At 37.4% G+C, this 60,948-nt stretch overlaps 6 protein-coding genes across 7 annotated transcripts in view; 2 read left to right on the forward strand and 4 right to left on the reverse strand.

The window, feature by feature from the left end:
- LOC103985050 (histone-lysine N-methyltransferase family member SUVH2-like) overlaps nucleotides 1-2,443 on the forward strand; it is a 4,199-nt gene extending 1,756 nt beyond the window's left edge. Inside the window, exons 1-2 of the mRNA XM_009402666.3 lie at nucleotides 1-369; nucleotides 1,613-2,443. The exon at nucleotides 1-369 is cut by the window's left edge and continues 1,756 nt beyond it. Of these exons, the coding sequence (XP_009400941.2) occupies nucleotides 1-274 (274 nt within the window). The 3' untranslated portion in view covers nucleotides 275-369; nucleotides 1,613-2,443. The remainder of the gene's footprint in view (nucleotides 370-1,612) is intronic.
- Nucleotides 2,444-3,533: 1,090 nt separating this feature from the next.
- LOC135639202 (uncharacterized) lies at nucleotides 3,534-8,079 on the reverse strand. Its single transcript, XM_065153005.1, has 2 exons — nucleotides 5,931-8,079; nucleotides 3,534-4,115 (listed from the first exon to the last, which is right to left on the reverse strand). Exons 1-2 carry the CDS (start codon nucleotides 7,548-7,550, stop codon nucleotides 3,783-3,785), a joined length of 1,953 nt encoding a protein of 650 aa, XP_065009077.1. The 5' UTR covers nucleotides 7,551-8,079; the 3' UTR covers nucleotides 3,534-3,782.
- An 11,166-nt stretch (nucleotides 8,080-19,245) lies between these two features.
- Nucleotides 19,246-20,959, reverse strand: LOC103985051 (zeatin O-xylosyltransferase-like). The gene has a single exon (XM_009402667.3). It carries the CDS (start codon nucleotides 20,849-20,851, stop codon nucleotides 19,424-19,426), a length of 1,428 nt encoding a protein of 475 aa, XP_009400942.2. The 5' UTR covers nucleotides 20,852-20,959; the 3' UTR covers nucleotides 19,246-19,423.
- Nucleotides 20,960-25,870: 4,911 nt separating this feature from the next.
- On the reverse strand, nucleotides 25,871-43,352 carry LOC135638619 (pyrophosphate-energized membrane proton pump 3-like). The gene is made up of 15 exons (XM_065151821.1): nucleotides 43,212-43,352; nucleotides 42,397-42,692; nucleotides 41,695-41,898; nucleotides 34,362-34,513; nucleotides 34,113-34,260; nucleotides 33,901-34,033; nucleotides 31,539-31,711; nucleotides 29,305-29,425; nucleotides 28,554-28,741; nucleotides 27,953-28,390; nucleotides 27,578-27,742; nucleotides 27,326-27,481; nucleotides 27,131-27,242; nucleotides 26,786-27,005; nucleotides 25,871-26,183 (listed from the first exon to the last, which is right to left on the reverse strand). Exons 2-15 carry the CDS (start codon nucleotides 42,487-42,489, stop codon nucleotides 26,084-26,086), a joined length of 2,403 nt encoding a protein of 800 aa, XP_065007893.1. The 5' UTR covers nucleotides 42,490-42,692; nucleotides 43,212-43,352; the 3' UTR covers nucleotides 25,871-26,083.
- LOC135638618 (uncharacterized) lies at nucleotides 36,778-40,173 on the forward strand. Its single transcript, XM_065151820.1, has 3 exons — nucleotides 36,778-38,509; nucleotides 38,589-38,795; nucleotides 38,886-40,173. The coding sequence occupies exons 1-3, from the start codon at nucleotides 36,820-36,822 to the stop codon at nucleotides 40,079-40,081; spliced, it is 3,093 nt and encodes a 1,030-aa protein (XP_065007892.1). The 5' UTR covers nucleotides 36,778-36,819; the 3' UTR covers nucleotides 40,082-40,173.
- A 2,052-nt stretch (nucleotides 43,353-45,404) lies between the features above and the next one.
- LOC135639103 (sterol 3-beta-glucosyltransferase UGT80A2-like) lies at nucleotides 45,405-60,500 on the reverse strand. Of its 2 annotated transcripts, none has more exons than XM_065152877.1 (14): nucleotides 60,241-60,500; nucleotides 58,320-58,501; nucleotides 55,480-55,722; nucleotides 54,524-54,635; nucleotides 54,268-54,438; nucleotides 52,387-52,450; nucleotides 52,147-52,204; nucleotides 51,487-51,664; nucleotides 50,493-50,623; nucleotides 48,121-48,223; nucleotides 47,956-48,032; nucleotides 46,531-46,578; nucleotides 46,269-46,418; nucleotides 45,405-45,822 (listed from the first exon to the last, which is right to left on the reverse strand). In XM_065152877.1, exons 1-14 carry the CDS (start codon nucleotides 60,302-60,304, stop codon nucleotides 45,643-45,645), a joined length of 1,761 nt encoding a protein of 586 aa, XP_065008949.1. In that variant the 5' UTR covers nucleotides 60,305-60,500; the 3' UTR covers nucleotides 45,405-45,642. The 2 variants fall into 2 exon arrangements, with proteins under 2 accessions (XP_065008949.1, XP_065008950.1); XM_065152878.1 differs by lacking the exon at nucleotides 60,241-60,500 and adding an exon at nucleotides 57,159-57,356 and having other exon boundaries at nucleotides 58,320-58,459.
- Nucleotides 60,501-60,948: the final 448 nt, after the last annotated feature.

Raw genomic sequence — 60,948 nt, forward strand, 5'->3', positions numbered from 1 at the left:
TGTTTCTGATATCTTACCAGATTATGTGTCACCAAACTTTCCATCCTTGCCCGGCCTGAACTTCTCCATAGATGTTTCAACATCAAGGAATGTAGCTTGTTATCTGAGCCATAGTTGTTGCCCAAATGTGTTTGTGCAGTTTGTACTATTTGATCACAATAATGTCTCCTATCCTCATGTTATGATCTTTGCGATGGAGAACATACCTCCATTAAGGGAACTGAGTATTGATTATGGGATTGGAGATGAATCTGTGGGGAAACTAACAATGTAGCCATTTATTGTCATGAAGGTGATCAAGTTTGAAGTTGCAATGCTTCCTTTGAGAGCGTGCCACCAATTGCCTCAAAAGTAACCGGCTGCTTACTGGTAAATTTTCTCAATAATGTATAGCATATTGGAACTTCTTTTTCTCTGTTCTTTCACGACTCTAGGGTAATTGCTTCATTGCTTAGCAAGTTGATGAATTATTATTCAAGTTTTACGATATGCACAAAAAATTTTACCTATCATATTCTTCATGTGTATGCATAATTTAACTCTGTTATAGAAAATTTCAATGGACTACATTATGTGCTATGTTAGAAAAAATTCTTTTGTCATGATACAATGATTCCATGCTTTCTTAATCTATGTTTCACGTTATTGATGTTTGTTTCTAGCAGATCAAGAGGTAGAGTTTAGGACCCACAAGAGGGAGTTCTCATACTCTATCTTAGAGTGCTCATTTGCATTGTGCATTTCTTGAAGTCTTTGGCATATCTGACCCTGCAGTAGTTTTATGATTTTATATAGTGAATGTATTTAAAGCTGAAGTTCAATTTGATATGATTACTTTTTACTGCTAATCATCTACCGAACCATTCAAATTATCTCAAGCATGACGGTGTCCAGTTGCCATGCTCGTATCAAACACATAGAGTTGAAGAAGGAAAACTTAGCAAGACCTTGATAGTGTTCATTCCAAGTACTGTCATATATATGAACAAGGAAATGCAGATCTGTCTAGAGAGATACACAAAGAACAATGTTGACTTTTTTTCTCTCTCATATTAATATGTTTGCCTATACTTTCTGCAAGAATATAATCTATGAATTCTTTAAGGCAGTGGATGTCGTTATAATTTGTTTGAAATATATATTAAAAGTTCTGTGTCACCAGATGAGCATTCAATTACTTTTCTGCAGATACTCTAGTAAAATCTATACTGGTGTAGAAAGCATTCATCATGTCTATGATTGCAAAGATGGCATACTGAAGCATGATTAGTTATTAGTTCCAGCTAATCATCATATCTCATTGTTCATTGTAGTCACCAACTAGTGCACATTCAAATTGATACTTGGTTTATGAGATGAAATACCTTTTTGATTTGATCATTCAAGATATTAGCATTTGCAATTGAAGTGTAATATTTGTTAGATAACATCACACGCTCATTCGGTCCTCAATGGAATGATTTCACACTCATTCCATCGAACATGGACATCGCATTAATTATTTAGAAATCTCTCATGTTTAGCTTTGAAATCATTAGTTGCTGAATGTTTCCAAGTTTATGGTTATCTTTGTGTATCTCTCCTGGTAAAATGTCTGATCTGGTGCTTGCAGGAGAAGAAAATTCCACTATGCATAAATTATTATGGTGACAAAATGTCCCTGAAGGATCTGTTGTTCTCCTGAAGGAACAGGTGATGATGTTTTTATCCTTTCCACTCTGGTTCTTCTTCAATAACTGCTTTGACAGCAGCAGAAATCTGCAAGCATTTTTGTAAAGCATGAGAAGATGCAGTTGCATAATGCAGCAAGAAGATCAAGTTTTGGATGTATCTGTGGAAACTGGAAGACTGTAGCATGTAAACCTTATAGTACTTAGCATTAGATGTTCTTTTGGGGAGCATCGTGTACATGTATGTGTAGCACAATTATACTGTGTGGTAGAAAGTGCAGCATGCTCATGTTCAATTGTTCTACTTGTGCACTTGGAAAAACTTTCGACGGCCCAAGCGAGGCAGCATCACCAGCAGTGTTTATATTCTGTGCTGAAGCAAATTAAAGGCGCAAGTCTAGAACTTTGAAGGCTGCGGATATGTTGCAGCCGAGACATTTGAAGGTTGCAGATATGTTGGCATCCAGTGGAACTATTTGGGACAGCTTATCTATGTTTCCTGTGCATTACAATATTTCATAATATTGGCACCAATCGAAAGAGCTATATGTCCGTGTCAACTGACATGTAACGCCACAACCTCCGGTGTGACCAACTCCCAAAGTATGTCTGGAGATCATATTATGTCAGTGTTGGGATTGGTAGATTAAATTAGTTTTGCAAGGTGATAGGGAATCTAAAAAGTAACTTGGGTTAGTTATCTGAGTTACCTCTTCTATAAAATATTTGTAAGAATAATGGGTCAATTACAAATTATCTGTTTTATTAGTGAAGTATTCTTGAAAGTCCCAAGGGGGTAACTTAGGTCGATCTCTTTATAGAATATTCGTAGGAATATTCTCGAAAATCTATACGACAGCTTGGGTTAAGTTATGAATTGTCTCTCCGTAGAAATATTTTTGGAAGTCTAGAGGTAGCTCGGGTTGAATAGAAACTATCCTTTATACAGAATATTCGTAGGAATATTTTTGAAAATTTAGGGGTAGCTCGGGTCGAATAGAAATTATCTTTCGTATAAAATATTTGTAGGAATACTTTTGGAAGTTCAAGGGGGTCAGTTACGAATTGTCTTCCTCGTAAAATCTTTATGGGATATTCTTTCTCCTTAAGATCAGTATAAAAACATAACTTTAACTCTAAATTAAGAGACCTTTATACTAACTTAAGTGTCGAAAGAACCAGCACAAAAAGATACCCTCGACCTTGGTCTTTGCGTAGGTAACAAGTTCGAACAATTCCTTACATACAAATTAGTACCACGTTATGCTAACAAAAACGTCATTAGATATCTTCTTAATGTAGTTGGCTTTGAAAGGTCATCAACGTCCAAGATCTCGATTACTAATAACAAGATCCGGAAACCCAATTTTAGCAAACACTTAATCACCACTTATCACAATAAGCAAAGGACGCTAATCTTCTTTTTTTTTTTAATGAAATGTATTTTTATTACATTAAATAGCATACATAACCTATCACATATACAATAATATATTTAATAATAAATTTAATTTAATACACAACAATGTACTAACCTATCACTTCTGCAGTAATCAGGATTCAGAAAACCTTATCCAGGAAGGAGAAAAGTGAAGGCTAAACATGTTTATAGTTCAACTATTTCGTCTAATATTGAAGTTGTTTACGTGTACCACATGCACATAGACAATCACGTACGAAGCATACACTTCAATCTTACACATGTAAACAAGCTCGGCAAGTTAATTGTGGCAAAATTGGAACAAGCATCAAGTAAATCCTGATAATTCATCGACGCAAAGTACCAAGTTAAAACCGTAGGGGCAACCAAAATGGCTGGTTAACATGGAGGACATTGTTCGACAAAAAGAGCAAAGTACCACATGAAATGAAAACCTTTCGATTTCAAGATACAACAAACGCCAGCGGATATAAAAGAAATAATGAAATCAAGCATGTCAATTGGTTAGAAGCAGCAAGTAAAAATGTTTGACATTCAGCCTAAGAAAGAATATGCCAACAAATTTTAACAAATCGAACTGGCCACTGCCACCAAAGACTTCCAATATCGACTTCATAACTTTGAGCATCATGGAGTCTTCTGTCAACTCTCAAATTTCATTCAGATAGTGTTCACTGATTCTGACCCTTTCCCTTCTTGGACTTACTCCTCTTCTCCTGCATCTTCTTCCTTTTCGCTTCGGGAGTAGTCCAACTATAGTCAGGTGGAATCACAAACGGGTCTTGTATGTCCTCCACACGGCTACTTGGTCCTGATGTGATCGAGTAATTTTGACGATATGGTGCCTTTATCCATTGAATCCAGGAGCTTGATGATGTCTGTGTTTGGGGACTATTGTTCCCAGGGCTAGTGGGAGGTGTTGAGAACTCTTCCAATGGCTGTAATTCTTCGAACTTGGTAAAAGTAACCAGGACACGGATAGTAGGAACAACTGGAATTGCAACCTGAAAGAATTTATTGATTGCCTTAAACGATGCACAAGAGAATCATATAACCAAACATGTAACAAAATGCTACGAAGAAAACAGAACTTCTTAAGGAGAAGTTGCATGCCATTGCTACATTAACTGTTGCTGAATGGGTAAGTTTCAAACCACAGATAGGCAACTGACAGAAATTAAAATTAAGTTTGTCTTCTTTCTCTGCACAGCAATCAAAGAGGTCTCATCACATTCTCCTGAATCATTCTTTACAAAAGTTACACAAGCAATTACTTGCCAAAAATTTACTTAACATCCCAAAAATTCTGACCTGTCAGCAATAGGTTTCATTAATTATTTAGTTATTTGTAATAAGATAGTGAAAAGCATAAAAGCATATGAAACTCGAGAAATCCTGAGACAAACTCACAACGATATCAATCTACAAATATAGTTGGGCATATAGTATGGTTGCAAAATAACATTCTAGCATCCGATCACTTAAATTGTTTTCTCCATTGTGACAATTAATGATGCATCACAAGATGCCAGGTTTATTGAGTGATGTGCAAGTTTCTATAAATGTAAAAGTTCCTAAGTGAGCTTGTCTATAGCTGCTACACTCCTAGTGTTGAAAAACTGATGAATATGAAGAATCCACAAAAGGAAATGATATTTGGATGTTGTCCTTAACTATGACTTGGGATGATTAGAGGCGCATCATATACTACATACCAGGTAACATATTACATTGGAAAAAAGTCCTGGAATAAACATCCAATTCCACCTCAATATTCAGAAAAAGACATACTCACATAAAATGTGAACAAGAACCAAATTCTTTTTAGAGGAACTAAAAGAACCTCCAACTTTAGCATGTACAAAGGACTCTCCTATAGGAAAAGCTTTTCCCCTCACAACTTCCAGCGGACTGGATCAGCCCAAAAATAACAAATGAAAAATACAACAATTAAGCAAAGAATTGGTCGAAACATATTGATCAGGATACTTAATGTAATCTACACTAAGAAGGTATGCTGTATCTCTTTCAACTCCAATAATAGGATACAGCAACCACAGTAGCAATACCACTAGAAACCTAGAACCTCAAGTTACAGCTAAATAGATCCTCATGCACCACTTAGAGCTAATGTGAGACACATCCAAGATCAAGCAGTGGTTATTATGTCCTTGCTACTGTCTGTTCAAGTCTCCATTGCTTTTCCTCTTTCCTTTTTGGCACCTACAATTTGTGAACACTCGACTTTCTCTACTGGTGATATATTAGGACACTGACATCCTAGGCAATATGAGCAGACTTGCCATGGTCACTATTCCAAGCATGTGCTGGATATAGATTAAAGTTGCAGATGGACATAGTAGACCAAGCATGTCTAAGTTGGTATGTTAGTTAATGGCTTTAGAACAAAATTTACTATGATTAGAAACAAAGGAATAAGCAGGGTTATTTACAGAACTGATGTGACAGCATGGCAGATTATATCTTAGAAACACCATTACTGAAGATAGACTGATACTCCTGCATAAAGTAATTTACAGTAAACCAGTGATGGAGTGGAAATCTAGCTCATGTGAATGAATCTGCACATAGCAAGTAACATAGATCTGAGAAGAGAGAGATTCTCACAACTATCAAAAGAGACCCATTTATAAGGGTAACATTGAAGACACAAATGTAAACAGTGATTAAACAGATATGCAACAATTGCAAATAAATCATTGCAATGCTCAAGTAACATGAGCATGTGAAGCCTGTAAACATAACAATGTGAGAAGAAATTGTATAGTTTCCATAACTAACTAGTCTATGTTCCATACCTTTACTGGAAATGCTCCAGGAGGGAGCTTTGTCATAAGCAGATCCCTCAGACGACGAATTGCCTTGACCTTGTTCGCTAGAATATCAAGCAGCGGCAATAGCTCTTCCGTCCGGAGTGGAAAATCAGGAGAGAGCCACAGAACAGGCCTTAAACCTTTTCTGTATTCACTCTCTTTGCTGTTCTCTTTTCGTCTGTATCCATTTTCGGAGGTTGTTGCAGGTCTTTTGGAATCCCTATCTCTTCCCCTCCTATGATCTTCCATCCTGTTCACAACCTCTACCGAATGCCTTCCAGGCATACTCTGGTTCTGAGATGGAGAATCGCCCAGGAGATCACTCACCTTCTCCTCTGCACACAGTGAACTCCTTGGAGGCATAACCCTCTTCTGCCCATTATAATTGGCTCTCTTTCCCCAATTACCAAACCAACTTTTCCTATCTTGTCTACTCTCACCATTACTGCTACTACTAGCATCCTCAATCGGTATCTCCCTGGGCTCATAGCAACTATGCCGGCGAGTAACATGGACATCGGATTGGACTTGGTCGATCACCTCAGGGGATTCCATTTTGAGTGCTTTCTCCAATTGCTTCCGCTCCTCCTCCGTCAAGATGTCTTCGAACTCTTCGCTCTCAGTCTCGTTGTCGTTGCAGGCCGAGAATAACTCCTCATCGGTCATCGCTCCCGGCACTCGCCTGGACTTGACGCTCACCACCACGTTATGCATATCGTAAACCTTTGCTTTCCACGGCCCGACCATTTCCGACCTCTCCTGCCTCCTCCACGTCAACTGCGGAAGTAGCACGGCTTGCGTGACGTCTATCCCCGGCCGGAAGATGTTCGTCTGGGACATCGCCTTGACTTCTTGGTGGACCTCCGCCTCGGTGGCCGGCGTGCCCGCTCCGTCCAAAGCGTTCATCACCTCCTTGTCCTTGTGAGAGATCATGCACAGGGATCCGGGCGGCACCTTCCCGTCCTCCGATCCGTCCCCGAGGAAGAGGATGCTCTGGTCGGAGCGCTGAATCCGGAAGCCGTCGAATCCGGCCAGCGTCATGTCGGCCCGCAGGTTCGACCCCCGCTTCCAGATCTTGTAAGTGTCGGAGGGGGCGATTCTGGAGATGAAGGGGATCACGGAGCTCTCGAAGTGGAAGGTGATCTCCATGTAGAAGTCCCGCATCCGGCGCATGGTGGCGACCACTCGCGGCAGCCGGCGGCACCACTTGGCCCAGGCGAGGGGCTGGTAGTGGCGGACGATGATCTTGGCGAGGTTCTCCTCGCCGGCGCAGATGGCCTCCTGGAGCGCACTCCAGCCCTGCTCGTTCTGGAGGCTCCAGTCGGCGCCCGCGGCCATGAGCATCTCGACGGCGGCGGCGTCGCCGAGGCGGACGGCGAGGTGGAGCGGGGTCTCTCGGTTGGGGACGTCGCGGCGGTCGATGACTGCGGAGATGGCGTCGGCCTTCTCCTCCTCCGCGACGGACGCCGCCTCCGTGCGGATGGCAGATGGGTCAACGAGGCGGGGTAGCGCCGCGAGCACGCGCTTGAGGCCGGCGTAGTCGCGGGCGAGCACGGCCCTGTGGGCCGGGCTGTGCGCGTACTTGATCAGATCCGTCCCGGCCATTCTTCCTCTCTCTCTCTCTCTCTCTCTTCTCGTTCTTCTTCTTTGCTCAAATTATTCAGCTTTCAAGAAAGCAGAAGCATCAAGAATGAGAGGAATTGACAGCAAACAAAACGTCTAATATCTCATTCTTCTTTTGTTCAGCTCAAATTTGGAAACTGCAACAACAGCAGATGGAACAACGAGGAGGTCCGATCTGAAGAAAACAGAGCAATCCAAGTGCATGTTGTTGGGCTTTACTACAAGAAGATAATATGTAATTTGTGTGTGCATTTATACCTGTGAACGAAAGAGATAAAGAAAGAGAGAATGAGAGAGAATGAGAGAGAGAGAGGGGTATAGAACGCGGAATCAAAGGAAGGGATGGCGGAAGGAAGAGCACAGACGCAATCCAAAGGAAATATGAAAAGAGAAGAAAAGAGAACAAGAAAGAGAAGGGAAAGCTCAGGAGACTCTCTCCTCCTTTCCTTTTATCTATTCGCCTCCGCAGCAAGTGACGAAACACAAGTAGTTATGGATACAAAGAGTCCTCCACTCTGAGAGAGAAAAGAAATGCATACCGAGAGATAGAGAGAGTAGCCTTATATATAGTATTTTTCTTTCCTTTTTCTTGGTGAGGTAGGGACGTCGGAGAGAGGGAGGGACGGAGGGAAGGGCAATTATTTTTTGCTATTTTTGGCGGTGGAGGAGGGACCCACGAGGGGTAATAGGACGCGTCGGTGAGATTTGGGCCGGGAGTGACCCGACCGTTTCATGAATCAGGGGAAGCTTTTGGAGCGAGAGAGGCGTCGATTGGAGGGTAGGGATGTGTTCATGATTGGCTTACTGCTGTTCCTGACGTCGATCTTTGGACTTGATAACGACGACGTGGCTAATTATTTGGTCTTCCCACTGAAATTAGGAGCCCCCTTGGTTACCTAATCCACCACAACATCATACAACATTATATGCTTCAAGAATCTACGTGGACACAGCTAGTAATTGTGGTAATTGATGATTTTTGCGAGGTGGTTGGCACATCCTCCATTATGTTGATTGATCTTGCGAAATAATAAATGAAGTCATTAGGACTGGTTGCAGCTCATAATTGACAGGATCACATGAGCAGCACGAGCTATAAGTTCGTTGTGTTCCTGCAACAGAAGCACTCAATTTGTTAATCAATGACCATGTGATGGGCCAACCAAAGAAGAAACATGGGGGATTCGTGGGGCTAATAATTCCAACTATAGTAGAGTCTACTCCTTTTACTAAAGATTAGCCCCCTATTATGTTCACTTACCAACACATTCAAACACGATGCATCGCCTTCTATTTTTTCCAATTTAAAGCTAAGAAGAACAGTAACTCCAAGAATCGAGAATTTTCCATGGGTAAGTAACCTGTTCGTATAACTTATCCACCGCTCGTTCTATAAAAACATATGGAAGATATTACTGTTGGGTAAGGATGTTTGGTGAAAAGTTCATGATCTCTTTTGTTGATAGAAAAGAACACGTTAGAACATGGAGTAGCCAAGGGACCACTAGCCATATGCACAGACCTAGGTTGGGGACCCCCCATCGATCATATGGTTGGAGGATTGTTCAAGTGTAGGTAGGATCTTTTTGTCCTCACACGGGAGGGGGGAGGTGGATGCCCACCCTGAGAAGAAAGGGATGATAAAAGTTGTCACTGTTCTTGGGAATGGTGGTGAGAGAGGACAGAGGACGGGGGTTGGATTGCTGATTAGTCCACCCTCATTTTGGGGAGTCAAAGATGCCTCTGTTCCTCCCCCATGTTTGAATGCTCCGTATGTGCAACAATGTCCGTAATCTAAGAGTTCCGACTCGTATAGTATATTCAAGAGTAGGTATTGAGGCATGAAGTGCCAAATTGTGGTTCGTCCACAGATTCAAAATAATGCAGTGTCTCTTACTAGGATAGCTGGCTCTCTGGGACCGTGCTTGTCACATTGGGTTTAATGATTAGCATCTCATTCACTATAGATGAGCTACCCTTGTGTATACTTGGTGAGTGTTGGCGTACCTCCATCTCCAAGCGGTTGAAGTATCCCTGGCCACACGAGACGCATTTCCTTTGCCCTTCCTGCTTGTGGTATAAGAAGACGACCATATCTGGGAATGAATGTTAAAAGACTCTCAAAATGGTTACATGGTTGAATAACTGAGCAACAAAGGACAGCCATCAATTCTCCTGTAAGTAGAAGACAAAGTAAATTGCAATATCCAAGCTAGATAAACCAGAAAATTAATTACTGTAACCAATAAATAATCTAAGGAAACTCAAAAGAAAAAAACCTCCTCAATATTTTTTTTGGTCTTTGGCACAAGATTGTGAACGAACACATTGGAAGTTCCTTATATTTGTCAAATATGGCAACATCATGTGCAGGAAAGAACAACAGCAAATGTAGGAGCTTACTATGGCTGCTGTAGTTCAAGATATAAAAATAATAAGGGAAAAAATCTAAGGATATTGAATTTATCATCACCCAAACTGAGATAATCTACAACATGTCCTAACGATGTTTTTGATGTACAGGAATCGTGCGTGTTATTATCCCCTGGTTCATGATAGGTATTAAGGTGCCATGAAAAGAAGGATTAGCTGGTTAGTAGTCCTCAGGCAATATATATGTCTACTTTATCTATTAGAAATCACATGTTCGGGCATGAAACAATACGATGATGCATCTAGTTTTCTCTTAAAAAAAAACTTTCTAATGACGACAGACAACATCACACAAATCTTTCCAGAAAACATCTCACTAGAACTGTCACATCCTGAATTTTTTTTTTCATATATTTTCACACAGGACAAATAAATAAACATCACTTTATTCATCATCTATAACCATTTATTACAATTCATTTATTCATCAAATTACAAATAGAAAAGTTAACTTCAAGAGTCATCCAAGTGGCTCTACCTAGCGGTAGAGGAAGGTTCGCTCTCCACTGGAATCCGATTTAGTACTAGAGGGAGGCTGCTCTAAAAATAAAAAACAAAGAAAATTCAAGTAGGAACCCCAAAAGTCAAATAAAGATAAATACATGACCAAAATTCAATCAATCATCCCATTGGCGTATATCAAGTACCCGAAGGCGCACTCCCCCAACAGCGGATGGAGAGGCTTTATCCTACGGGATGAGTTTGTGTTCTCCCAACAGCAGATGGAGGCAAACTCATATCACACTCCCAACAGCGGATGGAGTGGTGTCCCACACCCGCCAAAGTGGGGACACGTTCCTCCCAACAGCGGATGGAGGAACCGTCCAGCCGCCACGTCTGACGGCCCGCTAATCCCCGATGGGAATCGCTCTACCTGCTCTTGACAGGAATATAATCTCACACTGGTCATATCCATTTCGGGATGAAATAACATATTTAAAACATCTCTTTCAAAAGTCATCAATATCAAATAATATAAATTAACCCTCAATTGACTTGAACTCTAATTTAATCGATTCAATGGAACTCGATTTACTAGAGCATAACTGAACTGATCTCTAATCCTTATTTCACTGGTCTGAAACCACCCTAGACTAGTATAATTTAGACTAGATTAAGTTCAATTTAGGTTAAACTAACTTGAATAAGCCAATCAATTCGGAATCACCCTGAATTGATATAGACTAATCAAGTATAGTTTAATTCAATCAATATTTGGGCTCAAGTTCAACAATAATATTGGGCTAGATTGAGCCAGTCCATCTATTGGTCATGTGCATTATACATGATTGAGCATGCATTACATAAAACTGGCCCAGCCTTGGCCCATGGACTAGTGATAGCATATACCCATTAACAACATATATGAAAACATAGTAATGCATTAAAAGATACATGAGGAGAAAAGTTTTAATACAAAGAAATAACATTCTCAATTTGACTAGAAATCATAAGACATTAAAAGAGGGACTAGGAGATAAGTTTTTACACAAGGAAATAGCTTTCTAAATTCAAATAAAAATCATGTTTTCAACACATAAAATTTCAACATATTCTAGTCATATTTTAAATCATTCAGAATAATATATTTTAAATTTCAGATCAAAGGATATCAAAAAGGGATTTTAGATAACATATTCTAGTCTAACAAGATTTTAATCCAGATAAGATTAAAGATAAACTGTAATACAGAAAATATATCATATAAAACATATACCTTTTTAACATATTTAATTCTACAATAAAAACCTTAATCATGGGTCAAAGAATATTTTGAAAACTTTAACTGATTACTTTAATAAAAAAAATTTGACATTTAAAGAATTGATACACGTTTTTCAAACTATAAAACTTTCAACATTTAAAGAATCAAAATAAAAGCTAAAACTTTTAAGAAAGGTATGGAAACCTACCTCTTGTCAATAGGGTATAACTCCTCGTTCTCTTGTCAACAGGGTGTAACTCCTCGTTCCTCCCGCTGCCAAGCTCAACTAGGTGAGGAACGAAGGAGAGAGATCCCTCCCCTTTAAATAGAAGGAGGTGAGCCTCTATTAAGGGAAATAAATTTTAATTTTCGTATTTATTTAATATAAATTATTTCTATTTAATATACTAACAAATATGATATTATCATATTTGGAATACTTAATAGTTACTTCCTTAATTCATATCAACAAACAAGGAAGTAGATTAAGATTTCTTAAATTATGATGGCAAGTAAGGAAAACAAATTTTAAATCTCAATCTCAAATATTTGATTTGATTACATTTCTCCCCTCCTATAGGAAATTTGGTCTCCAAATTTAGCTTACCTTAATAGAATAGATGAGGATACTGCTCTCGCATATCTTCTTCTCTTTCCCACGTTGCCTCTCGGTCTGAATGGTGTTGCCAACAAATCTTTACCAAAGGTATAATTTTGTTCCTTAGAACATGTTCTTTCCTTTCCAAGATCTGGGTTGGTTGTTCTCCAAAAGTAGCATCATCCCTTAGCTGTAGAGGTTGGTAAGACATGACATGTGTTGGATCCCTGATATATCTTCGAAGCATAGACACATGAAATACATCATGGATACTAGCCAAAGCCGGGGGGAATGCCAATCTGTATGCTACAGGCCCAACCTTTTGTAATATCTCAAATGGGCCAATAAATCTTGGGGCTAACTTTCCCCTTTGACCATACCTCATAACTCCCTTGGTTGGCGACACCTTTAAGAAGACGTGCTCACCAACTTCGAACTCTATATCTCTTCGCCTTCGATCTGCATAACTTTTCTGATGACTTTAAGCAGTTAATAATCTTTGACGTATAATTTGAATATTATCAGTATCTTTTTGAATTAATTGAGGCCCCAAAACTTTCTGTTCTCCTATCTCATCCCAATATACAGGTGATCTGCACTTTCTTCCATAAAGAGCTTCAAATAGAGCCATCTGTATGCTAGAGTGATAACTATTATTATAAGAAAACTCAATTAGATGCAAGTGCATATCTCAACTCCCACCAAAGTCTAAAGCACATGCTCTTAAAAGGTCTTCAAGAGTTTGTATTGTCCTTTCAGATTGGCCATCAGTTTAGGGATGAAAAGCTGTACTAAACTTTAACTGCGTGCCCAAAGATTTTTGTAGACTTCCCCAAAATTTAGAGGTGAATCTTGGATCTCTATATGAGATAATGCTAACGGGCACCCCATGATATCGAATAATTTCTTTAATATATAAGCTTGCTAGTTTATCTAATGAATACTTCTTGTTAATAGGGAGGAAGTGAGCAGATTTAGTAAGTCTGTTTACTATTACCCAAATTTCGTCATATCCTTTCACAGTCTTGGGTAATCTTGTCACGAAATCCATAGTGACTTGCTCCCACTTCCATTCAGGAATCAAAATCCTTTGTAATTCTCCTGTAGGTACTCGATGTTCTATCTTCACTTGTTGGCATATCAAACATTTAGAAACAAATTTTGCTATATCTCTCTTCATACCACGCCACCAATAGTTTTGGCGTAAATCTCGATACATCTTAGTAGTCCCGGGATGGATGTTAAATTTTGATCTATGTGCCTTATCCAATAATTGCATCTTTACTGGATGGCTTTCGGGAATACAAAGTCGATTATGGAATGTAATAGAACCATCCTCGGCTTGGAGGAATTAAGGTCTAGATCCTTGAGCTATGTCCTTAACTATCATTTGAAGATATGTATCTTCCTTCTGACTTTCTTTAACATTTTCCACCAAATATGATTGTGCCATCAGACACGCAAGAAAACCTTTATTTGTCTCCGATAAAAGTTTAAGTTTTAAGTCTGCCAACTCCGTCATCATAGAATTCCTTTGAATATTCATATAGGCTACAAGACTATAGGTATTTCTGTTTAAGGCATCAGCAACTACATTAGCTTTCCCAGGATGGTAGTTGATATTAAAATCATAATCCTTTAGAAAATCCAACCACTTTCTTTGTCTCATATTTAAATCTTTCTGTGTGAAAATATATTTGAGACTCTTATGATCCGTGAAGATTTCAAAAGTCTGTCCATAGAGATAATGCCTCCAAATTTTTAGTGCAGAAATGATAGCTGCTAACTCTAAGTCATGAGTAGGATAGTTCTTCTTATGAGGCTTTAATTGCCTCGATGCATAAGCAACTACCCTCTCGTTTTGCATTAGAACGCAACCAAGCCCTTGTAGTGAGGCGTCGCTATACACTACAAAACCTTCTCCCCCCAAAGGAATCACCAATATAGGAGCACTGGTTAATTCCTTCTTCAATTCTTGAAAACTTTGTTGACATTTATCATCCCACATGAACTTTATATTCTTTTGTGTCAATCTGGTCAATGGTGCTACTATTTTTGAAAAGTCTTCTACGAATCTTTTATAGTATCCCACCAAACCTAAAAAGCTTCTAATCTCTGAAACATTAGAAGGTTGCTTCCATTTTATCATGGCTTCAATCTTATGAGGGTCAACAGATATACCAGCACTTGAAATTACATGACCGAGAAACATAATTTCATTGAGCCAGAAGTTGCTCTTGCTTAGTTTGGCATATAGTCTCTCTTGCCTTAGGACTTCCAAAACTATCTTAAGATGGTGTTCATGCTCTGCTATGCTTTTAGAGTAGATCAAGATATCATCAATGAACACAATTACAAATTTATCAAGATAAGGGTGGAACACCCTATTCATAAGATCCATAAAGGCAGTCGGTGCATTTGTGAGTCCAAAAGGCATTACTAAGAATTCATAATGACCATATCTTGTTCTAAAAACAGTTTTTTATTTATTTATTTATTTTTGTACGTCTCCTTCTCTTATCTTCAGTTGATGATACCCAAATCTTAAATCAATTTTCGAGTATACCTGAGTACCTTGAAGTTGATCAAATAGGTCATCTAATCGGGGAAGGGAATATTTATTCTTTATGGTCACTTGATTGAGTTGTCTATAATCGATGCATAGTCGCATAGATCCATCTTTCTTTTTCACAAATAAGATAGGGGCACCCTAAGGTGATACATTGGATCGAATAGAACCCTTATCCAAATGCTCTTGGATATGTTTCTTTAACTCCTCCAACTCAATTGGTGTCATTCTATACGGAGGTTTAGAAATAGGTGCAGTGCCAGGTAAGATCAATTGTAAATTAAATTTATCTATTTTGTAGTAGTGCAAGTAGATTTTCGGAAAAAACATATGGAAAATCCCGTACAATGGGGATATCCTTTAATATTGGCTTCTTAGATTCTTCTCCAAAAATAAATGTCAAGTATCCACGACATCCTTTGAGTAATAATTGGGTAGCACTCAAAGCTGAAATAATATAAGGGAACTTTTCCTGAATCCCAATGAACTTGAAAGATGGTTGATCTAAGGGTGAAAAAATAATAGTCTTCCGGAAACAATCGACATTTGCATGGTATGTTGAAAGTCAATCCATACCCAAGATAGCATCGAAATCTTGAAATTCTAGTATAATAAGATCTACTAGCAAATCATGACCTTTAATAGTAATAACACAGTTTCTATATATCTGATCAACTGTCAAAGAGTTTCCAACTTATTATTTGTATGAACACCTCTCCGAGTGCGTACACTAGTAGCATTGCGACCATGAGCACCCCGAGTGATAAAACCACTAATCTTTGGAATTGGCTCTATTACTCTTATAATAGGTTAAAGACAATCATTGGTTAAAGTCAATCAAGGGACCTAATACACCTACAGGCCCTAGACCATGCTCTGATACCATAAAAATTGTCACATCCTGGATTTTTTTTTTCATATATTTTCACACAGGCCAAATAAATAAACACCACTTTATTAATCATCTATAACCATTTATTACAATTCATTTATTCATCAAATTACAAATAGAAAAGTTAACTTCAAGAGTCATCCAAGTGGCTCTACATAGCGGTAGAGGAAGGTTCGCTCTCTACTGGAATCCGATTTAGTACTAGAGGGATGCTGCTCTGAAAATCAAAAACAAAAAAAATTCAGCAACGTTGAGTAGGAACCCCAAAAGTCAAATCAAGATAAATACATGACCAAAATTCAATCAATCATCCCATTGGCGTATATCAAGTACCCGAAGGAGCACTCCCCCAACAACGGATGGAGAGGCTTTATCCTGCAGGATGAGTTTGTGTTCTCCCAACAGCGGATGGAGGCAAACTCATATCACACTCCCAACAGCGGATGGAGTGGTGTCCCACACCCGCCAAAGTGGGGACACGTTCCTCCCAACAACGGATAGAGGAACCGTCCAGCCGCCACGTCTGACGGCCCGCTAATCCCCGAAGGGAAACGCCCTACCTACTCTTGGCAGGAATATAATCTCACACTGGTCATATCCATTTCGGAATGAAATAACATATTTAAAACATCTCTTTCAAAAGTCATCAATATCAAATAATATAAATTAACCCTCAATTGACTTGAACTCTAGTTTAATCGATTCAATTGAACTTGATTTACTAGAGCCTAACTTAACTGATCTCTAATCCTTATTTAATTGGTCTGGAACCACCCTAGACTAGTATAATTTAGACTAGATTAAGTTCAATTTAGGTTAAACTAACTTGAATAAGCCAATCAATTCGGAATCACCCTGAATTGATATAAACTAATCAAGTATAGTTTAATTCAATCAATATTTGGGCTAAGTTCAACAATAATATTGGGCTAGATTGAGTCAGTCCATCTATTGGTCATATGCATTATACATGATTGAGCATGCATTACATAAAACTAGCCCAGCCTTGGGCCATGGACTAGTGATAGCATATACCCATTAACAACATATATGAAAACATAATAATGCATTAAAAGATAGATGAGGAGAAAAGTTTTAATACAAAGAAATAACATTTTCAATTTGACTAGAAATCATAAGACATTAAAAGAGGGACCAGGAGATAAGTTTTAACACAAGGAAATAGCTTTCTAAATTCAAATAAAAATCATGTTTTCAACACATAAAATTTCAACATATTCTAGTCATATTTTAAATCATTCAGAATAATATATTTTAAATTTCAGATCAAAGGATATCAAAAAGGATTTTAGATAACATATTCTAATCTAACAAGATTTTAATCCAGATAAGATTAAAGATAAACTGTAATACAAAAAATATATCATATAAAACATATACCTTTTTAACATATTTAATTCTACAATAAAAACCTTAATCATGGGTCAAAGAATATTTTGAAAACTTTAACTGATTACTTTAATACAAAAAAATTTGACATTTAAAGAATTGATACACGTTTTTCAAACTATAAAACTTTTAACATTTAAATAATCAAAATAAAAGCTAAAACTTTTAAGAAATGTATGGAAACCTACCTCTTGTCAATAGGGTGTAACTCCTCGTTCTCTTGTCAATAGGGTGTAACTTCTCGTTCCTCCCGCTGCTAGGCTCGACTAGGTGAGGAACGAAGGAGAGAGATCCCTCCCCTTTAAATAGGAGGAGGTGAGCCTCTATTAAGGGAAATAAATTTTAATTTTCGTATTTATTTAATATAAATTATTTCTATTTAATATACTAACAAATATGATATCATCATATTTGGAATACTTAATAGTTACTTCCTTAATTCATATCAACAAACAAGGAAGTAGATTAAGATTTCCTAAATTATGATGGCAAGTAAGGAAAACAAAATTTAAATCTCAATCTCAAATATTTGATTTGATTACAAGAACATTAACATTTCCTCAACTTTCTTGATCCCTAGTATTTGTATCAAACTATACAGCAGCATCATGAGGAATGAGTCCTGATAACTGGTAAAAGGTAAACAAAATAAGCAAAAGCTAAAGCCACATGAATTATGGACACTAATCATGGAATAAGGTAGCGAAAGGTTTGCATGTCTACAACAAAGTGCAAATCCATTATGAGATTTTCATTGCATAGAACCATGGATCCATCTAGTACAGTAATGTTTATAACTTCATACTACCGGTGGCACTTTAAAGGCCCACCAGCCGAAGAAGCTGCAACAATGTAAACACCAGACACCCATGTCGTTGTTAATATCATAATCCTTAATCTGACCACAGCGATTAAGAAAAGGCAATCAGTTTATAATTGCATTCACCCTTCTCCAAATTGAACTCTAACTTCAGATGTTTGATATAGATATAGTTGGCCCATTTAATCTGGAAACTCTAAAATCACAAAAGAAATGAGTTTTTTGCAACCATCAGAAAACCTATTTGTTGGTGAGGCCTCCATAAATGATTCTGCATATTGATTTATGATGAAAGAAATGTACATATTAAACTTTCGGAAAAGTTCCAATGAAACATCATCTATAACAAATCAACAAAATTTGAAAGGAAATGCCTTTGAACAATAAAAGCAGATTCCCATTTAGAGATTTAGGACTCTTGCCGAACCCTGATCAGTTAAAACCCCAGATAATTTAGGCGGCCAACAAGAATCTCAGATTCTGCATCTGAAAACTAAATCGAGCACATCAATGGTGGAAGTCTGTCAAGTTGGGACATCACGACGTTATTACCAGATCATACAGAACAATAAGAAATCTAATTTCACATCAGAAACTCGCATCTATGCAGATTATGTTGCAGAATTCAAGAGGTGGGGAGCAAGGCAAAGAGGGGCAAACGCTCTGAGAGAACTGGGAAAGGAGAGCGCGCGTCGTCGCCCTTTACTTGCCGTCTTTCGCAAGAATCCTTCGACGTGGTCGTCGTCTCGCCTCTCGCCGCCTCCTCAACAAAGTTTCTAATCTTTCCCGCCCACAAATCTACTCTCTAAACTGCGCGGCGATTTCATCGGTTAGGTCGAGTCCGAGTTGGGTTGCGTAGCCCAACCCTCATCCAATGTAAGTGGGTTGAGACCAAAATCCAAAATAGAGAATGCTACAAGTGATTCTTCTTCTTATGATTGATTTATATCATAGAAAATGGAGGTAAATGTTTTGCAGCACCGGCACACACGCCAGACCATCACGTGTGGGACTCTTAAATACGTGTCTCTTCGATCGAAACAATGACTCCACCAATTCCATCAGTTTACGAACGTGCCATTTCTGTAGTCGTGTCAATGTTGGCCACTGACAGAAATAACACGTGCCACATCCACAATGGAAGAATTTTTGGGACGGAGATGGACAGGTATCTCCCACTCAATTATGACTGTCTCATGGCAACAGAACGAACACGTATCTCACACAATCCACTTTCACAAAAAAATAAATGAGACTCACCATTCAATATCCATAAAGAATATGTCATGCGAAATAATACAGCGTAAATTGACATGGAAAAGATATGTTTAATATATAAATGAATTCATGAGGAGCATTCCATATTAGACTTGTTCGATGCCGCCACTATGCTCCAATAAATTACTTAGTTGACATCATCACTATCTGTCATCTTATGATATGAGCGACGAAGGCATCCAGATCGGTTTTGGAGCTTCCACCTTCCTCCATGGCTCGCCTTACTTCACCTCCCAACTCTCTCGCCCTCCGTCTCACCTCCTCCCCTTCCTTGCTAGCCATCAGCCGCTCGATCACGTCACTTATGGTCGCCGAAGGCACCAGCTCCGCCCTCTTGTCCCAGTCGAGCACGTGGAACCCCACACGGAGGACGTCCATCACCAGCACTGCGTTCCGGGGTTGGTCCGAATGCATCGGCCACGCCACGATCGGCACCCCCGCGCTGAAGCTCTCCATGCACGAGTTCCAACCGCAGTGGCTCATAAATCCGCCGGTCGACGGGTGCGCCAGGATCTCCGGCTGCGGCGCCCAGCCCCGCACCACCTTCCCCCTTCTCTCCACCCTTGTGTAGTAATCCAATGGCAGCTTCTCCTTTTCAACGGCGTCACCACCAGTCTCGGCATAGATGTCGGCCCTGTCGGCGTCCCTTAACACCCAAAGAAACCGCTGACCGCTAGCCTCGAGCCCCGCTGCGAGCTCAGCCACCTGCTCGTCGGAGAAGGTTGATGTGGTGCCAAAGGACACGTAAATGACGGAGGACGGCGGCTGCTGATCCAACCACTCGATGGACGGGTGCCTAGCGCCATTGCCGCTTGCTTGGTTGAAGGTGATCGGATTCAGTGGTCCGATGGCGAAGGTTTTCTTGTCCTGCCACTCCGGCTCTCGAGCCACCAGATCGATGAACATGCCTTCGATCGCGCGGCAACTGTTGATGAGGCGCCCGGAGTCGGCTACCGTCGTTTGCTGCTGGCTGAGGACGAAATCGCAGAACTGTTGCGATATGCAGTCCTCGTTGGATACATGAGGAAGGTCCAAAATCTCTACGGCAGGCTCGCGTGGTTTGCCGCGTAACTCCCAGCGGAAAAAGAAGCCAGCGATGGCTGATATGGTGTGGAAGCAGAAAGCTTCCACGTTGGGAAGGGAGGCAGCTGCACCGGCCGCAAAGGTCATCGAAGAGTCGTGGATGAGGACGACGCGGCGAGAGCGGGAAGCGAGGGACCGTACGAGGTCGGCGAGTGGGGAGAGGAGGTGGCGGGCGGCGTCGAAGGCGGGCTGGAGGTGGCCGGGGAACTTGATGGCCGCGTCCGGTTCGGGAGCAGGGGATGAATAGTCTGGTAATGGGAAATCGTGGAAATGGATGGGGCGGCAGGCGGTACCGCCGTTGTGGAGGCGTGACGCGCGGTCTAGCACCTGGCGGTTGTGGGTGGCGGAGCCGACGTAGTGGATGGGGAGACCGCGGGCGGAGATGAGACTGGAGAGGTGGAGGAACTGGTTGAGGTGACCTTGGGCAGGGAGTGGCACCATCACCACGGCCACGTCTATTGTAATCGGTTCAGCTTTTGCTTTGCTTTGAGCCATGGCGTCGAGAAGGAGGCTTGTACGTTGGAAGCAATGGGAAATATCTCGCACGTCGCAGTGGTTGGCGCCTCTCTCTCTCTCTCTCTCTGTTTCTCCTTGTGTTGATGAGCATGTGTCTATATATATATATAAGAGAAGAGAAAAGCTGGTTAGATTGGATCGAGGAGCTTATGATCTTTGGTTACCCAAAACTTTACATGATACAAAGAATGTTGCACCACCAGTATGTGGCAGGCGTCCTGATGAGGGTCACGTAAGCTTATCAAATAATTAATAGTTATAGATCATGTTCTTGTGAGTGCTGCATTTAATTTAAACATAATATTTAATCATTTATGCATTTTGCGTTCCTCTAGACTGACTAGATTGGCTCCCACGTTAATACGTAGTTGGCAGGATTGACTTTATACTTGTCTTGTTTTGCTATGACATCATGCTAAATTATTCTTTTTATTGTAAGATCGTGTGATAATTTTTTTGTTTCAATAGGATTATGTGTTCGAAGAAGATAAGGATGAAATTCTAATAAGACACCTTGATGCCGTCGAGCATGACACGGAAATTTCCGACGCATACTTGGATTTTGCGGATGAACTCGCACGAACAGAGAGGGCGATGGGACTGCTTTTGTGTGGCACGGCGTGGGTTGCATGCAGAACCAGTCGGACCTGACAACCTCCACGTTGCGTGTCGGCTGTCTTCTGCCAAAGCGCCAACCCATGGACAGAAATTGGGAGGGCCCACTCTTGCCGAAGGGCCCCGCACAATTACACACTGATACGGATATGGCAGACATAGAGAGAGGTGTGGCACGTGATAGTAACATGCAAATCGAACGAGTCGTGCTTGACACCCGACTCGATTGATGTTGTCCTGACGTCAGAGTCGATGCCCATTATTACGCCTCAATCTGTCAACCTGCTCGTGATGATCTATCTCGTCATCCGAAGAGTGAACGTATCAATTCTTAGAATAATTTGATTCTTTTATTACTCTCTCCGGTGTTATTAGCACCAAGCAAATCACCTCGATTCGTGGGAACGGCTTCTCCGTCTCCGGCCAAGAAGCTTTCCCTCGTCTGCCCCCGTATGCGTGCACACGGTGATTCGCCGTCGGCAAGTCCTATCGCGAATCTCCAGGACAGCAGTCGATCACAAGCACGGAGACAAAGCGGGATGGTCATAGACCACGCCGGAATTTGAATGCACCACGTAGGGCAGGAAGCAGGCAGGTGAGACTGGTAGATCCGTGAAATGATGACGGGAAGCTGTGTGGAAGAGAGATGCGATGCTGCTTACCGTGACGCAGTGAGGGAGTCCTGGATGTGGCAATGGCAGGAGGTGGAAGGACCAGAGATTTAGTCATGAAATGCCCGCCCTTTCTCGTGCTGCTGCAGTGTCCTTCTCTGTCTCTGCAACGTTTATGTCATGTACTATGACGTGGAACGGAGCACTGCCTTTTTGAAGGATGCACAAGCGGTCGTAGTTGAGAAAACCGGCGTGAAACCCGTCTGTCTTCCTCGAGCTGGACCATGCACAACCACTGTTCCATATCCATATCAACAACTCTTTTCGACCGGGTCATAACGTCGTCCCTTCCGACCAACAACGGTTAGGTTATATGATTTAAGATATATTATAAATTTAATTCTAATTTAATTATAATGATCGATCAGAAAAAATTCTAATTATATTAGACTTCTTTAAAAGATAAAGATGTTGAGAAAACTCTCATAATTAATCATCTTGTATCCTCTACATCGACCTATAAAAGAAAAGATCTATAAAAAACTCTGAATATACGGATATATAAATAAGTGTTATTATTGAGAAATTACCTATCTTTTATTATCTCTTCTTTGTCCATGATCAATATCTCATAGCAATCCTGTAAATGATAGTAAGAGAAGATAATAAGAGAAGATAATACGATTCTAGCTTATTTTTTTCTTATACAAATTCACGATAGTACCTTTTTGATTATCATGTCTAAAAGGAATGCATATTTTATCTCATATCTACGATATTTGATTTCAATCATAGAATTAAATTTTTACATAATAATAATATTTCTCACAATTAGTTTCATATCTATATTAATGACATCTAAGTAATAGTAGATTATTAAAGAAACTAGATCTATTTTTGATATATTTGTGCGATCTATTTCTGATCCATTTGTACATTAGATCTATTTTGAATAAGATCTATTATTATTATCTTTTTTTTTATGAACAGATGTTTTTATTTCTGATCATGTGATGTTTGCCTCACATGATCTATTTGTTTTCATAAACAAAAACACAACTTCAAGGCTGTTGGTCCAAACCAATTATCGCATAAGGCCGAGCGATGTGGTGATGGTTGCATCGTGCACTGCACAGGCGATGCTGCTGCATGCGGCAAGGCTTTTGCAGGTGGTAGACAACAACACGGGACACTGTTGCCAGGCGACGGCACACAGTGAAAGTGGCTGTTGCTGATAGCATAGCAAGGGGCAACAGTGTTGTGTTACTAGAATGGGCGGAAGCGAGCCGTTGATGTTGGAGTTGAAGGATGTCGTGGAAAGGAGTCGCGACGGATGAACGACAATCTTTTGGGTCTCGCGGGAAGGAGTCCGATGGAAAGGGGAAACATTGCACCCTGGCGGATGAACCACAGACAGCATGCAGGTTGCACACCGTAATGATGGTAGTGCCTTGCTTAGGCACTACAGCGATCGCTCCGCAACACAGCAGCGAACAGTTGCTCACTATGGTAGTCGCTCTGCAGTGCAGCGGTGGTGCTACTCAACGGCGAGGGCACAACCACGCATAGTAAGGAGGTCACACAGGGATAGGGCTGCGCAATTAGTGATATTTCTTTCATTCTATCCTTATAAATATCGGTATGATTTTTAGATTAATTAATTTTAAATGACTTAAGCATATATAATTTACATTAGGTACGTAAAACCTTAATTAGATTAATTGAAATGATCACAAACTTAACTACTAAAAATTCTAGAATAAATAATTAAGATAAATGATCAAAAAAATTTAAGAGACTTGATTTTATGATAATTATTAATAATATTTATAATTTATTATAGTGTATAACTAGTGTGCTAGAATATTTAATGATCAATTTAAATTTATGAATAAATCGACGTATTAATGAAAGATCAAAATTTAGTATGATGGTATTTAAAGGATTCAAGATTATATCTTTAATATGATTGACAAACCCATCAGCTCAAGAGCAATAGACATGAATGTGGTTAAATCTTTTTTCATATAATTTATTATTAATTTATTTCTTTTTAGTTTGACTTATTTAAAAGTTATTATAATAAAATTAAGAATAAGTGAAACTTAAATGAGCTAACTAATAGAAAAAATTAAGATAAAAATAGATAATACTCATAATATTTTGGATACTACTTAAAGAATATATAATAATAAAATAAAGTTGAAGCGTAAATCACTTGAGTTCGTAAAAGGAAAATCTACATAGTAAAGTGCTATTTCTATTGAAAAAAAGGTTATGTGAAGATAACTATAATATTTGATTTGAAAGGAAAATGTATGAACCTAATATTTAAAGGTTTTTTATCAAACGTTATATAAGTTATTTTCTAATATTTAATAGATTGATATTGATGCTTCAACATATGTTTCGAATAATAAATATTTAATTTATCATGGAAACTAAAAGAGAATAAAATATTCATCGTTACAAGAAATCATCGCTTATGCCTAGAGATAATTTATTTGATTGATTTTGAGAATGTATGTTTTGTTTCTACAATTTTATAAGTTTAACTTTTTTTACGTAGAATTGTTAGGATATTATTTTTGCTTTAGTTATTATAAACTTAATATATTTATAATTCAATAAAAGTTCACTTTTAAATTTTGTATAATGAGAATTAATATAAATCTTGAGTTTACAATGATCCTATAATCAAATATTAGAATGAAATATAGTTTCATGAACTCCTTGAGACTATATATACTGGTCACTCCATATTTTATATTTTAGTGGAGAAATATATACATATATAATTCATGTAAGGTCTCAAGTTGTTGACATCTTCAAGTATATATAAATTAAATCAAAAGATAATTAGAGAAAAATATTAAAATTATTAAATCCGACGTGATAATTTTTGTTATAAATATGATGAGTATAATCATAATTTTAGTTCTTTTATTGGATTGCTAGAATCCAATTGGATTCTGAAATTTTGAAAATCATTTATACGTGAATGAATTTTAAAAATAAGCTAATAAATCTAATAAATACAATAATACTATATTACTTCTCATTAACAATGTGAATCATAACGACTATATATTATCAATATCATGCTTCATTTTTATATACTACAACATTTTTTATGTACTACAGTATTGTTACTCTTCTCTGATGCAATCCAAAATTACTCATATAATTTATTTTGACAAGACAATCATATTATTCAAATTTAATTATAATATAATAATAATAATAAATAATTTTAATTATATAAATAAAAAATATTATATTATCATGAACCATGATATAATATTCTTTTTTTATAGAGTACTTTGTTATTTATAGAATATTTCATTTTATTCTAATCATTTTGTTAAATCTATGATATTTAATTTTAATTTAAATATTATAAATTTATATAATAATTTTATATTTTACAACAACAAAACAAAACAAAACAAAAAACCCATCGCTTTCGGCTTGTATTGCAATCTCCTTCTCCACCGGCGGAAAGCGGAGGAAGAGAGGAGGAAGAACATGCAGAGAATTCTGATCTCGATGCATTTATTCTCTGGTGGAGAACAAAGCCAAATGGAGGCATATACATCAGACTCTCGTTAACTAAACCTGCAAACGGCAACTAGGTCTGACAAGACGGTCCAAGTGCCCATCACCTTGGTTGCTGTCTCATGGTTGTGCACTCCACTAAGAAGCCACAAAAAGAAACTGCAAGAGACGGTAATCTAGAAACAATAGTCAGCATCCATGGAACCATTGTGGGTTTGGTCTAAACATTGTTGGCTTTTATGATTAATCCATATATCATCAGTAAAGAATGTGAGCACGAAACCTTGCAATGGGTAGTCTTTACAATATCGCTCTACATCAGCAACGAAAAAACAGCTACTATATTCTCGATCCAGTTGCCACCACGTTCTGAAGACTGCAGCTACAGCAGGGTTTTGTATATTTGGTTATGGTAGAAGTCGTTTGATCACAAAAACACAGGCGCCATGACCAAGGTGATGGTCGCCAGCATCTTAATGAGAACATGTAGCGAAGGACCAGCAGTATCTTTGAAGGGATCTCCAACTCTGCAGGTGTACGAAACCCACTTCAGTACTTGGCTAAAAATGCATTGATTTTCCTATATTCTAGAACATACTATTTATCATTGTTTGCTAAAATGAGTATTACAGACCTGAACTATTATTTTTAACAAAGTTTATTTCTATTTCTTGCACCTAATAAAAAATGCATTGTAAGATCAGTAAAACTGCTTGAAGCACATCTCCCAAGCTAGTAACTTTGTTCCAATATTCAAAATCAACTCTTCTAGAACCACCAGGCCTCTTTAAACTGGGAAAATATAACCTTAACTAATGAAATATTGATCAAATCCTAAAACAATACTTGGTCCCAACTTAAATTTCTGATTTCACATGTTCTTCAATTGTCATCTTATATTCTTGTTTGCTATTTTTGAACTGTCTTCAAGTTTAAACGAAGATATGTTTCCTAAGACGTCTCAAGTTCCAACCTACAACCATTATAATCTTGGACAGTAATATAGAGTTTTGAAGTATAAATTGATAACATCTATAATAGCCATACATGCTGCAAGCAACAAATTAAAAAAAAAGTCAAAAACAACTGAAAGAAGCAAAAAACAGAAACTTAAAGCTCAATAACTTACGTATCGCCAGTTACAGCCGCTTTATGGCAGTCACTGCCTTTGCCTCCAAGTGCACCAGTCTCTATATATTTCTTGGCATTATCCCATGCACCTCCAGCAGTGTTAAGAAAGAGAGCCATAAGAATACCAGCCACTGTCGCAAACATAAGCATTGAAGCCACAACTTTGGCTCCAAGAAGTGGTCGACCAGTATAGTGGCCCAATAACCGGAAGATGAATCCTGCCAACCAAATAAAATGTCCTCCTCAAATCATGAACCATGGAGTTTAAACTTTCTTCTGGCCTCATAAACCATAATATGTAAAAACCAACAGAGATGCCCTACTTTTACAACACAAGACTCACCAATTACAACTGGAGATATAATTGCCAAAGCACCAGGCTTTATCATTTCTCTCAGTGATGCAGATGCCACAATGGCAACACAACGGCCATAATCTGGTTTTTCTTGGTATTCCTGGATGTGCACGTTATATTAGTATCATTATCAAAGTATGAAAATTTACATGGCATGACAAATCAGGTAACTGGGTTACTCACCATGATACCAGGCCTCTCAACAAATTGTCTACGGACTTCATTTACAACCTCTTGTGCAGTTCTTCCAACAGCAGAGCAGGCCCAGGCACTAAATAGAAATATAAGCATGGAACCTAATAAGCCTCCTATAAAAACCTCTGGAATTGCAATATCAACCTAAAAATCCACCAGTGAAGATGTTCAGACAAAGATATCCGAAAAAATTATGATGCAAAATATATTTAAATGCATGAATTTGACCAGCAATTGTACCTCTTTAAAAGAAACATGAGCAAACGAAGCAACTTCATCCATATATGCACTGAAAAGAAGGAAGGAAGCAAGTGCAGCAGAACCAATAGCAAATCCTTTAGTAGTAGCTTTGGTAGTGTTACCTACAGCATCTAGAACATCTGTGATTTCCCGAACACTTTCAGGCTACAAACAAAGAAGTTGACATGTTAGAACACTCTAAATAAGGAAGCAAATGGTTTAGTGCCCTTATGTCAGCATCACCTGGCCTATCTACCAAAATTTAACATTAATGGACAGATATTGATTTTACAAAAAGCACAAAAAAAGAATAGCATTCACATATGTCCAATCAACACATGAAATAATTTAATTATACTCATCAATGGTCCGTACCTGCTGACTCATCTCCACAATCCCACCAGCATTGTCAGCTATAGGACCAAACATATCCATGGTGAGAACATATGCAGCAGTGCTAAGCATTCCCATTGTTGCTACAGCTGTGCCAAACAAACCACCAGTTGGACTTCCAGTTTCATCTACCAGACCTGATGTATGTCCCAGCCAAAATGCACTGATAATAGCTATGCTTATTACTAGAACAGGAAGGGCTGTTGATTCCAGTCCCAAGCTAACACCAGCAATTATATTAGTTCCATGACCTGTAGCACTAGAAAGTGCTAAAACACGAACAGGCTCATGCTTGTAATCAGTGTAATACTTTGTGATCCAAACAAAGGCATATGCTGTCATTATTCCTACCAATCCGCATAAGGCAAAATTTAGCCAAGCAGAAGGTGCCTGTTCGGTGTAAAGGAGCCATCGAGTAGACTGTGAAAGATAAAAAAGAAACATGTAAATAAAATGCTAATACTTCAGGATATTTCAATAGTCGAACAACCACTACACTAAATGCTAAAAGTAGCAAACTGGAAGTTCAAGTGAGTGTTAATAATGCATGTTAGGTAGGCATCTGTACAGTTAAGTTGCTTACCACACCAAATGTCAAAACAGCCAAAACAATCGTGACAGAATAGCCTTTCTGAAGTATAGCCATTGGGTCTTCAATAGGAACAATTAGCCCAGGATCACGTGTACCCCTGATTGACAGTATTCCAATGGATGATACCACCAAATCAAAAGAATGCACAACAAGAGGAAATAATATAAACCCAGATGGATCTGCATAGAAAAAAGAAACTTCATTTAGCATGAGGTTCATGTTAAGATTTGTGAGAAATGGAGTTTATAACATCATAAATCAACAGAAATCTTATTCTATGGAAACAACTTTTGATTTGCAACTGAAATAAGTGGGCTAATCCAGAAATAATGGCATATAGCAAGCATCAGGCAAAACCATAATCCTATAATTAAGGCAAAACCTTAATCCCATCATCCAATATTGACGAAAAAAATAGAAAAAACCATGCAGCACTTACCTTGGTCTTGATAACTAATTTAATTCATTTTAAATTTTACAAAGATTACAATATAGAGCATCATGTAATCTAGAACCCTCAGTATGCATTATAACATCTAATCAGAAATGCAAGAAGATTCTAAATATCATAGAGAATATGAAACATATGATATGCAAAGCATGGATCAGAGAGAAAAACATTGCTGCATAATGACATGCTGTATGTTAACAAATTAAATGTGGATTGTGGAGGCAGTTCTGTAGGGTTGCAACAAAAAATGAATGAAACAAAAATTGACTTCTACTAAATATCATCTCTTGCCTTCAATTTTGCAGCGCTGAGCCATTGTTCCTCCAAGTATCATAGCACTGATTATCTCTGCTGCAATACTCTCAAATAGATCAGCACCTCGGGCAGCACAGTCCCCCACATTATCACCAACCTTTAAGTAAGCCCACCTTAGTTAAAATTTTATAGGAAATAATTGCAAAGGAAAAGGATATAATACAAGAAACAGAATCACATTGTCAACCAGTCTATGAATGTCTTAGATGTAGAAAACATGTTTCTTAACAAAATAACACATGTTTTAGGTTAAATGTATGTAGAACAGAGAAGCATCAAAATAAAATCATTATTGACAAACTGTCTCTCCAGTAGGTGTTATTTTTGGACTTAATAGTCTCCTTCATCAGGAATTGTCGAATAATAAAAAAGGGAAGGCAAGCTTAGGTTGATCCCTTCTAAAAAGCCACACCTCTGAAAAACTTGCTTTGGTTTTTCAACTACCTCCCAAAACCAGTGAATCCCTACATCCTGTAAATTTTACAAACAAGTCCGTGGAATATATTACAAACATCCATAACATACAATGGCCAAAGTAGTTAAAGCTCTCTGAGTAAAGTATTTCGATGTGCTAAAGTTTCTATTGACTATTGGGATTTTCAATCAATGTTTCTAACTGATTTTATGTTTCTAAAACCATATAATTCTAAAGGCAGAACAATTATAAGAAAGTTCTCAAGTAGTGCACAAGAAAACAAGACTCAGAATTTTTTATTCCAATATTATTATTGCACCTTACCAGAGCTATGGTATTTTTCTTTAGATGTTTATCATGTTTCTGTACACTACAGTACTTGAATCAGAAGATGGACTAACAGTTATAATAATCATTTGGAAGAACATACTTTGAATTGAAGTTTATTCAAAACAAGGAATTCAATTTCATGTACCAGACCATACCGGTCCAGGCTTGGACAACTACGGGCCTGGTACGAGTTGATGTACTAACACATGCTATGCAAAAACATATCACAATATAAAAAGGGCCAAAAAACAAAAACAAAAAAAACTAATTTGGCATTCTTTCTCTTTTTTTTTCTTGGAAAATAAAATCAATATTGATAACAATAACCATAATGATTTCAATCTACAAAACAATAAATACTATATCCAAATATATATCCGATAAAGATCACAAGCAGTATCTAACCTAGATATAGGCTAGATCATCAAAGGACAAAGTTAGATACGAATCTACAAGAAATGAGGCTTGATTAGTGTAAATCAAACCCTAAATTAGGTCTATATGGAATAGATCTACATCAAGATTGGAAAAGAAAGCATAAACCCTAACCTAATTACATGAAATTAGTCAATTACCTTAGAGATTAAGTTCAAATCTAACTTGATTCAAAGAGAAATCATACCAGATCTTGGGCTTGAATCTTCTTAAAGAGCAAATAGCCCTCTCTTGGATGTTCTTGAATGATTTTGTAAGAGAGTTGAAAGAGATTTAAGAGAGATTTAGAAGCAAATGAAAGTCAATGAGAGAGGGTGTATGAGAGGAAGACTAAAGAAGAGGATACAGGTCTCTTTGGCTGGGGTCACCACCGAATGGGCTTACCGCCCAGGCCTGATAACAGGTTACAGGGTTGTAACCTGCGTACCAGACCTGAACCACCCCGTTGAGCTTGGCTCACCTCCAGATAGTTGTCCGGACTGCTAATCCATGATTCAAAGTAATAAATGTTTTGAAACTCCAATTGCAAGACTTTTATTACTTTCATATTAGTGATGAAACTTGAAAACGCCTTTTAAATTCTTTTTACATGCCAATTTTGATGAATATTAAGTATTCACTTGTGGTGTCACTTAATTTCATGAATTCAAATAGATAATTCACTGTAGACCTGCTCCATTAGACAAATGAATTAGACATTATGCATTGATATTTAAAATTTTCTTTTATGAAAGAAAAGTAATTCTCATGATTCCAAAGTCTGGGAAAAAAGCTGCAAATAACATTTAACAACGTGGAAATCTAAAGAATGAAAAAAGAGAACTACCAACTGATGTTCATGCTAGAGATAAATAAAACAAAGGTATGATATACAAATTTATATCATAATGCAAGCAGCAAAACAACAATTCAAGTGGAAACTGATGTTGAATCACTGAATAATTAACATAATAAAAGAAGCACTCAGATAACGTTCAGAAAATAAGTAGCCAAGCATGACAAGTATTAAGTTATTGAAACTTGAAAGTACCAAGTCTGCAATAACAGCAGGATTTCGTGGATCATCTTCGGGTATTCCTTGCTCCACTTTCCCAACAAGATCGGCTCCAACATCAGCTGCTTTAGTATATATTCCACCACCCAGCTGAGCAAAAAGTGCAACAAACGAAGCACCAAAACCATATCCAACAAGAAGAAGAGGTACTGCATAAAATCATTGAACAGAAAGTCAGACTGTCATGAGCTAAATGAAATTGAATTTTTTATTGGAGCATATATTTTATTTTCCTGAATTCACCCTTGATCACTGCCTTTTTAGGCTTGTCTGGGTTCAAAAAATATGGAAGGTGTTTATTTTAGAAGTGGTAGTAGAGAAATTAGGATGTAGCCTCCTTATTTTGTGCCACATCAGAACTAATGCAACATTTGGAAGGAAAGAAAACCCTTTTCTCTGGGCCACATCAGAACTAGTGCAACATTTGGAAGGAAAGAACAGGAGGCCTTCTTTTTTAAAATCTAGAAGATACTAGATTGGTAGAAAGAAAAAGAATGCTAATTTACATTTCAAAAACTGTTGTTAACTCTCTTATATTCTAACCTCTGCATCTTAGCAAGTTGATCCTTTATGTAGAGCAAATGAGCGATGAGCTGATAGATCCATGGCAGGAAAGAATATTACTATTTTAAAGACAGGAGAAACACATATTAGTCTGACCAACAGTTACAGGGACAGTGATCAATCTACCTTTAAACTTATCCTAAATGACTAGCGACTTAAATTAAAGGCTAAAACTTCTAGATATCTCTCCTTAATTACTATCTTCAAAAGATAGTAAACAAGAATAAGCAGCATTTTCCTGTACTAACAGCATCTTCTCCCTCTCTTTGCATCTTTCCGATATCCTTCATCTACCTAAATTAATTGGCTTCTTAACCATAGAAAATATAGGACCATTTTTTTTTAACAATACTGTTTCATTAGTTTCTACATTGCTCCCAAATCTTATATATTTCCACATAATAAAAGGATTTTAACTTGCAATGTCAAGGTTTCAAAAACTGGTTGTATGGTCGTTGTGGGATGGCATTTACTGGTCTTCTCATAAATCAATGCGCAGATCACCAGTTTTTGCCTGGTTTCAGTTCATACCAGGCCTACCATCCAATATGGTTATCTTACTGAGCTTATTGTCCAATTTTAATAATAAAAACAGGGGTACTAGTCAGGAAGCTTATTGCTCAATACTCCTTTTTTTTCTTTAATTTTTTACAGCTTTTGACAATTATATGTTTTTTCTTTTTCTTTCTTTCTCACCTCTCACACTTTCTTTCTCTCTCCCTTTCTTTCTCTCTTCCACGCATCTCTCTCTCTCCTCTTCTTCTCCTCCCCCGTGTCTTTGTCCCTGTCAACAAGCTGCCACCATCTCCTCTTCGTCAGGTCACCGTCACAGGCTCCTCCTCATAAGGGTCACCGCTTCATCCGCCACATTAGTGCACATCCACCGGTCCTCTTCTCCTTCTCCCCTCTTTTCTCCCTCTCTCACTATCCTGGACAGTTCCAACTCATACAGACTATGAGCATGTTGGTCCGCATTGAAACCCTAATGTTCCAACTTCCAACTGCCGACCAGTATTAACAATAAACCGATATTTTGTGCACATAATTCATCTAGTTAATACAATCCCTGTCAACAACATAATTGTTAAGATCAGATAGAACGAAATATATAATAGCTATTCCTATATTTTGGTGATTCTAGATCAAACGGAAATTTACAGAAAACTAATACAGGAAACCTTAACATTAGAGTAAAAAGCATAAATGATTTTCCATTTGACGAACTCGAATGATTACAAACCATTAAATTGCGCTTATAAATACAAAATCAAGACAGAAAGTGGTGACATCTTAATTCTTTGAACAAGGTACCTAAAAGCACATAATTAAAAAAAAAGGTAATAAAAACATGTCAAATCAAAATCTTCCACCTGCAAATGATATTTTCAACAGAATAAACTCTGAGCTACAACAAAGAAGGATGATACATGTCAACATGGCTACAAAATTATGAAGATAAAAGAGGACAATCCAGTGGATGAGGTTCTGCCAATGCAGGAGCAAAATAGATGCAAATATAAACAGCCACAGCCTTACATGACATGCAAAGAATGCAAAGAAATAGTTTCTGACTCAAAACTCTTAACATCTAGATTGCAATAGCAACTTTCTCATGGTGCTCAAATATCAAAAATCAAACAAAACATGGTGTAAGACACTATACTTACACAATCATAGTAGAGTACAACATATTACAAGTATCTAACAATCCATAATGAAAATAGCATCACAATATAATCTATAGCTTTTAGAGCAAGTTTCTGCAAGTACTTACGATCTGTAACCTTCATTGAACCAGGAGAATCAACCTCTAGGAACACATAAAATGTTGCATATAGAACTGCAACACCTATTACAGCCATGCCTACAACAACAATTGCCGAGAAACCACCAGCACGAACAGCAATCTGCTATAAAACTAATTGTTCAATGTATAACTACAGTAAGAAAGTAACATACTAAGAGATGAAAAAGCATTTACGGAACCTGCAAGGCCTCTCGTGCAGAACGCCGTGCAGCACTGGAGACTCTAACATTTGCACGAACAGACACCCACATCCCAATATATCCTGCAATTCCTGAACATAAAGCTCCAAGAAGAAAGGCAGCAACCGTAATGTATGCAGATGTTGACCTAAATGTCAAATAACAAATAGAGTTGAGATAAAGAAAAGAATTAGAAAGTATGGCATGTCTTAGATGCAAATAAAGACATGAGATGGAGTGAAAAAGCACCTGGAGAGCCCAGATGATTCCTGTTGTGGAGTGGTACTACGAAATAGATATATACCAAGAATCACAAGTGCCAGCACCATTGCCATTTTAGAAATGGTTCCATATTGAGTCCTGAAGAAACCTTCAGCCCCATCTCGAATGGCTTCAGATATCTAAAGAATGAAGGAAAAGGTGAAAGAGATATAATAAGTTAGCAGGTAGAACATTAAACTGGAAATCTATAATAAGTCAAGAAAATACTATACATATAAAAAGACCTCAGGTACACTAAATTATATATATTAGTTACTCCTATTTTCTGGAGGACATAATAAATAATCAGTTAAAGAAAGCATTGTAATAAACACAATCTAAAATAGACACACAGTAAAAAATGAATAGCTTTTTTATTCTCTTTCTGTGGAGTGAAAAAAAAAAGACATCCATAATGTTCTAGGTTGTGATATGGTTATATGGGTAGAGGTACACCAATTAGCTTGGTTCATATTAGAAGGTGGGAAGGCTTGGTTAGTTCATCATATTTAGAATCATGCTACATACAAAAAGATACTTATTTAGGCCGCTATCAATATTAAATAAAACATTTTGATCTAACTAAATAATTAACCATGTACCTACTTGGAACAGTAACAATGGTAGTATTAAACATGAGAGGTATGAACGCATTGCCCTTTCTACTCTGGAGTGCTTTTGTCATTTTGTACTTTTTCTTGAAGGATTTTAGAGTTTGTTAGTTCATGGCTGTAAAAACAAGTAGCTCTGAAGTCATTAGATGTCCAATTTTGACATTCTGAGTCATGTGCCATAATAATAGAAGATGCAAATATATCATGAAGCAGCACAAGGAACCTGGATCAAGGTTCCAAGTGGGTAGAGGTATCATAAGATGAATACTACAAATCCATTAATCTCTATTTCATTATGTAAACAAAATAAAGGTAAAAGCATTAAACGACTGGAAATCAAATATAACAAAAAAAATAGCACGAGGAGTGGAAAGGTCATGCTCAAGGACTCTTGTTTAGGGCACCAAAAGTGAGAATTCACAAGATCAGTAGAAAGATATCGGGATTATCAAAGGCTTCAGAACTCAGGGGATTATTGCTATTGAAGCAACTGACATTTCTCCCACTCCAAATGCACCAGCTAGTGCCACAAAAAAGGACAATCGGACCTCTGTTTTATGGGTGATAGTGGCAGTGGTAGTGCATTCTATCTCCATATTATTAATAATTCCCCAATATTGGCCAGATGATATCAAACAATAAGTTTGGGAAGGAAAAAGATTATATAAAAGAAAAAATCAATGGGCTGAGAAGAAACCACGATCAATTGTCTCAAGGTTATTGGAAAAGGAAACGAGAAAGAAAAATTGTCAGGGTTCTAAATATCAAGGATTGACTTACCGAATCGTACCGCTCGGTACGGGCGGTACGTACCGGTCCGATAGGTGACTGGTACACGGACCGCCCGCTACCGGGCGGTACACCCAAAAACCCTAATATCGGGCGGTAACGGTCGAAATTTCGACCGTTACCGCCCGGTACCACTCGGTAACGGTCGATTTCGACCGGTACCACTCGGTAACGGTCGAAATCGACCGTTACCACACTGTAGCAGTGCTACAGTGCTCCAACGGTCAAATTGACCGTTGGAGCCCTTTCTCCTCCTATTTAAACCAATCTTCTCTCCCCTATTTCATTATACTCTCTTAAACTCTCTCTCAAACTTTTCTTTTCTCTCCTAAACTCTATAAAATAACGATTTGTGAATTCAATTGAGACTAATTTGGAAAGATCAAGAGGAAGAACTTTCTAATCAAGAGGTATGTATTCGTTTTCTTTAATTAGAGAGTAATTAAGATATTTAAGATTATGGTTAGTGTTTTTCATGCATAGTAAATATTGAATAATATTTATCATAGTAAAATAAGTTTAATTAAATTTTATTAAAATTATTTAATGCTGCGATTAGTTATTTTAATGATGATTAAATCAAAATTTATTTGATTTTATATCAATTTAATGTCTTTAATATATCAATTACATATTTAATGTTTCTTTTATGTATTTAACATATATATGATGGTAAAATAAGTTTAATTATAATTTATTAAAGTTATTTAATACTGTAATTAGTCATTTTAACGATGATTTAATCGAAATTTATTTGATTTTATGTGAATCTAATATCTTTAATATCTATTAGGGTGTTTGCCATGTTTATAGTGTTGAATGAGAAGTAATTAGTGAAAAATTAACTATGTTAATCACGTAATTATTGTATCTAATGATGTTAATACTTATTTTATGCATGTAACATATTTATGATAATAAAATATAATTAGTTATGTTTTAATAAAATTACTTTATGTCGTGATTAGTGATTTATGATCGATATTTGGTCAATTTAATATGTTTATACTTTATAGTTTATTTGAATTAAATTTGATAGGATCATGGCACCAAAGGAACAGCCACATGATGATGCATGGGTTCATGCCCGAAAGCTAGATGGAAACCGTCATCATTGGCAATGTATTTATTGTGACTACATTGGCAAAGGTGGAGGAATAACTCGAGTGAAAATGCATTTGGCTGGTGGGTATCCTGATGTTGCAAAATGCAAGAAAGTTCCAACGGAGATCCGTAAATTATTTCAAAGCAAGCTTAAACAAACAAAGGAAGATACATTAAAAAAGAAGGCAAGAGTTGAGGAAGAATATCATAGGGCTACACAGGAACCGGTTTATGATCAGTATGAGGGTTGCGGCGATGAAGTCGACCCGGATCTCACAGCTGGGATTCGTGCATCATTGGAGCATCAGTATACGGTCGATGAAGCAATGAGGCATCGACGACCTGACTCACAATTTGAGCATGGCACTGGTAGTGGAATCCAAAGGTCAACCAGCATAAGGCAACCAACTGCTCCTTCTCAGCTAGGCCGAACTAGTAGCATGAGATATGGTGGACTCCGTGGTTTTATGAGAGGTCTTGGCAGGAGGTCCGCACCAGATATTGTTGATATTGATCCGCAAGCCTATCCCCCACAAACAGCGAAACAAACACGGATTGATGATGCATACACAAAAGAAAAAAAACGGGATATTGGGAAGGCAATCTCAAAATGGTTTAACTTTCATAGGATTCCAGCCAACACAGCCAAAGGTCCATATTATCAAAGCATGATCTCCTCTATTCAAAAGTCTGGCACGGGGATCCAACCTCCAACACCAAAGGAGATTCACGGCGTATACTTAGATGAGGAGGTGGCAGAAATAAAGGATTGGATCAAATCCTTCAAGAGGCAATGGGAAGAATATGGGGTGACATTGATGTGTGACAGTTGGACAGGACCAACAAGAATGAGTATCATCAACTTTCTTGTTTATTGCAATAGAAGAGTGGTGTTTCATAAGTCCGTTAATGCTTCTGAAAAGATCCAAGATGCAAACTACATTGAGAGCTTGATGGACACTATGGTAGAGGAGATTGGACCACAGTATGTTGTACAAATAATAACCGACAATGGAGCGAATTTCAAAAAGGCCGGTTTGCAATTGATGGAAAAAAGAAAAACTTTGTTTTGGACTCCATGTGCAGCTCATTGCATAGATCTAATGTTGAAGGATATTGGTGAGTTGGATGCGGTCAAAAAATGTGTAGCTCGAGCACAATCAATTACCAAATTTATATATAATCATCATTGGGTCCACGCATTAATGCAAAAGTATGTAAATGGTGAGGTACTTCGACCTGGAATTACTCGGTTTGCTACCAATTTTATTGCATTAAAGTCATTACAGCAAAAAAGGCAAGGCTTGAAGGCAATGGCTAGCTCACAAGAGTGGTCTGAATCCAGATATTCAAAATTGAGTGATGGAAAGAAGATAGAAAAGGCCATTCTTTCCTCTAGATTTTGGGATACTATAGCAGAAATCATAAAAGGTGTGGAACCACTTTATATTGTCCTCCGTAAGGTCGATATGGACAAGCGTCCACAAATGCCGTATCTTAAATATATGTTGATTTCAGCAAGAGAGGAGGTCAGGAAAGCATTCAAAGATGATTTTAAGGCCGACCAATATGTACGAATCATTGATCGTCGGACCGATGTTCATATGGATCAAGATATCCATAATGCAGGTAAATTCATATTCAGAATAATTTAATTTATTATTATTTAGATAATAAAAAATCATACTAACAAAATTATGTTTTGCAGCGTATTATCTAAACCCAGCAATTCAATATCGATATGCTCTCGGAACGCAAAATAATTTCCTAACGACACTACGAAATGTTATATATCGGCTCTTGTCAAACACTACCGAGGCAACCGATGCTCTTATGGAGGGTCGATTATTTCGAGAAACAATTGGTTCATTCTCCGACGTTGTAGCTGTATCGTGCCGTTACACTATGGATCCTGGTGAGAAAAAGTTATGCATATTGATTATCAATTATATTTAATGTTGATTATTTGTTATGCTAATAAAATCTTATTTATATCTTTTTACAGTCGAGTGGTGGCTACAATTTGGAGGCGATGCACCACATTTAAGGAAGGTTGCCATTCGTATACTTTCACAGACAACAACATCTAGTGGTTGCGAACGTAATTGGTCAACGTTTGCATTGATTCATACGAAGGTCCGCAATAGACTCTCCTACAGACGGTTAGAGAAACTAGTATATGTCCATTATAACATGCGGCTAAAATTACGATGTGCTGAGTTGGATAAGGAGCCAGAGGAACCAGATATTGATCCCATTGACCTCCAATTCTACAACGAAGATTCAGAGCCAATGTTAGATTGGGTTGAAGCAGCAGAGAACCAAGAGGATCCTCTACTTGATGAGGCGGGAGATCCTCAGCGTCCTTCGCGTTTTATCACCGAGACAATAGAAGAAGAAGAAGAAGCACAACCCCAACAGGTGGAAAATCCCCCTCGATTACAACATGGTATGAGTCAAACTGCTCGAGGAACTACCGATACCCAACGGTCACACTCGTCCGCCCAACGTGCAAAGGCAAAGGGGAAGGCAGTAGCATCAGTTGCATCGTTGGAAAGAATCGAGTCGGGCGACGAGACACCTTCACAATCACATTCTCTTTCTCGCTCGGTCCAGAGACATGATAGCAACACGGACAGCAGTGCCTCAACAGATGATGGCGGTGATACCGGGCAGTCGTTGGTCTCGTCTGCACAACTTGAGGGTGGTGAATGGACTGAGGAGCAATATTTTACACATGCCACTCAAGATTCAGATCATGGAACTCGACAAGGTACTGGTCAAGTTTATGCGCGGAAGGGAAAGGAGAAGGGGAAGGCAGTGGATGAATATGAACAAATGCGACAGAGCATACATGATATAGACACAGAAAGAGACTCATCGTATTCACAGCAATCGTATTATGGAGAATCATATGGGCAACAACAGTATGGTGATAGTTGGTCATCCTTTTCTAAGCAACAGCATGATACAGAACAACATCAATATATGCCTCAAGAGCTGCCTCGAACAAATATGATTCATGACGATCAATCTACGATCAGCACCACATTGATGCATCAATGGCATACGGTGTATCAATACACTATGTCATGGGATCAATTTCATGATTGGATCCAACAAACGTATCATATTGATATGTATCGGATCGAGGACCCTGATCCACCACCCGTGGAGGCCCGTCGTTCGTTTTGGTGGTAGAATTAACAATCAGGTATATCTAGATATATGATTATTTAATTCATTTGAATTTTAGAGTTTATATTGTAACAAAATCGTACCGCCCGAAAAAGATATGTGATGCTATTCTTATCTAATTTACATTGATTTTGTCAAACTTATACTATTACTATATTTATTTGTAACTTGAAAACCTTATCCTAACTTTTTTTTTTATTTTCAGGTATTTTCGGAGGGTTAAATCGGTGAAATCGGGTGTACCGCTCGGTACACCTCGGTATACCGGTCGGTACACCCGTACCGTACCGTACCGAGCGTGGGTCGAAACGCCGGTACGGTACGGTACGGCGAACCTTGCTAAATATCACAGAGACCATGTATTATCGGTCTGGTCTGGTTCAGCCTCTTTCTCTTTTATTTTGGTTGGGGTTAAACCACACACGCACATTTTGGTTGGGGTTAAACCACACACGCACATTTTGGTTGGGGTTAAACCACACGTGCACACACACACTCTCTCTATCTAATATCTATCTCTTTCACACTCGTATCTCTTGCAATGTCCACCTCCCTAACAATGCCCACCCACCCGCATACTGCCTGCTTGGATACCTCTCCTCTCTTCCTCTCCTCCTTCTCAGCATCATGGCATGCACCAGCATATCATGTGACAATATGTTGATACAAACCAAATCTACACCAATCTGGCTAACAACCAACATAGGTCCCATACACTAGATTTTAATCCTAGATCAGTAACACAAGTTTTGACCAAAATCTGAATCCTGATATTATATATGCATTGGGAAAAGAACAAAAAATTTACAGATAACACAGATCTTAAGTTTTCCTAAAATAAAGGGCCTAGCAGAACTCCAAAATAAAGAATAAGCATCCCTGACCACTAAAAAACCTTGCTCGACAACTAAATCAAGATTTATAAGAGCAAAGGCTACTACATAGAAAGTTAAAGAGTTAAATTTGGAAAATATAAACATTAGATATTCTAGAACACTTAAAAATCATTTTCAATGTCCTTTTTCCTGTTAAAATTCTATAAGTAGCTAGGCTTTCACGTCTTAGAATCAAGACAAAGCTCATAAAGTATTTCATTGCCAACTCATGTTGTATGCTAAATTAAAGATAACAGTCCATATGCAGGTAAAAGTTCTCAAGAAGAACGGGATTTAGAATATGAATTAATGAATGCTAAATGGAAGTGATCAAGCATTCAGCAAAGAGTATGATCATGGAGCAACTACAACATATAGCAAAACTTGGAAGACAGGGAACTTAGTTGCTAATTAGAAAAAAAAAAAAAAACTGGCTGTTATGCAGCAAAAGTAAAGCAAAATGTTGGTGGCACTTGATCTACATTCCAGTAGAACAGAACAGAAGAAAGAAACAAAAAAGATTGCAATTAGATATTTGCATGGTTTGAACTTTTCATTAGCACAAATGAAATACAGAAGAGAAATCAATAAATAAATAAACAACTAGCTAGCTAACTGAACAAACTGTTCATCTAAACCATGATAAATGAAGTCAATAGGTCATGATAAAGTAGCATTACAGCCACAAGTCTATCATAGCAAAATTAAAAAGGACAAATATGAAGCATCTAAATAAAATACCTGAACCATTTCAGGAGGTCCCTCGTCCTTTGCCAGAACCCACTTTGTGAGATAAACAGAAAAGAAGAAGCTGATGATACAAATAGAAAACACAAAGATGATAATCGGTGAAGTACTAGCTCCAACATAGAACACGGCTCCAAATATCAAAAGCAAAAGGACAACCAAAACACGGGCATTTATTCCCAGTAACATCCGAAAGATCTGGGGAAAAGATAAAGTAAGCAAAACTAAATTAGAAATTTGGAAGATAAAAGTTGGTTGCCTACAACATAAAGCTTCCAGACATCTTTACAACAGAAGCATAGACAATTCTATCATTATGCTTTATGTATATGTGCATACATCATGTGAATGACAATGAACTATCTACAAGACGGTAAATTGCAAGCAACCACAAGTAGTTCCTTTTGGAAACAGAACATTATATATATTTTGTCACAAAACTACCACGAAAGTGAGGCTACAACACAATTTTAAAAGAGTTCAATGGTAATGGAATCTGTCTAAAACCTCTGATGTAACTTGGCTAGTAAAGTTAAAAAATCCATATTTCTTTTAGCTAAATTAAAAAGGACAGAGAAACATAATACCAACACTATTCCAGTAAAAGAGTCAATAAATTAGCAAAAGTTAAATAGGAAAATAAACTAAAAGATAAAAATATAATGCAATTCACTTAAACCAAATAAGGGACCTTACCAGTGGATAATGTGATTTGCTCCGCATGCTGGGGAACGTCCTTGGCCTCTCCTGGTATGACCCCATCCCATTTTCCATCGCATCATCCATCATAACAGAATGTGAAGAATTCACCCTCCGGGCCACAGGGAAAGGAGCAAACTCCCCAACTTGGGGTAAGTCGCTCCCAGATGCTTGTCGCTGTATTTTGAAAAGCCTTAACTCACACGCCCTAAGGAGGGGCTCGGATCACAAAGTCAGGAACCAAAAGCCGTTGCGAAGTGGCTTAATTCAAACTCAGAAGTCTAGCTTGTCTCCTACCCAAAAAAAAAAAAAATCCCACCAAACTCAACACTTTGAACCAAAGAGGGAAAAAAATTTCAATCACTAACCTATTCTAAAGATGTACAGGCTACAAGATAAACAAAATATTAAATGCAACGTTCAGCAAAACGAAAGAAAGTATAAAAAAAAAAAAATCCTTTTCTGTCTTCTTGATGGAAATCTTTCGATTCGGATCTCACATGCCAAAGAAATATTCGGACGGATTAGAATCGTCCCCTTACCATTTTGATTGGTATCAGTGTCTTCCCTGACCTATTTCAAAGTTTCACCATAAAAAATAGGCAAATATCGTCGTTCCTTCAGTCTTTCCCGATTCAAAGATCCAAGATCCACAACTCTACCATTCCCAATTATCCATGAGCGGAAAACATACATCAAAGGGATGTTACACGTTTCCCCTAATTTCTACTCGAGAGATCCAAGAAAAGCTGGAAAAAAGAAAAAGGGGAAGAGAGAGAGAGAGCGAGAGGATTTAGAGGAAGAAGACAAACCCAAACGACACCGATCGAGCACGCCTCCTTGGATTTCGGCCGGATCTCAGCGGCTAACCAGCATCCCCCGGCGACGAGTCCTCGGATCTTAGATTTCACGGAGAGAGAGAGAGAGAGATTAACCCACACCAAAGAAACGGCCCGCACTAATAGTATTGTCCTCAGTGGAAAAAGACACTTATACGAGGGCTTTTGTGGAAAATACAATTTACCGTGGAGGCAGACAACAAGGACCGGTTCGGCAGTGTTTTTGTTGCCGACTTTCTACTTTTCCCAACGAAAACTCCACGGCCGAGGCTTGCGTATTGTTTGTTTTCTGTTTTTGTTTTCTGCTTAACCATTTGTTTATCCCAATACTTTAATTTCGAAAATGGTAAGTAAACGATGTCGGATTCCATGCATTCATCAGTCTGCAGTTACTTCCATTGTAATATAACCACCAATTTAATTATTGCCAAATTTGGTAGCCACTCTGATTTTATAAAAATTATCGGACCTAATTTATTTTTCGGGTTGAATCAATTTTCTTAGAGTATTGTCTAACAAAAAAAATCACTAAATATTTAATAATTATTTTTTTCTTAAGAATAAAAGATGTTTATATGTCTCTTATCTCACTTTAGTTCGATTCAATTGTAATATAATATGTTTATATTTCGTGTCCCGCATTCTGTAAAAATTTATAGTGAGGATTTATCTGATAACATCTTTTTCGACGATCAAATTATTTTTTTAAGTCATAAGTATTTGCTTGATTTTCTTTTTTTTATCATATAGACGAGGTTATTGTATAATCGACGGTTTGATGAAGTTTATTATAAATAGTATGAAGAAAATATTAGATATGATATGATCATGGACAATTCGATAAGATCAATAAGAAGTGTTTTAGTGTTTCTTGAAATCTTGTATAGATAGATCATAGAAAATATGCAATAATAAATAAGCAGAAAATGTCATAGAACGTTAAATCATTCATTTGATTTGATAGTCGATCAATTGAGAGATTTGAAGCGTAGAGATATGTATTTTTGTATGTGCTCGTGCATTGCATGTATAGAAAACTAGTATCGTGTGATTAATTATTACCTCCCAATTGGTCCAAACAATTTGGGTTTGTTGTGATGTCTCACGAGTTTATCCACCCTTTGAACAATTCTAATAAAATCCTTTGACTAATTATTTATGTCAAGGTTTTCCCTAGAGATATCAATAAGGAGGATTAATAAAATCCTTGCTTGATATTAAGGGGGACGACTCCCGGTGTCAATTTGGTTGATGACTAAAATGACCTGTCTATATTTTTTCTTCTTTACAAATTTTTTTTTTGATTTATTTATTTAAAGAATAGAGAATATATATATATATATATATATATATATATTAGTGAATAATTAAATAGGTATAATTTAGATAGAGGTTCAAACGAGAAAGAATATTTTATGATGATAAGAGCAGGTGAAAAGAAAACCTGTAAAAAAGATGTTAGATAATTACCATTAGTGATATGAAAAGAAATATGAGGAAACTTAATTTCATTAAGAGTATGATTTTTGATGTAATTGTTGGAGTTGGTTGTTTAAACAAACAGGAAGCCTGATCAAAATTTATACTCATCCGTGATGTGCACAATCCACACCGCACTTTAGTACAAAGCAATGCGTGAAAACAAAGATTGGGGTGTCTCTTAATTGTGACTTGACCTGTGTTGGGTCACTTAAGGCGAAATAGTTTCCATGTTTTGATGAACTTCTTTGATCGAGCAATGAATTAAATTTAAAAGTGAAGGAATCTTCTATTTCTCTGTCTTCTTCCGTTGACAATTAAACCAACCCACCACCAACTCTCTCGTGTACTGCTGTCCCGTTCCGCCCGAGACAAAATGAACCGGTTCTCATTGCTTTAGCCCTTTATGTTTAGTCTGTGACGCGAAGGCGTGGCAGCAAAACAATGGTAGTGACTCTCGTGGGATCTACTGTCGCTTGCTCTATGGGAAAGCGGAGGGGGGTCGAGGAATTCCACGAACCGGAATGGCTACATTATGGCGTAAAATTAAAGCCAGCACGTGGGATGGAATGGGATATATGTTCCACCATAAAATTAAGGCGTAAAATTAATAACTGGTAGTGTAAGATATATGTACTCTAGCATATAGATATATGTTCCACCATAAATGCCTTTAACAACCTAAAATGCACAGAATGTAATGTTATTAATGAGTTCGCAATCGTACTTATTATTTCATATATTGATTAATAATCAAATAGAGAGCTAATGATTAAAAACAACATATGGAATCACAGTTTTCTTTCGCTACGGAATGACATTGCTAAGGTAAAAAAAAATACACAAACGTTTACATTCAAAGCACATAAACTGATGGATCGTCGGTGCGCACAGGACTCAGGGGAGAAAGAAATCATGATGGGATTCAGGAACAACCAAAACACCTTCTAATAGGAGCAACCAAGAAATCCACGAAGCTTGACGGTTCAGGTGTAACTTGAGGTGAGATTTTTGGAGGAAGATGCTTTAGAAATGCTTTGACAGCTCCAGAAACACCATCCTCCGTTTCCATGGCCTTGGCTAGTTGGACAGCATTTTCTTTCACCTGTAAATTTGCAAAATCCACATGCATTAGACTACAAAAGGAGACTAAATGATTGATTCACCAAAACTAAGGTTTCCAATAATAAATATTGCTGTTTGAAAGTTCACAGAAACACATAATCCAATCGCTGCAGGTTTTGGATACATTCTGCAACGAGTTTTGTAGGAGCAACATTTCCAATGAAACGAAGTAGAGTCCTAATTGTAAAAGAACATCTGGTTCTCATTGCAATTGTAAAAGAACATCTCTGACAACTCCTGCATTTTTCAGAAGCCTCACCACTGTATTGCAATTGGTAGTTGGTAGTTATCTCTCGCATCTGGTTCTCCTACTAGCCACCATTGTCTTTTACCACAAATCATGGTCATATGTTTTGTCTTATCATGTTCTCACCAAGCACAAATATCAAAATAATCATATGACATTTGGAAAGGCCGATTACTAACCTTCGGTGTCATCATGAACATTATTGCATCAACCAATTTTTCCAGTGAAAATTGATCAACAGGGATAGGTGGGGGTCCCAGTCCCCTGGCATTGACTCGTTCTCCCCAAAAAGGTTGGTCACCAAAGAAAGGTACAATAGTAGTTGGACACTACAAAACCAACGTTATGTAGACAAGTATGTCCATAAGCAAATTTTACGGTCTCTAATATGAGAAAAAAGAAAAAGAAAGCAAGACAGAGAAAGCAAGTTAGAAGTGATACAGCAGCCCTAAGCCCAGCAGCTGTTGTTCCAGCACCACCATGATGCACCTGAAAATATACAAAAGATAAAAATCAGTTCAAATATGAAGTGTTGCTGGCATTCATCAACATGCCGTTAGGACATCTAGCTCTGTTGTTGGCAGTGAGACCAATCATGTCTAGTTGTAAGGCATACAATGAAACAGCAGCAAATGAGCAAATTTGATATATCGGGTCTCACTCATTTGTCTCATTCCAAAAAATATTATTTTTTCAGACAGGAATAGCAAAGCCAATCACATAAGTAAATCACTAAAGCTTCACATATTTAAGCAGCTTTGGAGATTTTGGATTAAGTAGTCATAAAACAATATTCCCTCGATTAATGTTTTTCAATTATATAAGGTGTTTAGTTGACGGAAAGTAAAAAACATACTGGTGGAAGATTATGAGAAGCTAAAAGCGATAGTTCAAAAACTTGAATAATACTACAATATCAATATTACTAAAATTGTTCAACTGAATATTTGATCAATTTATTTTCACCACTATCAATCAACAAACAATGTTGTTGGTCCACATTGGATCTAGTATTTTTAAAAGCTCTTGGTGCATGCCATAGCACTTGTCTGAACGAAGTGAGGCGCTCAAGAATATTAAATTTTAAAAATTATATATTATGATTGATAAATATGATCCAAAAAATAAAATGACACAATCTAGTTTCTACCAATGGAGAATTATGCTAAACAAGTTTCTAACCAGTGCTAAACAGTTCTAAAGAGTGAGTTAATATAGTGCTAAAAGAGTTATAATTAGTGTTAAAGAGTTCTAAAGAGTGGATCAATATGATGCTAAACAGTTTTAACCAACGCTAAACAGTTCTAAAGGGGGAAATGAGAAGAGGAGTAACCGACGACTATTGAGGAAGGTGGGGGAAGGAGAGGGAGGCGGACAAAGCTACGGATGAAGGCAGCGGCGACAGATGTAGGGTTTCACTTCGGGTTTGTTTCCTAGGGGGGGAGCGGGTTTTGTGTTATGGTTTCACTTTGGGTTTGTCTCTCGAGAGAGCGGGTTTGACTTGCTCGTTCCATCGAACCATGCTCAAACTCCAACCCAACTTCACTTGGGCACTCGCCAGAGGCGCTCGGTGCTAGGGCTCAAGCGAGCGCCTGAGCAGCACTTCATCGAAACATCTCACCCGAAGGTTTTGCAAGGCGCTCGAGCCACGCCTCGCCGAAGCACCTTTTGAAAACACTGATTGGATCCTCCTTATTTCAAGACACTTGATCCAATGCTCAACTAACATGTACCCTATGATTCCTGCTTTAGCAGGTACCTGAACTCTATATTGAAATTTTCTTCATATGTCATAGAAGATCTTAGAGTAACACTGCAACAAAAAGTAGCATCAGCAAATCAAAAGTGTCAAGTTGCATGGCTTACCACTGCCTTACATTGCAGGAATAACCAGTCATGGGGAACATTATCCAGCAGGTACACGTAATCCTTGGGTTCTGCCACTGAAAAAATAACATCCTTCTATAAAATATCTCAGAAGGATAAGCAACAAAGAGAAAAAAAGAACTGTCATATAAACAATATGCTCACAATTTCCAAGGCCACCCCAGCCCTTATTGATGATGCCTCTCTGACCAGTAATTTTTAATGCCTCCACAATGATCTCTGTCATTTTTCCAGGTTCTTGAACAGGCTACATATTTACACAAAAGTTTAAAACAAGAGTGAGTACCGATACTAGGAGGGCATAGACATTGATAATATCAAATCCTATAGAGCTATGACCACAACAAAATTCAAATAGTCAAGTTGAACAACTAAATTTGCTAAAACATCTTATATGCATGAGGTTTAGGAGGCACACAGGATCTGAGGTATGTGTAATATGCACTGCAATGTGAAGCTCCTGTTGCTAGAGAAGGATTACTCTATTTAAAATTTGTCAAAGTTAAATTGTAATGTACTCTTAATGTTACAGGGATTATAATCAAGCAGCTAATTCGGTTTCAACGCAAGGTAGAATGGCTAGGGTCGAAGTGTTTTAGAAGGATAAAAGCACTTCCCTTCTGTCCTCCCAATGCTAATTCTATATCTATCCAAAAATAAACAAATCCTTACATGATAATCAATAAACAAGCTACAAAAAGGAAACTAAATAAAACCACTTTTTTTTCCTTTCCTTCTGTTCTCTCAATGCTAATTCCAGGTCTCATTTCAGAATAAACAAATCCTTAAAAGCTGAGTGTCATTATCGAACAGAAGATTATTAATGATCATGGCTGAAGTCTATCTAGATTACAAGATAAATAGGTTAGGTTGCAACTCATTCTCCTGACAAACAGTAAAACTCAGAACCATATGATTACAAGCTAAACTACAAGAGTCCAACATAATTATTTAACATATACTTCAATATTTATGTCCTTGTGGCATATAACATATTGACCGAGAAAATGTAATACATTAGCATAAAAAAAATAGTAACACTGACTTAGGTTGCATTTGAGAGCATATTTATATTTTTAATGTGCATTTAGAGAATATTGTTTAGAATATGCAACTCTAGAATACTGTTTAGCAAACAACAGAAAAAAATTATATTTTAAATATGCATTGACATAACTATTTTTGGTAAAATTATATTTCAAAAGTTCATTGAATACTATAGACAAATTTATCCTTTTAATATTTTGAATAGTTATTCAAAAGGGAATACATATTTTTATTTAAATTAATAAGAAAATAAATAAATAAATGTCTGTAATCTTACAAAAGATTTCATATGACCCAGATATATAATAAATAAAAAATATAATCATATATATGAATGTAAAATAACCTTCGAAAATAAATAAATAAAATTTCATCTTATAAAAGATATAAATCATGTTGGTTTCTCACTAAATTATAATGGCCATTATGTAATTTTATATAATGTCATAGTGTATTTTAGGAATTTGAAAAGTTACATTAGCATCCCACAAATGTTGCATACTGATGCTGTCTTTGTGGATGCTACCCTGAGGTAGCATCAACATTTGAATATTTGCAATACAGCATTCAGACCAAATATGATTTCAAAAAATTTACCAAACATCAATTCATATTTGAAATGTGAATTATACCATCAATGCACATTTCAAATATGTTCCCAAATGCACTCTTAGTAAATAAGATAAAAGCGTTCCTATAGCAATAATTATCATGCATGACGGTCTGTAGATAATTCAACTGATATCTGCCAAAAGGATGAGCTCTAGTGAATGAGGATCATGCGAATGTAGGATCTTGGAGGGTTCTTGTAATCCTCAGTGAATAAAAAGATTACTTCCAATTTTTCATATTAATTCCTATATGTTCCATACAAATACTGAAGAGACATTTTATATAACTGATAATTTTGCAAAATAAATTTCTTCAGCACGTTTTGGCACAGGATCATCAAGGTCTAACCTGGGCACCCCATCAGACAACTCAGCTTTTGATATAAGAATTTGCAGCAGATATGCACATTGAGACTTATTTATGTCAGTAATAACTAGTAATTAACCTAGAAGACAGAAGTAAAGAACCACTCTAGATTTCTCAAACATGTGGTAGACAATTCCTGAAACCAACTATAACAGTGATGTGATCCGAAACCAGGATGCCTAGTAAAAGGTAAGGAACCAATCTTTATATAAAAAAGCTCATACAACATATTTGAGAAAAAGACGTGCTATTGCAATCTATAGTGGTAGAATAATTATGCCGTACAAACTAGTGCCTATTAACAAATAACCAGTTAGAGTACTAATAAGCTTTAAGAGAAGAAATAAAAAACTATAAAGGCGACAGTCAACAAATGTGAAAGAAAATAAATTCAATATGGCTGCAATGATACTTTGCAGAAGCTATGGAGAGTCAATGAAAGATCATTTGCAGAAAGGGTGACCGACATCATAATAGCAAAATGAACTTACAAGGCTACCAAACCCAATATAAACAGGCTTGTCACCAGCATTCAGCCAATCTACAAGTGACTCTGGCGGTTCATAATTTGATGCAAGGTCAAGGAAACAAAATCCAACCACATCAATTTTGGGTCCCCAATCTGCAAATAGTAACCACACAAAACAATTGAAGCTTACACTTTTCCATACACCAAATATCAAAATGTAAAACTTCTTTCAGAAAGGCCAGTTTATGAATATATAAAAAAAAGAGTTATGACTAACGCTCTTGTTGTCTATAACGTGAAAAGCTAATGCAACTTAATTTATTATACCAATTCAAGAACCAAAAACAACAACAACAGAAATTGGTGCCATCATTTCTTTTCTGACAAAAATTATGAAAATACATTTACATGCAACTACAAGCTGACCTCTTATAGTTGGATAAATTTTATGTTGTCATCATACATCCAAGAATTAAAGTCTCAGTTGGTATCCATAACAACTGGTGGTCAGATTGGCACGATATTGGTACCAATAAATGTATCAACGGTTGATACCGTTTGGTACCATATAGACGAGCAGAGCATAATAAAGAGGAAGAGAAGGAGGATGAACCTAGAACAAGAGTGAGAGCAAGAGGAGGCAAAAGAAGGAAGAGGAGTGTGCATGCAGTAGAGAAGAGATCACAATGCATGCAAGCAGTTTAGGAGAGGCCCTTACACAAACGAACAAATGGAGGAGCAACAGCATGGTGGGAAGGCAGCAGCGATGGAGCATGGAGAAGCAAGAAAAAATAAGAGCAAGAAAAGAAGGGGTATGGAGAGTGCAAGTATCAGATGATAGACTTACTGTTTGGTACAACAGGCTACCAGTCAGCTTATTGCCCGGTATGCCAGTGTGGTAAGCTCGATTTCAGACTAGACCAGGAGAAATTGCCCAGTTCATGAGCCAGTCACAGAGGTAACATCTATACTCAAAGTATATGTTTAAACAATTATCACTAAGTTCAAAAAATGACCTTTTGGTTTTGGAACAAGATGGGGACTCCAGATATACCCATAAGGTATGTCAGAGGCAGAAGTCTGTACGCCACTTAAATAAGTCACAGGTCGCAGCTTTAATCTTTTTTTCCTAAAATCATTTATCATGTCCCGTATTCCAAGCCAAATCATAGAATCAACAATCTGATATGAGAGCTGCAAAAGAAGACAAAAATCATAATTAAGTAAAATTAAAGTCAGGTGAAATCTACAAAGATCAAGGAATAAAACACAGGAAATAAACTATTTAGAACTATATCAATGAGAAGAGAGTACCAATAGTAAATATATGAAGAAGAAGGTCATTAACTACATACAACTCAAGATTATACTAAAAAGCAAGACCGGATAAAAGCACGAAAATTGATTCAATGGCTTCAGAATATAAGCTATAGGTAGAAAAAAAAAAAACATAGGCCATTATTATGACATCATGCAGTATACTGCCGAGATAGGTAATGATAGAAACTAAGCTGGCATCAAAGCACAAAGAAAGAACTTTCACATTAGCTTATAGAATTTTACACAATAACATCAAGATCTTAACTAGGTTAAACAGACAATGTTAACCACTCTTTAATTTAATACAGAAAATATAACAAATCAAACAATAGGAGAGCGAAATATATTTTTCTTACTCTATATCCAGCAGATTGCTTGACACGGGAAAGAGGATGCGGAAATTCACTAGTTGGTCTGAAAATGTGAAAGAAAATGTCACATCAGGCACACTTCAGCTCTTAGGTTAAGGTAATAACAGGCAGTGCATATAGATTTGCAAGTTACCTACTTTTACTAAAACCAACTTCAAACATAGCCATAATGTAAACCACCATATGCTAATACAGAAAGAATGAAAAAGGGAAATAAGATCTCACGTCCATGGCATTGTAAAAAAAATGTGAATTGGTACTTTTAGCGCCTCAGCCACATGTGTATGCCCTGAACATGCATTCATCCAGGTCGATAGTCAGAATCATCATTCCTCAGGGATATAAAAAAAAATAATAATAAGTCCTTATGGAAATGACGAAACATGTGCGTAAACTCAGTAACTAAATGCAGTCTGTTTATAGTATCTATTAATTAAACCACTGTAACCATATACAAGTAGAGACAAGCAATAAACATCTTGTGCTATCAAGGCAGATTGAGAAAGCAAGTAATTTAACTAACCACACAAATGTAGCACAAGAAATACAAGGAGGTGAGTAGTGAAGTAATACGGTGTTCAGCAGTAGGAGGAACTGTGTTTAACTTCAGGCTTTGCTGGATCTGAATAAAATGATCAAGGTTCATTCTTAAATACTCAGCTTGTTTCTAAGACCAAAATAGGTAAAAAAAAACAAAGTGATCATATCCTGTTAAAAACTCCACTGTTGTCCAGCAGAAGATCACATCACAACTTTTACCTTGATGTCAAAGAGACCTAAAGCTTATGTGATTTTAATTTTGAATTAGTCCTGGCAACAGAATACCCTTAATGCTTAACACGTGTACCTTTTTCCAACCATGTTGCGATGATATCATTAGATTTTATTACATTGCATAGGCCTGTTCCTGTGCCTAGGCATATGCCTTGGCAGCAAACCCCATAATGCCACCCTCAAAGACCAGCATGATTCAGTTGGTATATACATTGTTTGCAACAGAGAGCCTAAGCAGCAGCTCTTACCCAATGATCCTGTTCAAGATATACCAAATAAGCCAATGATATCTCAGGCAACAAACCAAAAAAGTTGAGAATTTGGTATCCTGGGGGCCATTATTAAGATCAGTGAGTACCTTGTCTTAGTCTGCCTTTTTCAGTTTATCGGAGAGGTGAAAGCCTGTTTGTCTGTGCGAGTATGATATTGGTGCGGAATTTCATTATTTTAAATAAATCCTTCCCTCAGTTATCCTATAATTATTTCCACTTCATATGGCCCATGTACTCCATTCGTTTGTTAAATTATTTTTCCGTCATTTTGGTCTGGGATATGCCAAAACATATCACTCTCTTAGGATGTTGAATTGTTGCCAATAATTATTGATTCACTAGAATGACCACCTGCATATAATTCATGGATCTACCCTGCCCATAAGACAACATACTATTTGTCGCTTGATGTAGCACCATAAATAATGACTGTAATATCATATATTGCAATATCACCGATTTGGTATAGTTCGACTGGTTTTTATCGGTCCGACCACCAACCAGTATGTGGACCAGCCAAAATAGGGTGGCCTGATCTGGTTCAGTATAATTATATTATTATTATTATTTTCTCTTCTAACTTTAACCCCACACTAGGGCTTGGCTTGTGCATTGTGACTCTCACGTCTTCACCCATCGCTACTCCCATGTCTGCTTGTCGCCCTCTGCTCGCCACCACCCATGTGCCTGTCGCCAACTCCTAGAACACCTCTTCATCCTCGGCTTCCTCTTCCTCTTCTTCTTTCTTCCTTTGTTTCTCTCTCTCCCCCATCAATACCAAAGTATGTTTTAGAACACCGTGTGTTGGTATGCCAGAATGGACCAGACTCGTATCGGTCTAACCATGGCCCAAAATTGCAAACCTTGTGTAATATAATGATATAATGCACAAACAAAAAAAAACATAAGATTATGTAGTGTTATTATATATTACTTTCTTACTGTTCTTGGAGGCTAAACAATAGATGCTGACATATCTTAATCTGCTAAAATCAAGACCAAGAGAGGAAAAGATAAAAAAGCTACTTTCAGCTAATAGTATAGAAGTTCAGATTCTAACCATATGCGGGTGGATTTGCAATTATAGCATCCACTTTGAACGGAACACCGGTGTCAATATCAGGATCCTTACAGGCTGCGAGCAAGGAAAATATAATTTCTTTAATCTGTTTCCGTTGGATAGGTATCTCCGATGGTGCAGAAGGTAAGAAACCTTTATTCTTAACCATATCTGAAAAAGTAGCAATCCATGAGCTGAACTATCAGGAAATACATTTGTCAACCACATTTAATAACTAACTAAATCATTCACATACATTCAGCAAGAATTTTTGGATCTCCACCTAGAGGATAAAACTCCAAGCCAGCAGTTAAAACAAATTCCCTGAAATTTGCATGAGTTGCCAGCCTAACACGATGACCATAGTCCTGAAAGAAACTTATTTCATAGTCATGGGGCAGTCATGTGGAACACAATGTCCAAAGAGGCTAAATGCTGAAAAAATGAAGTACATATAAATCAATAATACTGCCTTCTGAAAGTAATAAAAATAAAATGTCTGTGCATAAGGAAATGATGTCCAATATCAAAAGACAATGCTGACTAGACAAACATGAAGTTCTCATATGATAAAAAAACAAAGGGCATAGTACTTTTCAGTTTGTTCAAAAATACTCTAAGAGAAAATGCTGACAAGTATTCTTAGCCTTTGTTCTAATAGGACAAAAATATTTTTTATTTCTCCCATGTCTCAAATGCCCAAATGGGATACTCAAAATACTGGATCAAGATGTATAAAACTAGGAACTTTTGATGAGACCAACGATGCATAAGAAGAAAAATGAAAACCATGCACAAACAATTAACAAAGTTCCAGAGTGTTAAATAAAAATGACTATAAATCTCAGGAGGCACCATTTTGGGTACCGGATCCGTCTCAGAGATTTGTTAGATCTGTATGTACCAGGCCTATACGAGTGTACCGACACATGATACGTTCAGGCGTGTCAACAAGGACTCCAGCAATCCATGTCTCGGTTGTCAGTCAGACCAATCCATACCATCCGCACCATACCGACTTGGGTGATACAACAAACATTGATAAATCTTACTAGGCACTTCCGAAATTTAAATTGGAAAATTTCCTAATAAAAAATATGAAGTAAATCTACTTACTAAACACTGCCTGAACTAAGTTACAAATCCAAAATTAGACCGATGGTAATTGTTAGGATTTAGTAATACAGAAGAATACATCACAAATTAACTAACCTGCAAACGTTTTCCAATAGCAACAAATGGTTGCACATCACCTCGTGTCCCAACAATAAGAATGACTATTTGCATAGGAGGTCGATACTGTAGATCAGTCAAATCTACTGGCTCTTCATCAACTGCTTCACCATATGTATTCTCAGATCTCAAATTTATTGATGTGGTTTCAAAATTGCTTGGAACATCTACCACAACAGTCCCATCATCCTTCACTGTAGCTATTCGATTTAACATCTTCATCTGCATCATATAAAATTAAAAGAAAAACCATAAAAATAGATAACAAAAAAGCCCAATATAACTGAAAAGATTCCCTTACAAAGACAAAACATGATGCAAGCTTTCCTTGATGACAAAAACATAACATTGCAATGTCATACACTGTAAGGACAAAACTAGTAAAGGAACTGAATTTATTCAGCTTAAGCCAAGTAGCTGGGACCACCCAGCTTTTAGTTAGAAGGAACAATTCAGAGCAAAAATAAAATTCTCATTGCCCACTACCCATTTGAGCAAAATGTACCATTTGGCATGCAAAAATGAAGTTCTTAGAATTCAACGAGCAACAAGCATAAATTGAATTATATTTTTCTTCTATATCTTCTTTTTTCTTTTCTTTCACTCTCTCATTTCAGATGGATGAGTACCAAGCCAGTCCAGTTCAGTGTCTAAAATCAATTAGTTATAAGCTTTGGTTATGGGTTTTTAGGCTTCTTCAGTTTAGAACCTGGGTTTATCTTGCCACAATACTCCATGAAAACTCAAGTGTTCCTACTGTAGCATAGTCATCAAAGAAGTGGAGAAGTGGATATGAAAGGGGAGGAATAAATGAAACTTGCCACATCAGAGTTTCGTCGAATACATGATAGAAGAAACAAATTAAGCGTTAACTATTTATTCTACCCTTTGGTTTTAATGCCTAGTAAATTACATTTTTCCCTTGTTCGGGCAGCACAACACATGGTTCAGTGAGGCATAGTATGACATGCCAATATGAACTGATCCAGGGGCCAGCCAGCACTCCCATGACAGAGGAAATTAATCCTTGATTTGGGGTGCATCTAAAGTCCAGTTCATGATCTATCTTCATGGATGATCTTACTGTCTGTTCTCTTATCATTAAATATGCTTAACCACACAATGAATAATAGGTTAGTCCTCCATCATGTCTATAAATTTTAAAACCAATCCATTTCCAATCTATTTTTCTCAGTTGGTCATCAATCTTTATTTGTTTAAAGCATTGAACCAATAATGTTCTCTGTAATACCAACATCTAGCTATGATGGCATTGATTTCCCATTGTTGGCTGCTATAACCTACATAGCTGCAAAAAATGCCATACTTTCATGCTACAATGGCTTTTGTTTTCCCATTGTTGGTTTCATCCTTTCTGTCATTGTGCATATTTGGCTTCATTTAGAGACATGCCCTAAGCCTATGTTGGCCACCATCCGCCAATCCTTCAAAAGTACTTGGCTTCCATCATCGCATAAGGAGAAACAATTCAATCTCTAGATTGTTCTACACCAAAAGGGTCCATCATCTCGGGAAATTTGTAAGTTACAACTTATAACAACATCATACGTTATGGAAATTTTTGTTCCAATTTTGAATATGCAAGTTTTCATAAATCAAGTGGCAATTATAAGTCAATTTGTACTGGAAACTTTCACCTTTTCCTTAAAGAAGCTCATGTCCAGATTGTCAATGGTTATATTGTGGCCTAAAGGAGTGATCAGCATTCCATCATGCTGGAACATATTTCTCGACCCTTCTCAAGCTCCCATTAGCACACTCTGAAGTCTTCTTATTGCAAACTTATTATCAGCATCACAGAACAGAACAAGAATCCAGTGTTTCGCAAGCAAAAGCTGCATAACAAGGACAGAGAACTTACTAACATAAGCCCCTGCAATATGTTCAATGTGACTAGACATAACACACCAGAAAGGAGGTGTTCAAATAATTAAGTCAAGGTGTCGTAAATTTTGAGTAAGACCAGAGAAATTATTAAAAATTTAAGGAAATGACATCTTACTATTCAAAGACAAATTACTCTTGACAAAGCTAAATGGCAGGAAAAGACCCACATAACCAAAATTCAAATAGAAAATTTTGAATTAAAGCCTTGTTGTGGTGGATAATCATGCATAGGGGCTTTCGACTGTTAACTATGTTACATGTGGCTTCTAAGTTTTGAAGTCACTATCCAAAATTAATAACCATGATGAACAGTCTCTTAAGAGAACAAATACAATGAATATCTGGGAAGATGATATGGCTCACTGACCAGCTAAAAATGGACAGCAGTCATCCAATCCTTCCTCCTGTCTTCTTTTCTGCTGTCCTTTAAAATCTTTACTCTACTTCAAATCATAAATCAAAGCAAATATTCTGTGGCTTATAATTACAGGACAGAATTCAGCAATATAAATTAAAATTCATCAGTCTTGTTGACACATTTAAGAACTAAAATTATAATAACCAACCATCGATCTAATTCGTCTACAGGCAGCAGATCTAAAATCCACATTTAAGCATAACACCAACATAGTCTCTCACCAATTACTAAAGCGCTGCATCTTCTTCTATTCTAACGGAGAAGATGGACCTAGGGTACCCCTCAAAATTTCTGCTTCATTTATTTTTTTAAAGCAGCAAACATGCCAAACAAGGTCGTGGTTAACTAGAGTAATAAAACTTAAAACTGTTCATGTAAAGAGCGATGCACAATAAGAATAATCTCTCAGCAATCAAAAGCTATACTAAAAAAATATCCTATAATAAAAATATTAATACATCCCAGGAAATAAGGAAGGCCAAGAGGGTCAAACCTTTTGTTTGTCAGGAATCTTATCGTCAAATAATTGGGCTGTTGGGTCATCATGTGGACTATTTTGCCCATGTTTCTCAGTTTTGGACCTTTCTAGATTTGGTTCTTCTGAGGATGTCTCTGATTTTTCAGCATATTTTGTCCCTTTAGGCATTGTGCTTGCCCTAGGAAGATTTCTGTCGACTGAAACAACAGAAAGAGAATTTAGATGCTACATCACAGTATTAAAAAATATATTTTCCACTTCTCATGTTGTACAAAAGGAGCTACTATGCATTAGCAAATGTGGTGGTCTACATACTGCAGTATCATTTATTGGTAGCTCAGCAATTTTTTAACAAATCAAAAGACGAATAATCAAGATGTTGCAATTTGGCACCAAGAAGTAAGAAATTTACAAAGTGGCATTTCCATTTCTTCATCAGAAAATGAGTCCCCCTTGAATGCAGAACCACTTTTTCTTGATATCGAACATAGTGCATGAAAGGAAACTTGCTATTGGACATTTATTTTCAACTTGGCATGGCAGTATTCAAAAAAACTTTCGACATACTTCACTTTAATTATAATTATGAAAATCAATCCTACCTCTTCTAGTCCTGTGGTTTCCACACTTGAAGACTGAATACATCAAAAAATTTGTAAATGAAATGAATTAAAATAGAAAAAAAAAGATTTTTTTTTTCTATTTTCCGTATGGGTTGCCCTGGAACCACTAATGTAAAAAAACACAAGCTTAGTCTCTGAACAGAGAGCACATCCCAATAAGTAACTTTATCTATAGAAGTCAGAAAATATAGAACAATCATAAAATAATTTTGTTCAAACAGGTACACTACCGATGCTCCACATTAAAAGGACATAATTGAAGTTAGCCAAGATGGAAAGCACCACTACCACTACCTTTGACACATTCGACCAAGGTTAACCATAATCCTCATGAGGACTCTCTTGTTAAAACATACATATTTTCTCTCTATGAAATTTTAGCAAATCACACAATCTTTATATTCACAAATATATCAGTAGCAGATCTCAGTTCTATACTACCTGGTTGGTAACTAATGAGAATAATCTTCGTACAAGGAAAATGATAAATTGTCACATTTGTCCAAAAGAAAACTTACAAAGGAAGAACCTAAATTCAATGAAAAGCTGATGATGGTTCAATCAAGTCAAAACAACCTGTCTTGCGCGTGATGGTACCAGCTGGAAGATGTTATTCTAAGTGTACTAATATAAAAAAAAAAAATCATCTCTGATCCGGACAAAGACCATGATTAAAAAAGGGAAATAACCAAAGAACTGATCAACGATCACCGCTTGATAAGTTCTGCTCTCTAGAATGTTTTTTAGGTCAACAACATTTTCTTGGGAATTAAAAATCGCACTCCATCTAAAGAAAAATTTTCAGCGACTCTTGTCAATCTAGCACCAGCAGAAATCCAGCGCTACGACTAAAGCCAGTGTTCGGTGACTAGATATTTCTACATGTTTAGAAAAGACTGTTTCCCAAATCTTGTTATTCGCTACAATAGGGTCGTTGTTGGACAATTCCCAGTTAGTTACGAGCCCTCTAATCGATACGGGAGACACCACCGCCGTAAAGTACCTATCAATCCGGAACCGCTAGATTTCATTCCTCTTCATAAATCACTCATGACGCCTCAAAACCCATCAGAGTAACTGATACCAAACTCCGAAATCAGACCCTCGAACTAATTAGAACCTCCCGTTGTCACATCGGTTACATCAGAAACACCCGAGTATCAAAGAACGCAGCGACATAAACATGCCGGTGGAACTCCATGAAATCAATCTTTCAAACACCCCATCGGCATAGACAACAGTACGAAATCACGGGGCACCACAACCCGCGAATACGAACCCAACCAAGAAGAAGAAAGGGTCGCGAAAATTACCCGCGGGAGAGGAGGCGGATCCATCTTTGTCGCTCTCCCCCATGCTGTTGCTGTTCTCCGCCATTATTAAACGGCTCAAAATTGAGAAGCACCGGTGAGAGGAACGAAGAGGGAGTGGGGAATCGGGAATACGGTGCTCGCCAAGAAATAGTGAGAGCGAGTGGGAATCGGCACCATGTAATGATGCCTTCAGCCTCCCGACTATAGCAATCACCTACCTCCACTTACGAATATGAAATTTGGATTATCTAAATGGGATGCATCTCTTCAAGATTGGTGCACCCATTTCAAAAACGGACTTGGTTTCTTAAACCGACGTGTCTATTTACTGGGCCGTTCTATATCCTTCCATCGTTTCTTTTGATCTCAATCATCCGTCTGATGAAACAATGGACGGTTTTGATGGGCCTCTGAGAATTCGTGCTATCTGAGGCACTCTTACTTGGAATTTGAGTTCGTCATTTAAAATAAAAATAAAATTAAAATTAAAGGACGGTATTCCTGAATCGAAAATTCCCTTAAACATATGATCCTTCTATAAGTTCTTCCCTAAGCCTATGTGAATTCCTATTAGAGGCCTGGATTAATACTATTCTCTTGAGTTATTGGCCTACCTTCTTGGTGATAAACATAACAAGGTACCTATCAACATGCACATGATATATATATATATATATATATATATATATATATATATATATATATATA

This window comes from Musa acuminata, chromosome BXJ3-5, assembly GCF_036884655.1.
Source record: "Musa acuminata AAA Group cultivar baxijiao chromosome BXJ3-5, Cavendish_Baxijiao_AAA, whole genome shotgun sequence".
Classification (NCBI taxonomy): domain Eukaryota; kingdom Viridiplantae; phylum Streptophyta; class Magnoliopsida; order Zingiberales; family Musaceae; genus Musa; species Musa acuminata.

Coding starts and splice junctions, on each gene's coding strand:
- LOC135639202 (XM_065153005.1), bottom strand. CDS start 7,550: ATGGCCGGGACGGATCTGATCAAGTACGCGCACAGCCCGGCCCACAGG. Junction 4,116..5,930: donor CTGGAGCATTTCCAGTAAAG/GTATGGAACATA, acceptor AAATTCTTTCAG/GTTGCAATTCCAGTTGTTCC.
- LOC103985051 (XM_009402667.3), bottom strand. CDS start 20,851: ATGGCTCAAAGCAAAGCAAAAGCTGAACCGATTACAATAGACGTGGCC.
- LOC135638618 (XM_065151820.1), top strand. CDS start 36,820: ATGGCACCAAAGGAACAGCCACATGATGATGCATGGGTTCATGCCCGA. Junction 38,510..38,588: donor TCAAGATATCCATAATGCAG/GTAAATTCATAT, acceptor TATGTTTTGCAG/CGTATTATCTAAACCCAGCA. Junction 38,796..38,885: donor CCGTTACACTATGGATCCTG/GTGAGAAAAAGT, acceptor ATCTTTTTACAG/TCGAGTGGTGGCTACAATTT.
- LOC135638619 (XM_065151821.1), bottom strand. CDS start 42,489: ATGATGGATGATGCGATGGAAAATGGGATGGGGTCATACCAGGAGAGG. Junction 34,514..41,694: donor GACCTCCTGAAATGGTTCAG/GTATTTTATTTA, acceptor TTCATTCTTTAG/ATATCTGAAGCCATTCGAGA. Junction 27,006..27,130: donor TATATCTCCAGTTGTAATTG/GTGAGTCTTGTG, acceptor TTTGGTTGGCAG/GATTCATCTTCCGGTTATTG.
- LOC135639103 (XM_065152877.1), bottom strand. CDS start 60,304: ATGGCGGAGAACAGCAACAGCATGGGGGAGAGCGACAAAGATGGATCC. Junction 54,636..55,479: donor CTATTGGAAAACGTTTGCAG/GTTAGTTAATTT, acceptor AGTTTCTTTCAG/GACTATGGTCATCGTGTTAG. Junction 45,823..46,268: donor TGTTCATGATGACACCGAAG/GTTAGTAATCGG, acceptor GCAAATTTACAG/GTGAAAGAAAATGCTGTCCA.